We start from the raw sequence: 72,089 nt of genomic DNA, 5'->3' as shown, positions 1-72,089 counted from the left end.
GAAGCTTCTTAGAGTAACCAGTGCCTGTAATCTGGTTCAGGTTATTAATCAACATACCAGGGTGTTTACAAACACTACAGGAACAAGATCATCCACATGTATCAATCACATTGTTAATAACACTGTAGAACTTTGTTCTAACGCTGTATCCATCCCCACTGGATGCAGTGATCACAATATGGTGGCTATATCCAGGAAAGCCAAAGTCCTGACAGCTGGGCCTAAAATAGCATATAAAAGATCATACAAAAGATTTTGCTATGACTCTTAGGTGAATGATGTTAAAAATATTTTTTGGTCTGATATGATTGATGAGGAGCATCCAGTAAATGCACTTGATGAATCAATTGCTTCTTCCAATTACTGATTAACATGCACCTGTTAAGAAACTGACTGGCTCCATGGATTGATGAGGAATTGAAAAACTGTATGGTTGAAAGAGATGGGGCAAAAGAAGTGGCTAATAAGTCTGGATGCACATCTGACTGACTGACTTACTGCAAATTGAGAAATTATGTGACTAAACTCATCAAAAAGAAGAAGAAACTGTATTATGAAGCCAAGATCAATGATATAAAGAATGATGGAACAAAAACTTTGGAGTACTATAAATGAAATTATGGGCCGAAAGACAAATTTAACTCCATCTTTCATCGAATCAGATGGCTTATTCATCACGAAACCATTTGATGTTGGCAATTATTTTAATGATTATTTCATTGGCAAAGTGGGCAAACTTAGGCAGGAAATGCCAACAACAAACAGTGAGCAATTGTATTCAGGCATAAAAAACAATAATGAAAGAAAAGCATTGCAAGTTTGAATTTGTAAAGTTAGTGGAAGAGGTGGAAAAATCATTGTTTTCGATTAATAATGACAAACCTGGAATTGACAACTTAGATGGAAAGCTACTGTGGATGGTAGCTAACTCCATAGCCACACCTATCTGTCATATTTTTAATCTGAGCCTAGAGGAAAGTCTTTGTCATCAGGCCTGGAGGGAAGCCAAAGTAATTCCGCTACCCAGGAGTGGTAAAGCGGCCTTTACTGGTTCTAACAGAAGACCTACAGTTGAAGTCAGAAGTTTACATACACCCAGGTTGGACTCATTAAAACTCGTTTTTCAACCACTCCACAAATTTCTTGTTAGTGAACTATAGTTTTGGCAAGTCGGTTAGGACATATATTTTGTGCATGACACAAGTAATTTTTCCAACAACTATTTAGAGACAGATTATTTCACTTATAATTCACTGTATCACAATTCCAGTGGGTCAGAAGTTTACATACACTAAGTTGACTGTGACTTTAAACAGCTTGGAAAAATCCAGAAAATGATGTCATGACTTTAGAAGCTTCTGATAGGCTAATTGACATCATTTGAGTCAATCGGAGGTGTACCTGTGGATGTATTTCAAGGCCTACCTTCAAACTCAGTGCCTCTTTGCTTGACATCATGGGAAAATCAAAAGAAATCAGCCAAGACATCAGCCTCAGAAAAAAAATTGTAGACCTCCACAAATCTGGTTCATCCTTGGGAGCAATTTACAAACGCCTGAAGGTACCACGTTCATCTGTACAAACAATAGTACGCAAGTACGAACACCATGGGACCACGCAGCCATCATAACGCTCAGGAAGGAGACGCATTCTGTCTCCTAGAAATGAACGTACTTTGGTGCGAAAAGTGCAAATCAATCCCATGACAACAGCAAAGGACTTTGTGAAGATGCTGGAGGAAACAGGAACAAAAGTATCTGTACCCACAATGAAACGAGTCCTATATAGACATATCCTGAAAGGCCGCTCAGCAAGGAAGAAGCCACTGCTCCAAAACTGCCATAAAAAAGCCAGACTATGGTTTGCAGCTGCACATGGGGACAAAGACTGTACTTTTTGGCAAAATGATGAAACAAAAATATAACTGTTTGGCCATAATGACCATAGTTATGTTTGGAGGAAAAAGAGGGAGGCTTGCAAGACGTAGAACACCATCCCAACCATGAAGCACGGGGGTGGCAGCATCATGTTGTGGGGGTGCTTTGCTGCAGGAGGGACTGGTGCACTTCACAAAATAGATGGCATCATGAGGATGGAGAATTATGTGGATATATTGAAGCAACATCTCAAGACATCAGTCAGGAAGTTAAAGCTTGGTCGCAAATGGGTCTTCCAAATGGACCACGACGCCAAGCATACTTCCAAAGTTGTGTCAAAATTGCTCAAGGACAACAAAGTCAAGGTATTGGAGTGGCCATCACAAAGCCCTGACCTCAATCCTATAGAACATTTGTGGGCAGAACTGAAAAAGCGTGTGGGAGCAAGGAGGCCTACAAACCTGACTCAGTTAAACCAGCTCTGTCAGGAGGAATGGGCCAAAATTCCCCCAACTTATTGTGGGAAGCTTGTGGAAGGCTTTCCAAAATGTTTGACCCAAGTTAAACAATTTAAAGGCAATGCTACCAAATAATAATTGAGTGTATGTAAACTTCTGACCCACTGGGAATGTGATGAAGAAATGAAATCTGAAATAAATAAAAATAAATAAATCATGCATGCTTATAGAGAAGGGCACTCAACATGTACTGCATTGACACAAACGACTGATTGGTTGAAAGAAATTGATTATTTTTTATTTAACTTTTATTTAACTAGGCAAGTCAGTTAAGAACAGATTCTTATTTACAATGACGGTCTACACCGGCCAAACCCGGTCGACGCTGGGCCAATTGTGCGCCACCCTATGGGACTCCCAAACTCCGCCTGTTGTGATACAGCCTGGATGCAAACCAGGGTGTCTGTCGTGACGCTTTAAGCACTGAAATGCAGTGCCTTAGACTGCTGCGCCACTCGGGAGCCCCAGTAATAATTAGACTATGGGAGCTACACTGTTAGATTTAAGTGCAGCCTTTGATATTATTGATCACAACCTGTTGTTGAAAAAACTTATGTGTTATGACTTTTCATCCTCTGCCATATGGTGGATTCAGAGTTATCTATCTAATAGAACTCAAAGGGTTATCTTTAATGGAAGCTTCTCAAATGTCAAACATGTAAAGTGTGGTGTACTGCAGGGCAGCTCTCTAGGCCCTCTACTCTTTTCTATTTTTACCAATGACCTGCCACTGGCATTAAACAAAGCATGTGTGTCCATGTATGCTGATGATTCAACCATATACACATCAGCCACCACAGCTAATAAGGTCACTGAAACCCTTAACAAAGAGTTGCAATCTGTTTTGGACTGGGTGGCCAGTAATAAACTGGTCCTGAACATCTCTAAACTAAGAGCATTGTATTTGGTACAAATCATTTCTTAAGTTCTAGACCTCAAGTGTATCTGGTAATGAATGGTTTGGCTGTTGAACAAGTTGAGGGGACTAGATTACTTGGCGTTACTTTAGATTGTAAACTGTCATGGTAATAAACATATAGATTCAATGGTTGTAAAGATGGGGAGAGGTCTGGCTGTAATAAAGAGATGCTCTGCTTTTTTTGACACCACACTCCAAAAAGCAAGTTCTGCAGGCTCTAGTTTTGTCTACTCTTGATTATTGTCCAGTTGTGTGGTCCAGTGCTGTAAGGAAAGTCCTAGTTAAGCTGCAGCTGGCCCAGAACAGAGCGGCACATTTTGCTCTTAATTGTAATCAGAGGGCTGATATAAGTACTATGTATGCCAGTCTCTCTTGGCTAAGAGTTGAGGAGAGACTGACTGCGTCACTTCTTCTTTTTATAGAAACAATGTGTTGAAATCCCAAATTGTTTGCATAGTCAACTTACACACAGCTCTGACACACACACTTATCCCACCAAGACATGCCATCAGGGGTCTTTTCACAGTCCCCGTATCCAGAACAAATTCAAGAAAGCATACAGTTTTAAATAGATACCTAATTGCATGGAACGTCCTTCGATCTCATATTGCTCAAATAGACAGCAAACCTGGTTTTAAAAAAAACTGATAAAGCAACACCTCGCAGCACAACGCCTCTCCCCTATTTGACCTAGATAGTTGATATGTAGGCTACATGTGCCTTCAAAAAATAAATTATGTAGTTCTGTATTTGAGCTGTTCTTGTCTATTGATGTTCTGTATTATGTAATTCTGCATTGTGTTTCATGTTTTGTGTGGACCCCAGGAAGAGTAGCTGCTGCTTTTGCAACAGCCAATGGGGATCCTAATAAAATACCAAAAATACCAAATACCAAATGAAAGCTCTTACACTATTCAATGATTGCATTTCTCTAAAACAGGCTATAGGCTACATGTGCACCACCAAGTCAGAACAGTAGGCTAAGTTAGAAGGGGTAAGGGACCAAATTATTAGGGTATGGCACATGGGCTACTAACAGCTTACTATGCAACATACACTTAGTATTACCCTGACATATTACATCATTGATGCAGCAGCATGCAATACATTTTTGGACTCACCTTGTTGTGCTGTGCTCACTTGAACAGGAAGGTGGCGCAGAGGTCTTTGGGGGAAAGTTTTGTCATCAAACTTTGTCATCAAAGTCTGGCATTCTCTGGATTTGTGGTGTTTTCAAGACAACTGGAAACTCAGAAAAAAACAAGGTTGAATCATGGCATAAGTGATCTTAAGGTTGGAGGTCTAGAAAGAGGCCTGAGTTCCAGACTTGGAATTCCAGGTTGGATGACCGTTCACAATGTATTTTCCCAGTTGAAGCTCGTTTTTTTCTCTCAGAGTTGTCTTGAACTCTGATTTCCATGTTTTGAGTTTCCAGTTGTTTTGAATGTGGCAGAAGTCATGCTGGATTGACAGCATGGCCAATGTATTCAAACTTTTCTGGCCCATGGTGTTCAATGTTTATCCTTTATCCTTTTAGGCTTGGAAAAGAGACCCTTAAACCCAAACTTCGACCACAGACACACTCCACTGAATAGCAGGCTAGTGATTGCTTTTCAACGCTTGCAGTTAGCCACTGATTCATTCTAAACCACTCATTGTTGAATTTGCAATTTCCAACTTGTTGTGTAATGTTTATGTCCAATGGCTGATGAGCACTGATACGAATTATCTATAATTTCTCTTCATATTGTTGATGTAATTCATGATGATGATTCCTTGCTAGCTAAGATTTTCAAAGTATGATGTTGACATGATCAGTCCAATCAAAGCTACAGTAGATATAACGTGATTTGACGTCATTTTATCTGTGGCCAATGACCTTGAGCCTTCTTGGATTGACACTTATAATGAATTTCCGAGCTATCGCCGTAGATTTTGCGGTGAAGTAGTGTCCCCATGAGTGACAGAACAATGAGCCAATCACGGCGCAACTAGAGAACATTACCAACCCCTACGCTACGCATTTTCCGCTGGCTGCCCACGGAAAGCACTGACCTAGGCTGAAGCACCTGCATTTTGGAGCTGCCTTACTCAAGAAAGCAAAAAAGGGACCATGTTTGTATGCGGCTTTATTAACTAAATTCGATTTTTTTTTTTACATTGTTTGCAAACTGATATGTATGTATTAATGCCAAAATAACATGCAAAACAGGCTTAACAGGTGGGTTCAAAACAGGTGCCACTGACCTGAATTCAAATAGCATATTCTCTTTCAAATACTTGGAGCGTTTGATTAAGGCTGAACGGAGTGCCTGATTGGCAGGCTCGGTACTTTTGTGGACTATTCCATTGGTATGTTTGCACCAGTCAAACTCAATCAAGCGCAGCTAAAGTATACAATAAAAAACATACTATTTGAGCCCAATTCGGATGGAAGGTGTTCAATGGTTCTATTGTTAGACACCTGATTATTAAGACAGAAGGGAACGTTATTTAGTGAACCAAAGAAAGGCAATGACTTGTTCTTTGGTTATGGAATATGTGCTTACTCGAAGTAAAGAAGCATTCTGATAGATTCTTTTGAAGCGTGTTCAGTAGCTAAAGGTTGTGCCACATCTCTTCCAGAAGCTTCTCTGGCTCAACGCATTCCTTACATCTGAAAAAACTACCTCGAAGAGCCTCAGTGTGCATTTTTATAGAGGTCATCCTTGCATCACAATCCATCCAGAAGTTTCCATCATGACCCTTTCATCCAGATCAGGGTCTGCCCATGTAAAGGATTGACAGTAGAGGGAGGGGGAGAATGTGCCGACTCAGCAGATAACGAGTGGAGAAGAAGGGAGGGAGATGTGGGAGGAAGGTCTAGCTTACACCTTGCCCAGTAGTGTTCTCTCTTCTTCACAAAGCACACATCACACTGCACATAGGGGAGATGCCACTAACAGGAATCTACAGCCTTGTATAAAAGAGCTGATGCACACAGTTAGGGAAACAAGTGATGCACAGTGCCCAGTTAATACAGCATACGGTAGTTACAGCCAACTATCAAGTGAGAAGAATGAGCTTGCCAGTTACACATAGCATTTTGCTTCATCAAGAGCAAATACTTCACCTTTTGAAGTTGCTACTATTGTGTGTGTGCACCACCTAAGGTATGACACCTTCCTGTCCATTGTATTACTCTAGTATGGTCTATCATGTTTTTTGTACTTCATCGTAACTTCCATCTTATCTTTTATTTTCACTCCAAAACAATGAAGATTGAAAATATGATGCCATTGTACAGTCGTGGCCAAAAGTTTTTAATGACACAAATATTAATTTCCACAAAGTTTGCTGCTTCAGTGTCTTTAGATATTTTTGTCAGATGTTTCTATGGAATACTGAAGTATAATTACAAGCATTCCATAAGTGTCAAAGGCTTTTATTGACAATTACATGAAGTTGATGCAGAGTCAATATTTGCAGTGTTGACCCTTCTTTTTCAAGACCTCTGCAATCCACCCTGGCATGCTGTCAATTAACTTCTGGGCCACATCCTGACTGATGGCAGCCCATTCTTGCATAATCAATGCTTGGAGTTTGTCAGAATTTGTGGGTTGTTTGTACACACGCCTCTTGAGGATTGACCACAAGTTCTCAAGGGGATTAAGGTCTGGGGAGTTTCCTGGCCATGGACCCAAAATATCGATGTTTTGTTCTCCGAGCCACTTAGTTATCACTTTTGCCTTATGGCAAGGTGCTCCATCATGCTGGAAAAGGCATTGTTCGTCACCAAACTGTTACTGGACGGTTGGGAGAAGTTGCTCTCGGAGGATGTGTTGGTACCATTCTTTATTCATGGCTGTGTTCTTAGGCAAAATTGTGAGTGAGCCCACTCCCTTGGCTGAGAAGCAACCCCACTCATGAATGGTCTCAGGATGCTTTACTGTTGGCATGACACAGGAATGATGGTAGCGCTCACCTTGTCTTCTCCGGATAAGCTTTTTTCAGATGTCCCAAAAAATCGGAAAGGGGATTCATCAGAGAAAATGACTTTACCCCAGCCCTCAGCAGTCCAATCCCTGTACCTTTTGCAGAATATCAGTCTGTCCCTGATGTTTTTCCTGGAGAGAAGTGGCTTCTTTGCTGCCCTTCTTGACACCAGGCCATCCTAAAAACGTCTTCGCCTCACTGTGCGTCCGATGCACTCACACCTTCCTGCAGCCATTCCTGAGCAAGCTCTGTCCTGGTGGTGCCCCGATCCCGCAGCTGTATCAACTTTAGGAGACGGTCCTGGTGCTTGCTGGACTTTCTTGGACGCCCTGAAGCCTTCTTCACAACAATTGAACCGCTCTCCTTAACCTGTTAGGGCTAGGGGGCAGTATTTACACGGCCGGATAAAAAACGTACCCGATTTAATCTGTTTATTAATACTGCTCAGAAACTAGAATATGCATATAATTATTGGCTTTGGATAGAAATCACCCTAAAGTTTCTAAAACTGTTTGAATGGTGTCTGTGAGTATAACAGAACTCATATGGCAGGCAAAAACCTGAGAAGATTCTGTACAGGAAGTGCCCTCTCTGACCATTCCTTGGGCTTCTTGACTCTTTTTATTGAAAACTTAGGATCTCTGCTGTAACGTGACACTTCCTACAGCTCCCATAGGCTCTCAGAACCCGGGAAAAAGCTGAATGATGTAATTCCAGCCCCTGGCTGAAAAACATTAGCGCCTTTGGTAAGTGGTCTATCAGAGAACAATGAGACTGAGGCGCGTGCACGAGGCGACCCCATGTTTTTATTTTCTCTCTCTTTGTACTAAAACACAGATTCCCGGTCGGAATATTATCGCTTTTTTACGGGAAAAATGGCATAAAAATTGATTTTAAACAGCGGTTGACATGCTTCGAAGTAAGGTAATGGAATATTTAGAAATGTTTTGTCACGAAACGCGTCGGGCGCGTCACCCTTCGTCACCCTTCGGATAGTGTCTTGAACGCACGAACAAAACAGAGGATATTTGAACATAACTATGGATTATTTTGAACCAAACCAACATTTGTTATTGAAGTAGAAGTCCTGGAAGTTCATTCTGACGAAGAAGAGCAAAGGTAATCCAATTTTTCTTATAGTAAATCTGAATTTGGTGAGGGCCAAACTTGGTGGGTGTCAAAATAGCTATCTACTCAGAATATTGCAAAATGTGCTTTTGCCGAAAAGCTATTTAAAATCGGACATAGCGATTGCATAAAGGAGTTCTGTATCTATAATTCTTAAAATAATTGTTATGTTTTTTGTGAACGTTTATCGTGAGTAATTTAGTAAATTCACCGGAAGTTTGCATTGATATGCTAGTTCTGAACGTCACATGCTAATGTAAAAAGCTGTTTTTTGATATAAATAGGAACTTGATTGAACAAAACATGCATGTATTGTATAACATAATGTCCTAGGAGTGTCATCTGATGAAGATCATCAAAGGTTAGTGCTGCATTTAGCTGTGGTTTGGGTTTATGTGACATCATATGCTAGCTTGAAAAATGGGTGTCTGATTATTTCTGGCTGGGTACTCTGCTGACATAATCTAATGTTTTGCTTTCGTTGTAAAGCCTTTTTGAAATCGGACAGTGTGGTTAGATTAATGAGAGTAGATAGCCATTTAGACACCGACCAAGTTTAGCCCTGACCAAAGTCAGATTTACTATAAGAAAAATGTTATTACCTTTGGTGTTCTTCGTCAGAATGCACTCCCAGGACTTCTACTTCAATAACAAATGTTGGTTTGGTCCCAAATAATCCATAGTTATATCCAAACAGCGGCGTTTTGTTCGTGCGTTCAAGACCCTATCCGAATGGTAAAGAAGGGTTACGAGCACGACGCATTTCGTGACAAAATAATTCTAAATATTCCATTACCGTACTTCGAAGCATGTCAACCGCTGTTTAAAATCATTAAAATGTTTTTATGCTAATTTTCTCGTAAAGAAGCGATAATATTCCGACCGGGAGTCATTTTATCCGTTCAAAACGATAGAATAAAAACATGGTGTCGTCTCGTGCACGAGCATGAGTCCCATCGTCCGCTGATAGACCACTTGCCAAACGCGCAAATGTGTTTCAGCCTGGGGCTGCCTCGATATCATTCAGCTTTTTCCCGGGCTCTGAGAGCCTATGGGAGCCGTAGGAAGTGTCACGTTACAGCAAAGATCCTCAGTCTTCAATAAACAGAGACAAGAAGAACAAGATCTTGTCAGAGAGGGCACAACCTGTAAGGAATCTTCTCAGGTTTTTGCCTGCCAAATGAGTTCTGTTATACTCACAGACACCATTCAAACAGTTTTAGAAACTTTGGAGTGTTTTCTATCCAAAGCTAATAATTATATGCATATTCTAGTTTCTGGGCAGGAGTAATAATCAGATTAAATCGGGTACGTTTTTTATCCGGCCGTGAAAATACTGCCCCCTATCCATAACCGGTTAACTGCCTGTTCAGAGGCAGAACGACAGATTGGTACCTTGTCAGCTCGGGGATTTGAACTTGCAACCTTTCAGTTACTAGTCCAACACTCTAACCACTAGGCTACCCTGCCGCCCATACATGAAGTCCATAAACAGTTCAGAAAGTTGATAATATTTTATATATAAATGATATATATACAGTTGAAGTCGGAAGTTTACATACACCTTAGCCAAAATACAGTTTTTCACAATTCCTGACATTTAATCCGAGTAAAAATGTCCTGTCTTAGGTCAGTTAGGATCAAGGGGATCCTGTGGATATTGGACCACTTTATTTTAAGAATGTGAATTGTCAGAATAATAGTAGAGAGAATTATTTATTTTAGCTTTCATTTCTTCATCACATTCCTAGTGGGTCAGAAGTTTGCATACACTCAATTAGTACTTGGTAGCATTGTCTTTATAATTGTTTAACTTGGGTCAAACCTTTTGGGTAGCCTTCCACAAGCTTCCCACAATAAGTTGGGTGAATGTTGGCCCATTCCTCCTGACAGAGCTGTTGTAACTGAGTCAGGTTTGTTGGCCTCCTTGCTTGCACACACTTTTTCAGTTCTGCCCACAAATGTTCTATAGGATTGAGTTCAGGGCTTTGTGATGGCCACTCCAATACCTTGACCTTGTCGTCCTTAAGCCATTTTGCCACAACTTTGGAAGTATGCTTGGGGTCATTGTCTATTTACAAGACCCATTTGCGACCAAGCTTTAACTTCCTGACTGATGTCTTGAAATGTTGCTTCAATATATCCACTTAATTTTCCATCCTCATGATGCCATCTATTTTGTGAAGTGTACCAGTCCCTCCTGCAGTAAAGCACCCCCACAACATGATGCTACCACACCTGTGCTTCACAGTTGGGATGGCGTTCTTCAGCTTGCAAGCCTCCCCCTCTTTCCTCCAAACATAACGATGGTCATTATGGCCAAATAGTTCTATTTTTGTTTCATCAGACTAGAGGACATTTCTCCAAAAAGTACGGTCTTTTCCACATGTGCAGTTACAAACCGTAGCCTGACTTTTTTATGGCGGTTTAGGAGCAGTGGCTTCTTCCTTGCTGAGCTGCCTTTGAGGTTATGTCGATATAGGACTCGTTTTACTGTGGATATAGATACTTTTGTACCTGTTTCCTCCAGCATCTTCACAATGTCCTTTGCTGTTGTTCTGGGATTGATTTGCACTTTTCGCACCAAAGTACATTCGTCTCTAGGAGTCTCCTTCCTGAGCGGTGTGACAGCTGCGTGGTCCCATGGTGTTTGTACTTGCATACTATTGTTTGTATAGATGAACGTGGTACCTTCAGGCATTTGGAATTTGCTCCCAAGGATTATCCAGACTTATGGAGGTCTACAATTGTTTTTCTGCGGTCTTGGCTGATTTCTTTTGATTTTCCCATGATGCCAAGCAAAGAGGCACTGAGTTTGAAGGTAGGCCTTGAAATACATCCACAGGTACACCTCCAATTGACTCAAATGATGTCAATTAGCCTATCAGAAGCTTCTAAAGCTATTACATTATTTTCTGGTTTTGTCAACATGTTTAAAGGCACAGTCAAATTAGTGTATGTAAACGTCTGACCCACTGGAATTGTGATACATTGAATTATAAGTGAAATAATATGTTTGTAAACAATTGTTGGAAAAACCGACTTGCCAAAACTGTAGTTTGTTAACAAGAAATTTGTGGAGTTGTTGAAAAATGAGTTTCAATGACTCCAACCTAAGTGTATGTAAACTTCTGACTTCAACTGTATATATCATATACTATTCATAATTTTTGTTACTGTCATGAAATATAATCCCACAATAGTGAGCTGAGAACGAACAAAGAGAAAGGGACAATTGTGGATGGAGAGAGGGAGAGAAAAAGGGAGAAAGCGAGAGAGAGAGCTACTTCCAGTGACCCAGATTTGTGCTAGATTGATGGACTGTGACAGTGCGGGCAAACAAACCAACACTGTCAGGGAGAGAGAGGGAGGTAGAAGGAGAGGAGAGAGCAAGAGAGAAAGAAAGAAAAAGAAAGAAGGGATGAGAGCTGAATGAGGGGAACGATGGGTGAATGGGCATGATCAAACAACTCTGGATGGGATGGGACAGGACAGGATGTGGACAGAGTGGTCCCAGGGGTTAGGGGTGAACTTTGAGACATGGCAGAGAGATGAATGATGGGCCATGAGATTCCCAGCCGGGGCGGGCAGATGAAGAGAATGGGTCATTCTCGAGTCTCTGAAAATAGGACAAAGTCTGGGGGAAACACCATCTGCTACTCAGGGAACTAGCTACAGTAACTTGCCCCAAATTGCACTTGAAAAGGATGTGTATTGGAAGGATGGGGTGGTGGGAGGCTGGGTGTGAACTGTGAGAACAAGGGAAAGTTGTCAAAGTAAGACAGATAAACAGCTATTTGTGACTACGAAAGTCAGGAGGTCACAGACAGGTGGCCAGGGGGTCAAACAGGGATCTAAGAGAGGTTGCGTACAGTTTGGCGTAAACAGAGTACAGTACATCAGAGAGGGGTCAGCGAGCTGGGCCCGGGTAAGACCGGAAGGTGTAAAGGGGGCTTTTGTTTGAAAATATGACACTTTTATTCTTCAGAGAATAACTAATTTACGCTTAATTTCACTCAGCTGTTATTAATGTGCTTTGAACGTTGGCAGAACATCAACAGAACTCAAATTTACTCACTGGGGGACAGTTATCAATGCTGGAGACAATTCAACTCAGAGACAATCAATGCATTCGGGATGCAACGTGTCTGTTTGCAATCAACTGATGAACCGTATACATAATAAACCTCTAACCCTTTAATTGCCCAAAGGAGTTTCTCTGAGCTGTGTTTTATTTTCACCATCTCTCCAGTAGCCCTGTGGAGACTTTCCGCTCTAAATACCAAAGAATTACATCCACATGCATCAATTTAACTATTTTCCCTGGGACTGGTAAGGATATCTGCCTTATGTCTGTAACCCACTTTTTTTCTGAAGTCATATAGGACACATTTCGGAAAACATCTGAGTGCCGTGTTGTGTTTGTTTGTATATGTGTGTGTGTGTGTGTGTGTGTGTGTGTGTGTGTGTGTGTGTGTGTGTGTGTGTGTGTGTGTGTGTGTGTGTGTGTGTGTGTGTGTGTGTGTGTGTGTGTGTGTGTGTGTGCTACCCTTCTATGCTGCAAATGGCTCTCATCTGAGAGGGACAATGAGTGACAGTCCGGGGCCCTGGCCTGGGGAGAGCCAGCTGGCTCTGTCCCCCTCTCATCCTAGCCGATTAGTCTTCCTGCAATTCCTTGAAGACCCTGGCTGGAGGCCATCCCTGGAGAGAGACACGGTGAACTTGCAGGGTGAATAACAAAAATGTAAAATGTCTGCTAAAACAGAAGCTGACAAAGATGCCAGAATGGCGCTGACTTACATGTCTTTCTTCCTTTGGTTCCCTCTCTCTCATCCCCCTCTCTGCTGTCTCTTCTAACACAGCCCTATATCATTCCTGTAGCCAGTTGAGAGCCTCCAAGTGCTGGCAAGAGCAGAAAACATGGTTTCAATTATCTACCAAATGATGTTGTTTTTTACCAACTAGAAATCTGGGGAACGTGCTATGTTTCCACTGCTGTTAGGTGGACATATCCGGTTCAGTCTCTCGCTCCTAGTGTGTGTCCCAAATGGCACTCTGTTCCCTATATGTAGGGAATAGTGTGCCATTTGGGACGCATGCCTTAATGACATCCCTGTTGCATCGAAGGAACCCGATCAAGCAGATATGGAAAGAGAGCTTCCAGTATTTGCCATCCCCATTCAATTTGATTGTGAAAAAATGATGTTAGGGAAATGCAGCCTTTCATTGACTTCTAGGCTAGTTGATGGAGCTATTCTCTTCTACATTCCACAGGGTATAATGAATATAATTGTATTTGTGTGATTTTCTATTGATTTATTATACTCATTGATAAAGGTCTAAAGGGGATAGTTCCCCCAAATTACAACATTGTTTAGATGTGTCATTACCCTGAAAGTAGTCTATGGGACAGGAGAGACTGTAATACATGGTTTTAATATGTTTATTCAGGGACTGTCTAACTAATTGTGTAATTTGAGTTGTGGGTGAACTATCCCTTTAAGGAATACACTACCTGCAGTAATATTCAAACCTTTTCAGCGGGGACCCCATTTTTCCCACAAAAATGTATTGCAACTCCACCCCACCCCACTACAAATATAATGGCCCAACCATACTATCTGTAATTTTCCATTTTTTAAATCAGAAATTAACCTTCAATTCATTGCATTTTCATCTTTTATCAAAATGAAAAGAAACCAATGAATAAACATGTAGCAAAGACTGCAATAAGCTCACGTGTAGAAAAGACTGCAATAAGCTCACGTGTAGAAAAGACTGCAATCCACAGTTTGTATTTGTTTACTTAGGAACTAATTTGCACTACCCAGAATCAGATTAAGTCACGGATACAATTTGTATGTCTCTGCGTGTGGTTTGAAGATAATTTAATAATTATATTAGCTCAATTGCTGTATCTCTCTGAGTACAGTAGCCAGCTCCTCTCTAAAGTAGGGAAATAGACCTTCTAGACCTGCTTTAAGCGGAGCTGGCTACTGTGTCAGAAGACTTCCAGGAGTTGTTCTATCGATAAGCTAACTTCAATTATCTTCAAACTGCACGCAGAGATATAAAAGTGGTATCTTGATCTGACTCTGGGTAAGTAGAAAAACTGCCTAAATCCCCAAATCTTGCAGTATGCCTTTAAGGAATACACTACACTTTTGTAGATTGGTGTAAGGCTCGCATGTAGCAAGGATTGCTAGCACAGCATTTTGTGAATTGTGGGTTTTGATGTTGCATTCTGTCTTGATGTTCTCAACAATTGTTTGTTTGTGGCAAGAGATTTGACAGGATTCCATGTTTTCCTACACAAATGTTTACTTTCATGTAGAAATGTGTCTGCTCGGCTGGGTTTACTGACACGAAAGACATCCAAACATCCTGTATTTGATTTAAAGTCACTCAACCTCTTTTTGCAAATGTTGTTGATTAACTCTTTTTTTTCTCATTTGGGAACTTTTATTTCTCATCTCAGTTTAATTACATTTAATTTGTTAGTGTCTATTTTGTCTATGTGCTGGTGGTATTTGTACTGTATTAAAATCTTTATCATTGTACAGTGCTATTTTCAAGGAGAAGAGCAGAATTTATGCAGCCTGAGCTCCAGTCTGTGCTTTCATGACATTCTTGTCACTTATTATCATGTCAAAGTTCATGTTTGGCTTGACAATGACAGCAATGGAGTTGGGAAGAGCATAATCAGAGCTGGGACCAGCTAGAATGTATAGATCTGGGACCAGGCAAGGATTTACGAAGGGATAAGGTAAACAGAGGTAGGCATTGGAGAGCACCACCGGTTTGACACAAATGTTTTGCTTGTCAGAGCGCACACATAGGACTCCATTACTGTACACAGACTAGCATTGGCTCGCTGCATTGTTTCATTCTCAGACAGCTCACACACACGCACACACACACACACACACACACACACACACACACACACACACACACACACACACACACACACACACACACACACACACACACACACACACACACACACACACACACACACAACAACCTGCTGTATCAAGCCTGCCGGACCCTCCTGTTCCGACGAAAGACAGAGAATGGAAAACTTCTAGATGGGGCCAAGCATGCATTTTTTTTTATGGAGAAATTATCTAACTTGCTGGTACATAATAATGTAGCCTATTTATTCCTTTATTGTAAATGTATCAGTGATTACAAAGTGCAGACTGGCACCCTATTCCTGACATAGTGCACTAATTGTAGTAGAGCTCATGGGCCTCATTTATAACCGTTGCGTAAATGTCACACTAAATCTGCGTGCTCCATTTCTAAAAGAAAGGTCTGTGTAAAAATATTGAGATTTATTAACTTGGCTCACACCTTGGCGTCTACATCAACAATAAAGTAACATGGTCCAAGAACGTCAAGAATGGAGACTGAAAAGATTTGCCCCTCCCCCCCACACCACCACTACGCTGCTGCTACTCTCTGTTATTATCTATGCATAGCCACTTTAACAACCCTACCTGCATGTACATAATTATCTCAAATACCTCGACCCCGGTTCCCGCACACATTGTCTCTGTACCGGTACTCCCTGTATATAGCCCCGCTATCGTTATTGACTGCTGCTCTTTAATTATTTGTTTTTCTTATATCTTACTTTTAACTTAAAAAAAAAAAATCTTATTAAAACTGCATCGTTGGTTAAGGGCTTGTAAGTAAGCATTTCACTGTAAGGTCTACACCTGTTGTATTCGGCGCATGTGACAAATAACATTTGATTTGATTTGACATAATCATGTTTCCCGTTATAAATCAGACCTGTCGTAACACTGTGCACGCGTGAACGAGCATTATAACTCGGTCCCAAAAAATGCCCTCCATTCACCTTTGATGGTGACAATAACAGCCTTTATTTGCTGTATAATTTGGAACTATTGGAATTACTGTAGGTCACAGCAGCTTCTAAAAGGTAGAGCAATGGCAAATTTGACCACGCTTCTGTTAGAGGTATGAGCAGAATGTTTCAATCTTTTACAGTTACTTTTTCAAATCTAACATGCATGCTGCCTGCATGCTGCCTATAACGATTGTGTATTAGAAACAATGTCAAAGTAAATGCTACAGTCCACACTTATATGCAAAATACTAATTGTTGTTCAATGTTTTTCTTTGTCAATAGATTATTGTGTTTCTATCACCTGCCAGCAGAATGTTTGATATATGATGGACTGCCCACAAATTCTAAAACATTGTCTAGGCTACTCCATGTTTTATTACAGTAGGCTACAAACAGGAGAAGCATACATACTAAGTAAAATATCAATGGTCTGCAAAGTAAAAGATCAATAGTCTGCATGTTCTGCAATTCGACCGTAGGCTATAAACCGGCTGCCTATGGGATCGCATAAAGCAAAACATGAAATACATAACCTATCTATTTAACAAGCTACTAGCAGGGTTGGAGTCAATTCCATTTAAATTCCACTCAATTCAGGAAGTACACTGACATTCCAATTCCAATTCTCTTCAATGTTTGGAATTGGAATTTGGTTTACATTCTGAGTTGACTTGAATCGAAATGGAATTGACACCAGCCCTGGTTACTATGCCCAATTCAATTAGAGACGGGCATGCTAACATGTTGTATGGCTACGTTGAGACACTAACTCGACACGGCCAGAATATGTGAGGAATTTGTTTCTGCAATGGTTGTGAAAATAAAATAAATAGGAATAGATTCCCGTCTAATTATACCTATACTTGCCTGCTTGCAATACAATACAATACCACTAGAAAATGTGCATAAGTATGATCTAAAGTTTGCATGGAGGAAAGGACGTTCTCACACTACAAGTTCCGTTTTTATAAATGCCAACTTTTGCGGAGAAACTGGCGCATAAATGTTTTGGGGTTATTTTGTACGTACACAACATTTATAAATGAGGCCCCAGGTCAAAAGTAGTGCACTATATAGAGAATAGTGCCATTTGGGACATATCCTATCTGTAGTTTAATGATAGTTCATGAGATACAGAGTTTACAGGTCTCACCTCGCTAATGCCAAATACATTTATAAGGAAATTTAAAAAACAACCTACTTTCATTGCATTTCAAAAAAATGTGTGCATAGTCCCACCACCCCTTAGTGTCTGTAAGTCAAACTTTTCATGACAATGTGCAAGAGCCATTAAGACAGTTGATTTAAAACTGGTTATAGGCAAATTATCGGGCTCAGACTATGGAGAAGACTGGTGTGGAACTATCTGGGATGTGAGTAGGCTGCTGGGTTAGTCAGTGGGTGGAATGGACTACTAGCTAGCTGCTGAGCTTGTGAGTTTGCATACATAAAACCAGGGAAGTGGGTTGGTGGATGCTGGTGGGAGGTTGCTCACGTGAACACCTCCTCATCCAAATAATCGCTCCAGCCTGTCTCACAGCTGTGAGAGCTAGTTCGGGCCCCTTGGAGAAAGGAGCGGGAGGCCCCCCTATCTAAACAAAGTGGGCCAGAGGAGAGGGACCGGAGGAGGGTGGGGGGGAGGTGTCAAGGACCAGGGGAAATCTGTAATCCTGTTGTGACATGCTCGCCTCAAAGAAAGCAAAGTCCCTCCCCCAAATCCCTCCTCTTTGCTTCAAACACGGCCATACACAACTACACGCAAAGACATTGAAATATAGAACATGATACTGTCTCGTATATCCTATATACTCAACAACCTCGCAGCCTCACCTGAAGTGACCCTTCAGGTGAGGCTTCTCCATAGTCTGAGCCCAATGTGTGAACTTGAAACCAATAGCAAAATAGCACAAACCAGCTGTTCTTGTTTGTAGATTTCGGACATACACTGAGAGTACAAAACGTTAGGAACATCTGCTCTTTCCATGACATAGACTAACCTGGTGAATCCAGGTGAAAGCTATGATGACTTATTTATGTCAACTATTAAATCCACTTCAATTAGCGTAGATGAAGGGCAAGAGACAGGTTAAAGAAGGATTTTTAAGCCTTGAGACAGTTGAGACATGGAGTGTGTATGTGTGCCAAGACAAAAGATTGAAGTGCCATTGAACGGGGTATGGTAGTAGGTGTCAGGCGCACCGGTTCGAGTGTGTCAAGAACTGCAATGATGTTGGGTTTTTCACGCTCAACAGTTTCCTGTGTGTTTCAAGAATGGTACACCACCCAAAGGACATCCAGCCAACTTGACACAACTGTGGGAAGCATTGGAGTCAACATGGGCCAGCATCCCTGTGGAACGCTTTAGAGACCTTATAGAGTCCATGCCCCAACACATTGTGGCTGTTCTGAGGGCAAATGGGTGTGCAACTCAATATTAGGAAGGTGTTCCTAAAGTTTTGTACACTCAGTGTATAGGCGAACAAAGGGACGTCATTAAACCTCTGAGGTGGTCCATGCAGCAGGGAAAGCTGGTGATGCAGTGTCCATGGTATTCTCTGACACCATACCTCTGCACATGTTGCACCAGATACATGTTGCACCAGATACATGGTTCTCATCAAAAAGGTGGAAATCTGGCCGAGTGCCATCGCCCCCCTCACTGTGTGTGGAGTTCATACGAAAGTCCTAATTCAACACATTTCTTCTTGCCCCATTTCAAATGTGTACCTACCGACACAAAGACAAGAACAAAAGTGATGGTACGGTTTCATTTTTATCTTCTTATAAGGGCATAGAAGTTCATTTGGAGCATTAAAAATGACCGGGCTTCTGACTGAAGGTTAACATGCTCTTAACTTTCCCCCCAAAACATCTGCTGCTAAATAAACATTGCTGCAAGGATACAAATTATGGCCTTGGCGAACATTCGGAGACAAAAAAGTAATGAAGCAAAAGGAGTCCATCACTTTTTCCATCCACACAAAATCAATACATTTTTACAAGCATTTGTTATTCTTTCTCATTTGTTTTGAGGGGCAGATGGAATATGTGATTTTATCACCTCTGGTTACACTTGGGGGTAGAAAAAAGCCTTGGCATCTCTCAAACAGTCTCACTTTCAAAAGTGTGAGAGCCTTTTGGCAACTGGCGAGGTGTTGGCAGTTGGAGTTTCACACTTTATGAGCTTGTCGAGCTCGCAGTGTTGGCACAATACTGAAATTAAGGGGTTTGACTGTATCAGGGCCCAATAGTATTGTGGAAATGCCCTTGGGAACGTGACTGATCCCTGCTGTGAAAGAAGGGCAATCCCCCTTGGGGTAGACCCTGATTAGCACGGCAATCTCTAACAGACATGGCGGCATCATTATCATAACTTACGGACCTTGACATCTCTACTAATGCAACTTCATCCTTTTTTAGGAAAATGTAAATTATGTGTAATTGGATAAGATGGCGCCAGAGAAGAAGGCTGACGTTTTACGTGTCCCCAACCAGTTGTGTTTTTTGTTCATTTATTTGCGTTGTTTGTAACTTCTGGACATCAGGACTGTGATTACTCACCACGGACTGGCAGAATTATTTTTTCCCGTTAACAGGTCTGACGAGCCTAACGTGAATAATATACTGCTCTCTCGGGAACAGGCCCAGATCCCCGTGATTTGTGTGAGGAGAAGGCAGAGAAAAAGGGGCCAAAGGGCGGGCTGCCTTCTGAGAATTCGTAGGCGATCGAATAAACCCCATTTCCTTCCATTCTGCTAGCAATCTTTGGAAAATAAATAAGATGACCTACGCGGAAGATTAAACTTCCAATGTGACATTCAAAACTGTAATATCTTATGCTTCACGGAGTCGTGACTAAACGACGACACTATCAACATACAGCCAGCCGGTTATACGCGCCGGCAGGATAGAACAGCGGCGTCTGGTAAGATAAGGGGCGGTGGACTATATATTTTTGTAAATAACAGCTGGTGCACGATATCTAAGGAAGTCTCAATATATTGCTCGCCTGAGGTAGAGTGTCTCATGATAAGCTGTAGACGACACTATCTACCTGGAGAGTTTTCATCTGTATTTTTCATAGCTGTTTTACATACCACCACAGACTGAGGCTGGTACTAAGACCGCCAAAAGAAAACAAGAAAACGCTCACCCAGAGGCGGCACTCCTAGTAACCAGGGACTTTAATGCAGGGAAACTTAAATCCGTTTTACCAAATGTTTATCAGCATGTTAAATGTGCAACCAGAGGGGAAAAAAACTCCATCTCTAGATACCTCCCTCCGGAACTGGATCCTGGACGTCCTGACGGGACGCCCCGAGGTGGTAAGGGTAGGTAACAACACATCCGCCACGCTGATCCTCAACACAGGGGCCCCTCAGGGGTGCGTGCTCAGTCGCCTCCGGGACTCCCTGTTGACTAATGACTGCACGGCCAGGCATGACTCCAACACCATCATTACGTTTGTCGATGACACAACAGTGGTAGGCCTGATCAACGACAATAACGAGACGGCCTATAGGGAGGAGGTCAGAGACCTGGCCGTGTGGTGCCAGGACAACAACCTCTCCCTCAACGTGATCAAGACAAAGGAGATGATTGTGGACTACAGGAAAAAGAGGACCGAGCACCCCCCCCCCCCATTCTCATCGATGGGGCTGTAGTGGAGCAGGTTAAGAGCTTCAAGTTCCTTGGTGTCCACATCAGAGACCTGGCCGTGTGGTGCCTCTCCCTCAATGTGATCAAGACAAGGGAGATGATTGTGGACTACAGGAAAAAGAGAACCGAGCACGCCCCCATTCTCATCGACGGGGCTGTAGTGGAGCAAGTTGAGAGCTTCAAGTTCCTTGGTGTCCACATCAACAACAAACTAACATGGTCCAAACACACCAAGACAGTTGTGAAGAAGGCACGATAAAACCTATTCCCAATCAAGAGACTGAAAAGATTTGGCATGAGTCCTCAGATCCTCAAAAGGTTCTACAGCTGCACCATCGAGAGCATCCTGACTGGTTGCATCACTACCTGCTATGGCAACTGCTCAGCCTTTGACCGCAAGGCACTACAGAGGATAGTGCGAACGGCCCAGTACAGAACTGGGGCCAAGCTTCCTGCCATCCAGGACCTCTATACCAGGCGGTGCCAGAGGAAGGCCCAAAAAATTGTCAAAGACTCCAGCCACCCTAGTCGTAGACTGTTCTCTCTGCTACCGCACGGCAAGCAGTACCGGAGCGCCAAGTCTAGGTCCAAGAGGCTTCTAAACAGCTTCTACCCCCAAGCCATGAGACTCCAAAAAGCTACCCAAACAATTTGCATTGACCCACTCCCCTCTCCGCCTCTTTTACACCACTGCTACTCTCTGTTGTTATTATCGATGCATAGTCACTTTAATAACTCTACCTACAAGTACATATTACCTCAACTAACCAGTGCCACCGCACATTGACTCTGTACCCTTACCCCCCCTGTATATAGTCTCACTATTGTTATTTTACTTTCATTACTTGTTACTTTTATTTCTTATTCTTATCCATATTTTTTTAAACTGCATTGTTGGTTAGGGACTCGTAAGTAAGCATTTCACTGTAAGGCCTACACCTGTTGTATTCGACGCATGTGACTAAAAACATTTGATTTGATTTGATTGACAATACAACATATCAAAATTTAATCCCCCATTTATTCAATCATATGCCATTTTCCACTTTGCCAGCAATAAAGACCAGCAGGCTCCGCTTGTGAAGGAGAAAGAGTAACTAGGCCATGGAATAAGTCATGCGGTAGTAGTGGCTCCTAAACTAATGACAACTCTTACTGTCTCTGCGTACTTGAACTTTGAGAGAAGCCTTAGATATCTGCTGTAGACCTGGAAGGTGTTTCAAAGCCGGGGAGAAAGTCTTAAAACCGTGAACAGAGACGAGGAGAGTTAATTGAGTGCACATCACTTCCAGATGGCCTACATAACCCTGGTGAGATGATTAAAACTGCTAGAAAACAGTGGAAACCCCTCACAATTAAGACGTGATAGCTGCCATATGTACAAGACCAGATTGATCCGCTTTTCATTTGCTCTCTTGGTCTGTTCAACCTCCCTTCCACTCCCACCCTCTACCTCACCTCCACCCCTCCATCCCAACCACACCACAACCACCCCGGGAATGCAGCCTTCCCCATTACTATTATGCCAAAACATGGGATATAGGTCACACAGGCACACGCGCACTCCAAATGAGGATCGACAGTAGCGATGTGGAAAGACAAAGGGGGTCTGAAGTAAAGCAAAAAGGAGAAGTGCAAATGAGATAGAGGACAGGGTAGTGGGAGAAGACCAAGGCGAAATCAGGAATGGGGAGAAGGAGAGGAGAGATGGGAAGAAAAGATGGACCCTCAAAGATCAAGATCACAAAGGCAAACTGACTATTACTGAAAAGGAATGGGTGTCATATGACTATGCTGTATCCATGCATTTGTTATGATGACCAAGACTATCTCACTCTGTCTATGGTCTCATCCACTACCCACTAGGCTTCTTTCTCACTCTCTCACTGTTGAAACGTCTGGTCTCCGAGAGCTTCAGAAGGGGGCTTGAATTGATCCAAGAGCCGGAATATTCCATACTTTATCACATTAGTCAGGATCAACCCTCTGAAACTTACACTTTGCTGATTTAACTCAAAACGAAGTGCCATGTATCAAGTAATATAAGAATGCCTAATGTTTTGCATACTGTTCAGGGTCCGTATGTATTGTCTCAGAGTAGGAGTGCTGATCTAGGATCAGGTCCCCCCTGTAAATGTAATCTCACTATTGTGATCTACAAGGCAAAACTGATCCTAAATCAGTACCAGACACAGCACCATCCACCTACTGTAGCCCTGCACAGCCATTCTAGCTAGAGTCATGGAAAAATATGCCCCCCACCCCCCCCAAAAGAGCACATTTTCAGTAATAATTTAGGATTTACTGTGCTAAACAACGCGTTAGTGAATGAGACAGAAGGTAATCTAAATCGGCCTATTGTCAAACATTTTTACAGCGTTGAACTTTCCATCGCTGGATGGCACCGGGGCCTGGGAAAGGGTCCCGATCGGGAAAAAAAAAATATCCTAAAGATGGGAAGATGACCTGTGGGAGACTGGATCCGTGGGCAAAGAGACGTATGGTAATGGAGAGATGCAGCTAGATGGTTATGGAGTCCATATTAGGACAGCCTCAATCTCAGCAGGAGTTGATAAAAATGTCAGTCACTTCTGGTCAGAAAATTGAACGTAGTTCCGCTGTGTAAAGACAATAATATTGTAACACTAGTTGCTCCTGACCTGTATCGAAATGAGGAAATATAGGACTAACGCTGAAATTTATGGTTGGAAGTAATGGTGTCTGATTATGTACTGTAGAAAAGACATCTATTACATTACTGTTTACTGAATAATATGGCTTTCCATACTGACACTGGAATTTACTTGAATCTGCCATTGTAATGCTAACGCAGGGTATTTGTTTACAAACTACTGCCCGTACGCACGCACACACACATACATACCACACACATACATACACACTCACATGTTTTGCTATCCTCGTGGGGACCAAACAATTGATTCCAATTCAAATTCCTATTTACCATAACCCTAAACCTAACCCTTAACCTTAACCCTAATTGTAACCCTAACCCTAAACCTAACCCCTAAGCCTAAAATAGTCTGATTACTCTGAGCCTTTAGTCTCCTTTGATGGCCAAAAAGGTTGCTAGATTGTGTGTGAACTAGGGAACCGGAGCTACTTTGTTGACAAACAGAAAAATGGATACATTGTTGACAAACAGAAAGCGCTCTATTTTGTATTTGCTCTCTTGCTCCCCCTTTCCCATCAGTCCATAAATTCAACAAAAATGAACCACAAGCATTTGTATTGGCAGAACTCAAACTAGGTCACAACAATTAGTTGTAACCTCTTTTCTCCTTTTCCCTCGTTTCCTCCCACCTCTGCACCCAGGGAAAGTACTACCATTCCTTTAAAAAAATAGGTTGATTGAGATGAAATCGGAAACGACAAACGACCATCTTTGTGTCTATATATATACCTTAAACAGCTGAGGTTCCTCCTCTATTACCCTGGGAAAAGAAAAGATGTTGTGAAACAACCATCTTTTTCCTATTCAAAGTGGTGGCGCCCCTTAAACAATGCTTGCTGGGTTTTTCTTGCGGGCTGTATAATCTGCACATTAAGTAGTAGAACAATGCCTTTCAAAGTGAACCATTTTAATATTGATTATTGTTCGCAGGCCTCGGTAAGTGCTCCTACGATGAGGGGGCAGGGGCCCTCAGTGTAACCAAAACCAGACCTGGTATAGATCTCAATGGAGACCAGGCCCAGAGAGCCATCCCCAGTCCCTTCCCACTAAGACAGAGTGTGTGGTTCACTCAGCAGCAACATCAAAGGCCCTATCCCCTCCTCTCAGCTGACTCAGAAAAAAAAGTCTGGGTTTGTGTGTGTGTGTGGTGTGTGTTTGTGGGGGGAGTCGTGTGTGTGTGTGTATTGGGGAGGGCGGTGGTTGGACGAGGGGGGTTGTGTTTGTTTGTGTGTTTGTATGTGTGTCTGTGGCCAGTCGCCCATAGAGAGCCTGCATCCCAAATGGCACCCTATATAGAGCACTGCTTTTGACCGGAGCCCATAAGCCCTGGTCAACGATAGTGCACTATAAGGGAATAGGGTTCCATTTGGGATGCCAGCACACACAAGCACAGACTAACACAGAGAGTAGGTAGGGAGGGGGGAGAAATAGGAGGAAAAAAAGGATAGGGGAGAAGGGGAGAAGGGGAGAGGGTGAGTAGCTGGCGCTAGGAGGGAGGCCCTGTGGTCCTGGCGGGTGGTGTGTTAACTGAGTCTCACACACACACACACACACACACACTGCTGCCTGCCTGCCAGTCCCGGCGGTGTGTTCACAGAGTGTCCCTCTGTGGGCCTTTATCTGTGGGGCTGGCAGCGCTTCAATGGCAGTCTTATCACCCTAATGGACACTGGAGGAGAGGCCCCTGCATGGGCGCTGACAAGACAGACACACACACACACATACACACAAGGGCACACACACACACTACTCTCCGCCTATCACCTTGTCCCTCACTAAAGCCAATAGTTTCCCCCCTTCCTATCCCCAGTCCTACTGATAGTAGGATACAACACACAAACCAGCCTCTCAATCTTGCTCTCTCTCTCCCTCACTCGCTTCCTCTGTTGGTGAAGATGGAAGCGGGGCCTCTTTGATTTACTCCAACTGCAATCCGAGTTTTCATCAATCCACCCCCCCATCACACACACACCCCTTTCACTTTCACCTCCTTGCCTGAGGTTCACTGTTGCTCAGATCGAAAGGGCCTCATCTTCTCTTCCCACAGTCCAATATCCCCAACGATCACATATAGGGCAGAACCTATATTCACGTTTAACTTGTGTATAATGCATTGAAGTCAATGGAAGACAAGAAAACGTAAGTTATGCACGCATATCTCAATATAGAATATGTGCTAAAGTGCACAAAATACACTTCTTTACATATCATATCAAATAAGGATTCCATGCATAAATGTACTGTATGCTTTTCACTGATACTGTTAATGTACATCCAACCGGAGGGAGTTTGTTTACTTCCCCCAGCATGACTTCAACATAGTACTTCCTCCCTGTTCCAGCTGACTCTCTCCCAGGGACGATGACCTGACTTCCTGTAAGCCTGAGAGCATGCTCCTGGGTGGTCGACCGGGTCACCAAAGTGGAGGAGGAAGAGGAAAAAGAGAAGGAAGTGAAGAAGGGGTAAACTGTTGTGTTGTGAACTCACAATGAGTGGGGAAGGAGGGAGAGAATTAGAGGCCCTGTGGATGTGTTTCTCCGGAAATTTGGGGGAGATGAGGGGGGGACGGGGGAGAGGAGACCACGGAGACACTCAGTCACAGCTTGTTTACCCCTGTGGCAAACAAATCCCCCTCTCCCCATGTGGAGTCCAGTGGTTAGTGGGCAGAGGGGGGAGGTGGAGAGAGAGGGAAGGAGTAAGAGAGATAGGGCGTGTGGGAGAGAGAGGGGGAGAGGGAGGGTGTGTGAAAGGGAGGGAAGGGGGATAGGCAGGGAGAGAGTGGGAGGGAGGGGATGGAGGGAAGGAACTGTGTATGAGAGAGAGAGTCTGGGAGGGAGGAAGAGAGAAATGGGGTACTAGGAAATGCTGTTGAGAAATGCTTTCCTGCACGTGGAGTAAGTCCTCTTGATCATGTTGCACGCACGTGCCGCTGAATAATGTCACTTCTAAAGCAGCCATGTAGAAAGCTGAATATCACATTCAGTCACAGCAACATGCAATGAAGTCACATGCTATTCAGATTCCAGCTCAGGTTCACAAAGTAGCTTCTTACTGCAACATTTTTCCCAAAGCGTGAGTTCGTGTCCCATATGACCCAGAACACAAACAACGACCTCTAACCCTTTCTATTGCCGTTCAGACTTGCTCCCTGTCCTTTGGAGAGGCATAGAAAGGGTTAGAGGTTATTGTTCATGTTCTGGTTCATTCACTTCCTGTACAGTCACTGTTCCCTAGTGCACTTTATAGGGAATAGGGTGTCATTTTGGACACATCCTCACGCTTTGTGAAAAATGTTTCAGTAAGAAGCTACTTTGTCTACCTGAGCTAGAATCTGAATAGCATGTGACTTCATTGCATTTTGCTATGATTGAATGTTATATTCAGTTTTCTGAATGGTGAAATATAGGGTGAGAGGTCATTGTTCGTGTTTTGGGTCATTCACTTCCTGTACAGTCACAGGAAGTGAATCATGGGCCATGATCAAAAGTAGTGCACTTTGCTATGATTCAATGTGATATTCAGCTTTCTACATGGCTGCTTTAGAAGTGACATTATTCAGCTGCACGTGCCATTTGGGACGCAACCTGAGAACCACTATAGTCTGTAAGTGATGTCTACATGGTCCTCTTGGAATGGCAGTAGAAAGGGTTAGAGGTCATTGTGTTCTGGGTCATTCACTTCCTGTACAGTCACTGTTCCCCGTTAATTCCTTATTTACAGTATCCATTACTTTCTCAAGGTCTGGCCTTTTTGTCCCTAATGACTCTGCAGTGAAAACATTCCCTCAAAGATTGACGTGCTTTTTGGTAAAGTCTGATTGTACGTCTGATGATAAGAATGATGAGATTTACTATCATTGTCATTAACTTAATGAAAAATAACGAAAAGGGAGCAAACATTTTGGCATTTGCATCCACTCCTAATGCAAGACTGAAGATCTCCCATCAACAAAAAAGTTTCCCAAAAATGGTCCCACAGTACCATGGGACTTCTCCAATGAGCCTGTGTGACTGGGCAGACATTTGAGATACTAAGAAAGGGACTCATAATAACTTTCCCTGAGATTTGTGATGACTTTGTAATGACGTTGGTTTGACGTTTCTGTGACGTTGCTGTGATAGCAGGATTGTGTGGATCCGCAAATGTAACTGTTGTAACTAACCCGATCGCCTGAGACTCAACAGACAACGATATTCCCAGACCCCAATTCTACTGTAATTTCAGCGCAATCACTAATATTGTTGTTGCAGTTTTGCTGAGATTTTAGAACTTGGCACAATCTCAAAGTTTCCATGCCTGCAATCTATTTTCATTAAGCCCATGCCTTTTCAACGGACAGGGAGCATTTTTCAATCTTTGTCGACAAATTAAAAGCATTAGACAAATGGAGTTACTGACTTTATTTTGTATTGGTTTATCTCAGTTTTCATACAATGACAATGGGAACACATACAGTATATTGCTTGTGTTTTACTTATAACACACACACACACACACACAAACAAAAAAACACACAACACACACCTTTGTCTGATGTGTGTGAGACCCCCTCCCCACCCTAACTGTGGTTCCCAATGGCGGGTGCTCTGGAGTGTCTCATGTTAGGAATTATCTCCCTCCTCTCTCATCTGGTTATTGTGTTCTGCTAATCTCTCCTGTCATATCTCCTCATTGTACTCCCTAATCTGGCCACGCTCCCCTTTGCTACATTTCTGTCCTCTCTTTCTTTCTCTCTCTGTGCCTCTCTCTCATTCCTAAAAGGGAGGGTGATTTGATCCTGAGGTCTTTCATCTTCATAGACCCTGAGTGATAAGCCATGCGTGTGTCCGCCCCACCTCTACCTCTCTCTGTTTCCCTCCTCTCCCCTCCTCCCCACCTCTACCTCTCTCTGTTTCCCTCCTCTCCTCCAGTACAAGGTCCTCTGTTCTCCTCTCCCCACCTCCCCACATCTACCTCTCTGTTTCTGTCCTCCTCTCCAGTACAAGGTCTTCTGTTCTCCTCTCCCCTCCTCCCCACCTCTACCTCTCTCTGTTTCCCTCCTCTCCTCCAGGACAAGGTCCTCTGTTCTCCTCTCCCCTCCTCCCCACCGCTACCTCTCTGTTTCCCTTCTCTCCTCCAGTACAGGTTGCTCTGTTCTCCTCTCCTGCCCTCCCCACCTCTACCTCTCTGTTTCCCTTCTCTCCTCCAGTACAGGTTGCTCTGTTTTCCTCTGTTCTTCTCTCATCTTCTGCCCTCCTCTATACTCTCGTCCCCCCCTCTCCTCGGGCGGCTTTTGAAAGCCTGATTCTGGTACTCGAATGTAGGCCTACTCCTATTGCTCTTTGACTTTTACCTGGCTGAGCCAGTCTGTCGTTCAACCTGCCTATCTTTTAAAAACCAACAATAAACGCCTGCTTCTGTGAAATATGGGAGACTTTTGATGACTCTACTGTCCTCTTGTAAACTCAATGACTACACAGAGACCAGTCATATATTATTTGTAGAATACGGTGTAAAAAGTATGTGTTCTTTGTGAACATTTTAAATAAGAGAAACAAGTTCTTTGGAAAACAATGAAACATTTCTATATACAGTCTTTTTTGGACAAGTTTGTATTATACCGAAATAGGTATGTGTTGAGCACAGCTATAATACACAGTGACACTTGCTCTGCACTTCAAGTCAAATTTACAGCTGTCAAATTTATAAATGTACAGCTACAACCTTTACAAGTAGGTACGTGACGGTGTCAATTCAAATCCCCTCTCTCTTCCCAAGACGAAGTCCTCACTACTACAATCAAAGCACTTTCCAAAACAATTGTTGACTTGACCTCTCTGGCCCGGCCGCTTCGTGGAACAGAACACCTGGTGACCGCAGACTGGCAGCCGACCTCAATCTGACCACGGCTCGGGGTGCTGGGCGTCTGTAGCTTGCTGTACTGTGACGCACGCTTTTCTTTGTCCCCGGAGCTGATATCCCTAACAGCATCCATTAAACACTTTGGCCCAGGGCCCCAGGTTTGTCCAGCTGCTCCGGAGGAGAGGCTAGCACCATGGAGAGGCTGGAGAAGCTGGAGGAGACTGGAGTATGACCATACTGCTGCCAGTAGTATGTCTTGTCACTCCCCCCAGCACTGAGGAGGTATCAGTGCCCCCTGGTGAACGAGTTGGGAATGACAAGTGATCAAGTTCTCGGGAAGATACCTCCTCCGGTCCACCTTAAGAGATTTTGGAGTGCAGTTCAGATCAAAATGCTGAAGGTGGCAGTGATGTATCACTGGATAGTCCTGTTTAGACAGAATGTGAAGCTTAGGGGAGGGTCTTGATTTTAAGGTGGTCTGTTGGTGTTGTGTCTTTACTGTTCATATGGCTGCTAGTAGTCAGTGTCTGAGGTCTGAGGATAGTATAACTTGTTTGGATTATAGTGTACAGCGGCTGTGTGTGTGTGCATGGGTGCACGTGTGTGTACAGTATGTGTGTTTCCATTGTTCTGTGTGTGTGTGTGTGTTAGTGTATGTGTTATGTATAGATCAGCATGTAGTACAGTGTGTATACAGTATATATTGTGTATCTGTTTGTGTGTATTATTCTGTGTCTGTGTGTGTGTGTGTGTGTGTGTGTGTGTGTGTGTGTGTGTGTGTGTGTGTGTGTGTGTGTGTGTGTGTGTGTGTGTGTGTGTGTGTGTGTGTGTTACTTTGGGGTGACGGCTGTGTCTTGGGGCGGTGTGTGCGGGCTGACACAGGGAAAGCAGATTACAGACTGTTCGTTCGGTTGGTCCGGCCGGCGCGCTGCTGCGGTCTCTCTGACTGCCACCAGCCACACCAGCTTTAAGAGACCAGTGGATTATTACAACACCACGGCACTGCCGCCCACGGCTCCAGGCTCCAGCTAACTACATGACTACTGAGCTAGCACTATAAGGTACAAACGTTGAGCTAACTATAGATAATTCAGGTTCTTCTCACGGTACAGTACAGTACAGTACACTATAGTACAGCATAAGGCTATGGCCTGGCCGTGCAAACACATATGGGCTCTCCCACAGTGATCACTCATGTGTGACATATTGTCAGTCTGTAAATAAAACATGAAGTAGGCAGAGCAGGAGGAAGGTTAAAGTTTGCTGCATGTTTCAATTGTAACTTGATTTGGTTTGTGTGTTTGTTGGTGTGTGTGTGTGTGTGTGTTGTGTGTGTGTTTTTGTGAATAAGTTCCTATACCATGTTATATGTTTCTATACTGGGATGGTGTATACTTGTATGTTGTAAGCACAGTCACCACTGACACCCATCGTGCCTGAACTAACATTGCAAGTCACGTACTTCTATGTAAGTGTTCACTAATACCTGACCTTTGACCCCTGAACCCTGCAGTTCAGGGGAGTATATGGAGATGTGTCTGTGTGATTACGGCAGCCAAAACAGCAACAGTAACTAAGGCACACAAAATGAGGAGAGAGAGGGAAAGTGCCCTCAGAGGTCAAACCTGGGCTTGGCTGATACTTGGGGTCTTTGGGTCCAACAAATCCAGGTCACAACACTAGACTACATCAAACACAGCCAGACTCTGTCGGTAAGAGACTGCTCCATCTTTCAACCTGTGTTTGTGTAAATCACTTCTTATTTATATCGCCCTTTCTCTTTCTTTCTCTGGTATGTACTTAAACAAACATACACATCCATGAGCACAGTGTGTTCACGCGTACGCATACACGCATGTACGCTCGCACGCACACACAGACACACCGACACATTAGAGGATGAGCAAGCACACACAAACACATAGGGCAATAGATCTAGTTGCCAGAAACTAAAAATAGACTGTTAAATCTCAAGACTTGGGATGGGTGAGGGCAGTGTTGGTGTGTATGTCGATTTCACCCTCAGGGATGACATTGTTTGCTGTGATTGTTACCTCTGTGACACCAGGTAGTTTACATGTGCAGCTCTAGCCATATAAGAGCCAAAGTAAAGCTATGAAGGGGTGAAGATGTAGCCAAGCAAATGGCCGGGACCTATGAAATGTTACTGAAGGATAAATGTTGAAAAAAAAGCTGCAGTTTTTCAGCAGGTTATATATGATTATATATTACATATTATGGCTATATAAATCTTGCACAATGCAGCTACATTTGAATTAGAGGTCGACCGATGATGATTTTTCAACGCCGATACCGATGCCGATTATTGGAGGACCCCCCCCCCCAAAAAAAATGCTACCGATTAATCGGCCGATTTAAAAAAAAAGTATTTATTTATTTGTAATAATGACAATTACAACAATACTGAATGAACATTTATTTTAACTTAATATAATACATCAATAAAATTAATTTTAGTCTCAAATAAATAATGAAACATGTTCAATTTGGTTTAAATAATGCAAAACAAAGTGTTGGAGAAGAAAGTAAAAGTGCAATATGTGCCATGTAAGAAAGCTAACGTTTAAGTGCCTTGCTCAGAACATGGGAACATATGAAAGCTGGTGGTTCCTTTTAACAGTCTTCAATATTCCCAGGTAAGAAGTTTTAGGTTGTAGTTATTATAGGACTATTTCTCTCTATACAATTTGTATTTCATATACCTTTGACTATTGGATGTTCTTATAGGCACTTTAGTATTGCCAGTGTAACAGTATAGCTTCCGTCCCTCTCCTCGCTCTTACCTGGGCTCGAACCAGGAACACATCGACAACAGCCACCCTTGAAGCAGCATTACCCATGCAGAGCAAGGGGAACAACTACTCCAAGTCTCAGAGCAAGTGACGTTTGAAACACTATTAGCGCGCACCCCGCTAACTAGCTAGCCATTTCACATCGGTTAAACCAGCCTAATCTTGGGAGTTGATAGGCTTGAAGGGGTGGGTATAATTTGTTGAATGTTCCAACAGGAATCTGTGCCAAAAAACGTAAAGTAAAAGGTTGCCAACCAACAACGCATACAAAGTAGCAACCCATACAAACCTAGCTAACTAGCTGCCGAATAGGCATCAACTCACCACGTAGCTTATTCTTAATGTTTGTCCATAGGCAACCAGAGTGAGGACAGACATTTTTCGTAATAAACGTGATGAGTGAAAAATGCAATGAAATAGACCACTCCCTACCCGGTGTCGTGTCTTTGGCTATGCCGGACTAAGTGATATGACATGCTAACTTATAAAATGATTTCTCTGTAATTAATATTACCTGATTAAGCTAATCATGTAAATGTAATTAACTAGAAAGTCGGGGCACCACGGAAGAACGTTTATAGAGCCGTTATCTTCCGAATAAACTCTTAAAATACTTAGTAATATTTTACATCGATAGCAGTCAATATTAACCCTTATCTTATTTTCAGTCTCATAATGAAAGTTGTAAATTCTTGGCTATCTTCACGAACCCTGGCTAACAAGTTGAATCAGCAATACAAAATTGGGTTAAATTATTTATTTACTAAATACCTAAACTAATCACACAGAATTACATATACACAGAATACAAATGATGTCATACAGAAAACGTCCTGGTGGACGGAACCTGTATGAAAGCTGGTTACACAAAGGAAAGAGGGTTGGGCTTGAATGAAAGAGCGGGAAGATTTAGGAACCACAAACAGCAGCTATGCTATCGTAAATACATTATCTTATGCATTCTAAATTACCGCCCATTTGGAAAAGGAAAATGCAATAAATATTTACTCTGAGCTGCGCTTCGGTAGATTGGTCGTAGATGCTGGCCGGGTTGGCCAACAGATCTTCCTGTAAACTCTTAAGAATGTCTCTGGTGGTAAATTGGATACGTGGTGGTATCTTCATCTGTTTGTTAGACTGGATCCGTCGTCCGTCCTTTCCTAGCCCACGTCTACAGCGGCCGCTGCTAACTCAATGGCTAGGAAGTATCACTTCTGTAGTGAATAAGCTCAAAGTTCATACCATAGCTCACGCCGAGGTTGGCTTAGTTCTGTCCTTGACATGTGTGTCCTTCTAACGTAGAGGCTGCAGACCTCCCGTACTGGAACAACATGGTTATCTTTTCGTCAAAGGCTTATATAGTGGAGAGGGGGGAAGGATGTGTTTCATCGTTTATAACCCCTCCTCTTCACAGGGGTGGGCCACTGATCAAGCAGGGCACTTTCCTTATGAAAACCCAAATCTCTCATTTGGAAGCTAAAATTACATTTCATCTCCTAACAAACAATTTCAATATCAAACATTTCAACTGCATAACAATTCCATGTTACTCTGATAACTAGAGGGTGTATACTTTCTCAGGTACAGTTTATGTCGTCCTGTCATCAATCATAATGTCTCAGATAACAACGAACTGACATCCATACTCATTACGTTCCAAAGCATATTTCCAACTGGTTTTATTACCAAAATATGGTTCCTTTCCCCATTTGTTTGATGTTCCCAGACTCTCTATATTTAACACAGGCTATTCAAGTCCTTCAGTAGGGTCAGAGAGGGGAAGGGAGAAAGGTATTTATGGGGGGGGGTCATAAACCTTACCCACAGGCCAACGTCATGACACCAGTATCTTATTCTGCCGCTATACAACTTTGTATGCGTTGTTTTTTGGCAACCTTGTTATTTACAAAGTTTTTGGAATAGATTCCTGTTGGAACTTTCCACAAATTATACCCACCCGGCTTGAAGTCATAAACAGCGCAATGCTTGAAGCACAGCGAAGAGATGCTGGCAAAACGCACGAAAATGCTGTTTGAATGAATGCTTACGAGCATGCTGGTGCCTACCACCACTCAGTCAGACTGCTCAATCAAATCATAGACTTAATTATAATATAATAAACACACAGAAATACGAGCCTTAGGTCATTAATCAAATCAAATCAAATCAAATTTATTTATATAGCCCTTTGTACATCAGCTGAAATCTCAAAGTGCTGTACAGAAACCCAGCCTAAAACCCCAAACAGCAAGCAATGCATGTGAAAGAAGCACGGTGGCTGGGAAAAACTCCCTAGGAAAAACTCCTGAGAAAGGCCAAAAACCTAGGAAGAAACCTAGAGAGGAACCAGGCTATGAGGGGTGGCCAGTCCTCTTCTGGCTGTGCCGGGTGGATATTATAACAGAACATGGTCAAGATGTTAAAATGTTCGTAAATGACCAGCATGGTCAAATAATAATAATCATAGTAATTGTCGAGGGTGCAACAAGCACGTCCGGTGAACAGGTCAGGGTTCCGTAGCCGCAGGCAGAACAGTTGAAACTGGAGCAGCAGCATGGCCAGGTGGACTGGGGACAGCAAGGAGTCATCATGCCAGGTAGTCCTGAGGCATGGTCCTAGGGCTCAGGTCCTCCGAGAGAAAGAAAGAAAGAGAGAAAGAGAGAATTAGAGAGAGCATATTTACATTCACACAGGACACCGGATAAGACAAGAGAATACTCCAGATGTAACAGACTGACCCTAGCCCCCCGACACATAAACTACTGCAGCATAAATACTGGAGGCTGAGACAGGAGGGATCAGAAGACACTGTGGCCCCATCCGATGATACCCCCGGACAGGGCCAAACAGGCAGGATATAACCCCACCCACTTTGCCAAAGCACAGCCCCCACACCACTAGAGGGATATCTACAACCACCAACTTACCGTCCGAAGACAAGGCCGAGTATAGCCCACAAAGATCTCCGCCACGGCACAACCCAAGGGGGGGGCGCCAACCCAGACAGGAAGACCACGTCAGTGGCTCAACCTACTCAAGTGACGCACCCCTCCCATGGACGGCATGGAAGAACACCAGTAAGTCAGTGACTCAGCCCCTGTAAAAGGGTTAGAGGCAGAGAATCCCAGTGGGAAGAGGGGAACCGACAAGGCAGAGACAGCAAGGGCGGTTCGTTGCTCCAGCCTTTCCGTTCACCTTCACACTCCTGGGCCAGACTATACTTGATCATAGGACCTACTGAAGAGATAAGTCTTCAGTAAAGACTAAAAGGTTGAGACTGAGTCTGCGTCTCTCACATGGGTAGGCAGACCATTCCATAAAAATGGAGCTCTATAGGAGAAAGCCCTACCTCCAGCCGTTTGCTTAGAAATTCTAGGGACAATTAGGAGGCCTGCGTCTTGTGACCGTAGCGTACGTGTAGGTATGTACGGCAGGACCAAATCGGAAAGATAGGTAGGAGCAAGCCCATGTAATGCTTTGTAGGTTAGCAGTAAAACATTAATATGGTCGAATCTGGAAACTATCATCTCGAAAACAAAAGATGAACGCAAGATAAGTGACACAATTTCATGTTAGCAGGCAATATTAACTAAATATGCAGGTTTAATAATATATACTTGTGTATTGGTTTTAAAGAAAGGCATTGATGTTTACAGTTAGGTACATTGGTGCAACGACAGTGCTTTTTTCGCAAATGCTCTTGTTAAATCAACACCCGTTTGTCGAAGTAGGCTGTGATTCAATGAGAAATTAACAGGCACCGCATCGATTATATGCAACGCAGGACACGTTAGATAAACTAGTAATATAAACAACCATGTGTAGTTATCTAGTGATTATGTTATGATAGATAGTTTTTTATAAGATACGTTTAATGCTAGCTAGCAACTTACCTTGGCTTCTTGCTGCCCTCGCGTAACAGGTAGTCAGCCTGCAGGCTCCTCGTGGAGTGCAATGTAAGGCAGGTGGTTAGAGCGTTGGACTAGTAACCGGAAGGTTGCAAAAACAAATCCCCGAATCCCTCCTGAACAAGGCAGTTAACCCCCGTTCTTAGGCCGTCATTGAAAATAAGTATGTGTTCTTAATCTGACTTGCTTAGTTAAATAAAGGTGTAAAAAAGAAAAAATTAATACAAAAATACCGATTACCGATTGTTATGAAAACTTTAAATCGGCCCTAATTAATCGGCCATTCCGATTAATCGGTCGACCTCTAATTTGAATCCACACACACACACACACACACACACACACACACACACACACACACACACACACACACACACACACACACACACACACACACACACACACACACACACACACACACACACAAACACACTTCCTTCAGGTGAGCCAGGCAGTCTCCACACTCCTGGGGAAAATGCCAGTAATTCCTAATGAAGGTGGCAGCAGCAGCCTGCATCACACCGATGATGACAAAGTCCTATGGCTAAACAAGGGAGGATGGGAAGAAAACCACACCCACCCCAAGACAGGAAGAACAAGCCGAAAAGAGCCTCCTGAGCCCCTGATGGGAAAAACAGGTGAGTGGCTCTGCTTGTGTGTGTGTGTGTGTGTGTGTGTGTGTGTGTGTGTGTGTGTGTGTGTGTGTGTGTGTGTGTGTGTGTGTGTGTGTGTGTGTGTGTGTGTGTGTGTGTGAATTGAAGTGATGTGTGTGCGTATGCATGTGTATGTGAAAGAGAAAAGAAAACAAGCTCTCACAGTCTCACTGCAGAATCTGACATTTGTCCATAAATATCACATTTTGAAGTTTAAGTTCAGGCATTAATTCCAAATGGTTAAGTTAAGGGTTAAGGTTTAGGATAGGGTTAAAATAAAAAAACAACTCCACGGTTAAGTTTAGGCATTAATTCCGAATGGTTAAGGTTTTTTAACAAAAACATTAAAAAAACAAGTGCCTAGCACTGGGGTTGAAGACACGACCCTCGGACTCAGAGCTCGTGGTTTACGCCCATCCACCACACCCTAGCAAAACCCAAGCCTACTAGATGGAAATAGAGTTCACCGTTGTCCTTAATGGACAGTTTTGAAGTAATTTCCTAACTTCCTGCTTATCTGGACAGACGTTGAATTTCAGAGTGGATCTTGAGCGAATTGGCAGAACAGAGAGTGCAGTGTGGTAGGGAGGAAGGGTGAAGGCTGCATAATAGTTAGACTCTGTGAGATATTGGTCTCTTTAAAATGATCATGCAAGTATTTATTCATGAGCAAGATGTGTGTTTTTGTGTTTCATTCGTTCACCATTCAAAGCCTTCCATATTCAAGCACTTTCAATCAGCATCACTTCATGCAGTTAGTTGTTTGGTCAGTTGTGATTAAATTGACTTGATTGGCATTGGCTCCATTTTCTATGGCAGGTCACTTCACAGGAGTACCTAATTGCTAACCTTATTGCTCAAGCCACAGCATAAAAAAAGGTGTGCAGAGAATGCTCTAGAAAGCTTGGTTTTAGCACCTTTGAACAGCCAATCTGTTTGGTTGTTTTATCTTGCTCTATTACACAATAAATGAAGTATTTTCTTAATAAACTTTTATTCTCAGTCCAATGTCATTCGAAACACTTATCTTCCTCTATCTTATTTACTACAAAACATAGAACACGCAATTTTCACATATGTTGATATTGGGGTGGTGTTGGAGATGATAAATATTAATTAGAACATTTTAGAAATGTCCCTTTAAAAAAATATATAACCTTTACTTAACTAGGCAAGTTAGTTAAGAACAAATTCTTATTTACAGTGATGGCCTACACCGGCCAAACTCAGACAACGCTGGGCCAATTGTGCCCTGCCCTATGAGACTCCCAATCACGGCCGGTTGTGATATAGCCTGGATTTGAACCAGGGTGTCTGTAGTGACACCTCTAGCACTGAGATTAAGCTCCTTAGAGAACTGAACCACTCGGGCAATGGGAAATTTCCCTTTTAAGGCTTAGAGAGGAAACAAAGAATAAAACGGTGTAAATATATAAGTATACAGTGCATTCTGAAAGTACTCAGACCCCTTTACTTTTTAATTTTTTATCACTCTACACACAATACCCCATAATGAAAAAGAGAAAACAGTTTTTTTCGAAATTTTTGCAAATGTATTAAAAATAAAAACAGAAATACCTTATTTACATAAGTATTCAGACCCTTTGCTATGAGAATCAAATTTAGCTCAGGTCCATCCTGTTTCCATTGATCCTCTTTGAGATGTTTCTACAACTTGATCCAATGAAGGGAAATCTTAATTCTATAGCATACAATGATATTCCAGACAATGCTGTGCTTCCAACTTTGTGGCAACAGTTTGTGGAAGCCCCTTTCCTGTTTCAGTGGACAAAGTGAAGTAAATACAGAAATGGTTTGTCGAGATCAGTGTGGAAGAACTTGACTGGCTTGCACAGAGCCCTGACCTCAACCCCATCGAACAACGTTTGGGATGATTTGGAATGCCGACTGCGAGCCAGGCCTAATCGCCCAACATCATTGCCCAACCTCACTAATGCTTTTGTAGCTGAATGGTGAAGGTCAATACAGGTTGAGCTCTTACATCAGAGCCTGGCAGTGGTGTTTGCCTTTCAGAACAGCCATAGTCAGTCACTCCAAGAATGCGGAGGGAGAAAGGATATAGGGAGAGGAAAAGAAAGACAGAGTGAGAGGGAAAGGGGAGATGAAGAGAGAGGGCTGATCTATCCACACGTCTCCGGAGCCGAGAGAGAGAGTACTGTATGTGCTGAAGTAAGACATGAGGAGTCTGGAAGAATGCTAGATGCAATATAAAATGTAATCTATGTAATCCCAAAAGTAATTAATTATCATTAGAGGGCCATAAACAATAATTAGTAATGCTGCATATTCCTAGAAAGATCTTGAACTCACCTTTCTGGTATTTCTTATTATAAATTGCTGAGGTGTACTCACATTTGAAGACACATTCTCAAGTACATAGTACAAATATGATGAAAATAAGAAAAATCGTGTTTTTTTTCCCCAACAAAATTGGGGGAATAGGGTTTAAAATGATTGAAATGTTTTCAAAATGTACATCAGCAAAAATGTCAAAGATCTTACTGAGTTACAGTTCATATAAGGAAATGAGTCAATTTAAATGAATAAATTAGGCCCCAATCTATCGATTTCACATGACTGGGAAAACAGATATGCATCTGCTGGTAACAGATACCTTAAAAAAAAGTTAGGGTGTGGATCAGAAAAACAATCAGTATCTGGTGTGACCACCATTTGCCTAATACAGCGTGACACACACTCCTTTGCATAGAGTTGATCAGGCTGTTAATTGTGGTCTGTGGAATGTTGTCCCACTCCTCTTCAATGGTTGTGCGAAGTTGCTGGATATTGTCGGCAACTGGAACACGCTGTCATACACATCAATCCAGAGCATCCCAAACATGCTCAATGGGTGAGTATGCGGGCCATGGAAGAACTGGGGCATTTTCAGCTTCCAGGTATACAGGTCCTTGTGACACGGGGCCGTGCATTATTATGCTGAAACATGAGGTGATGGCGACGGATAAATGGCACGACAATGGGCCTCAGGATCTCATCACGGTATCTCTGTGCATTCAAATTGCCATCAATAAAATGCAATTGTGTTTGTTGTCCGTAGCTTATGCCTGCCAATACCATAACCCCACTGCCACCATGGGGCATTCTGTTCACAACGTTGACATCAGCAAACCACTTGACCACACAACGCTATACACTCTGCCATTTGCCCGGTACAGTTGAAACCGGGATTCATCCTTGAAGAGCACAATTCTCCTGCGTACCAGTTGCTATCGAAGGTTAGCATTTGCCCACTGCAGTCGGTTACAACGCCGAACTGCAGTCAGGTCAAGACCTTGGTGAGGACGACAAACACGCAAATTAGCTTCCCTGAGATGGTTTCTGACAGTTTGTGCAGATATTATTCGCTTGTGCAAACCCACATATTCATCAGCTGTCCAGGTGGCTGGTCTCAGACGATCCCGCAGGTGAAGAAGCCAGATGTGGGGGGCCTGGGCTGGCGTGGTTGCATGTGGTCTGTGGTTGTGAGGCCGGTTGGACATACTGCCAAATTCTCTAATATGACATCGGAGGCGAATTATGGTAGAGAAATTAACATTACATTTTCTGACAGCTCTGGTGGACATTCCTGCAGTCAGCATGCCAATTGCATGCTCCCTGAAAACTTGAAACATCTGTGGCATTGTTTAGTGTGACAAAACTGCACATTTTAGAGTGGCCTTTTATTGTCCCCAGCACAAAGTGTACCTGTGTAATGATGATGCTGTTTAATCAGCTTCTTGGTATGCCACACCTGTCTGGTGGATGGATTATCTTGGCAAAGGAGAAACGCTCACTAACAGTGATGCAAACAAATGTATGTACAACATTTGAGAAATATACGCTTTTTGTGCATATGGAACATTTCTGGGATCTTTTATTTCAGCTCATGAAACATAGGATCAACACTTTACATAATGCATTTATATTTTTATTCAGTATAGTAACAATTAAATTATAAACAACGCACTATAAGATTTCACCTTTCTTATAACTGTAAAATAAAAATGTGATGTTACTTAATGACAGTACAAAGTTGGCACCATTTTATATAACTGACGACAAAGAATTTTGTAACGCTTTATTTTGATAGTCCATCTGTAGATGTTCAAGGATCTGTCAGCATCCTCTGAACGATGCAGAGACACCATTCAAATTCAACTTTAAGCAAGAAGTGATTTCGTCCCTTTGTGACTAAGAGAAAGGTGTTCTAGGCCAGAAAATGTGTGTCGCTCCCTATGCAAATGAGGTGTCAGATTTCACATACTCCATCTCAGCTCAGTGGGAGAGGCTATACGGACACACCTGGTGCCCAAATTGATAACGTATGTCGCGCAGCTGAGAGTTGACTGGAGACCAACGAATTCAGTTCAGTCGATAATCCTGATGAGATTTCATCCTGATGAACCCTTCCCAGCTAGCTAGTTTATGCTTGTGGCTAGAAACTTAAGCAAGAATGTTAAAGTTGTCTGCCGAAGTTGGGATTTTTACAAACATATAGACTTTAATGCCGTAGGCCTAGTTGTACATTTTCAGTGAAACTCACTAGCTACAATAAATGTGCTTTAGCTGTCACCTGATGTTGGCTACACTAGCTAGCTACTTCCCTCTCCTTATGGGACAGCAGTACTCGGCAAGAGGGAGTGAAGGACACTTTGCCACGTGTTGTTGTGTTGCTTGCTGTGCAAAGTCTCCCCATTGAGCAGTAGTCTGTATCACGGTGATATCCAAATGGTTACTACCAATATTACAAGTTATTTCTCGTGTAGGCTGCTATCCTACTCGAAAAATGATCAAGTGGGATAGAACAAATTGGCCACATGTGATACAGCTACCCTGTAGAAAAGAACTGCTGCCCAGTGGGAAGCAACTCACATCAGCAATCACCTCAATACGACACCGTTTCACTGGTAATTCACACTGGCTTGTCGTAACGTTAGTTAATTGGCATGTCACTGTGATACCCAGATGGTGACCAATACTAAAAGTTATTTCTCCCTCGGCCATTAAAACAAATATAACTTTATTTTACACATTTTAACTAGCGCTATGCTGCTGTTATTGCCAGCGAATCCACATTCATTTCCACTCGACTTTCAGCTGTGCGACATAAAGTATGTCATTAATTTGGTCACCAGGCGTGTTCGAATAGCTTCTCCCCAGCACAGAGCAGAGAGTGTCATCTGAAGGGGGACAACTAGCTCTTCCACGGAGTGTACAGTAATAATGTTGCGGCGTTCACAGAGCGCTCTTTACAAAACATTGTTAGTCAGAACCATCCAGAACCTCTCAAAGTCCCCTAGATAGGGTTGGGAGAAGAGAGATTTGTATTTTTTATTTATTATGGATCCAAAGCAGCAGCTACTCTTCAAAATTAAGGCTGTTTATACAATTTTATCATCAATTTCTCTAAGCCAGTCATTTGTGTAAGTGCTGTGCTTGGTGAGTGTTCTTCCCTATAAGCGTGCTGAAATTCTGTTGTCAATTTGTTTACTGTGAAATAGCACTGTATCTGGTCAAACACAATTTTTTCCAGAACTTTACTAAGGGTTGGAAACAGGCTGATTGGTCGGCTATTTGAGCCAGTTAATGGGGATTTACTATTCTTGGGTAGCGGAATGACTTTTCCATCCAGATTGTCAGACCCCGGTGGCTTGTCATTGTTGATAGACAACAATAATTTTTTCACCTATTCCACACTGAAATTACAGAATTCAAAAGTACAATTCTTGTCTTTCATAATTTGGTCCGATATACTTGGATGTGTAGTGTAAGTATTTGTTGCTGGCATGTCATCCCTAAGTTTGCTTATCTTGCCAAATTAAATGTCATTAAAGTAGTTGGGAATATCAGTGGGCTTTGTGATGAACGAGCCATCTGATTCAATGAACGAAGGAGCTGAGTGCTTTTTTCCCCAAAATTTCATTTAAGGTGCCCCAAAGCTTTTTACTATCATTCTTTATATAATTGATCTCTGTTTCATAGTATAGTTTCTTTTTCTTTTTCTTTAGTTTAGTCACATGATTTCTAAATTTACAGTACGTTTGCCAATCAAGACTTAATTGCCATACCTTTTGCCTCATCCCTCTCAACCATACAATTTTTAAATTCCTCATCAATCCAAGGGGATTTAACAGTTTTTACAGTAATTTTCTTAATTAATGGGTGCTTGCATATTAGTAACTGTAATAAGTCATTTCATAAATCATTACACATCACAGACCAGCAAATATTCTTTATATCATCAACATATGAATCACTACAAAACGTCTTGTGTGAGCTCTTATACACTATATAAGAGCACATTTCTGCAGAATTAGTAAAGATGTGATGAATACATGTTGATTATTTAATTCCTGTGCTGTTTGTAACTACCATGCTAGGTTGACTGACAACCTGATCCTACTAGTGCACACCGCCTCAGTGCTAACAGTGTAACTCTGGTTTATAGGCTCATGATTACTGCTTACAATAGCTGTAGGATAAACAGATGTATTCGGTGCAATTAGGGGTACATAAATTAAATTACTTAGTTTGTGTTTGCCAATGCCCCTAAGATCATGTACATTTGATGAAGCGTTATGACGACTCATTGTCACAATGGTAGGGATTAACTGAGCTGGTCTTGTATCATTTACCAGTCATTGTTTCAACGCAGCCTTGAAATGCGTGGACAGGACCCAAGATGTCCAGGACCCAAGATTATTTGGAGGGACTCCGTCATTCCTGTAGAGTATCTTCTGTTTCCAGAAGGTGTCAAAGTTATCTATAAAAGTTACTCCAGCAGAGCTACAGTAGACTTTTAGCCAGATGTGTAATGTCAGCAGAGCTACAGTAGTCTTTTAGCCAGATGTGTAATGCCAGCAGAGCTACAGTAGTCTTTTAGCCAGATGTGTAATGCCAGCAGAGCTACAGTAGTCTTTTAGCCAGATGTGTAATGTCAGCAGAGCTAAAGTAGTCTTTTAGCCAGATGTGTAATGTCAGCAGAGCTACAGTAGTCTTTTAGCCAGATGTGTAATGTCAGCAGAGCTACAGTAGTCTTTTAGCCAGATGTGTAATGCCAGCAGTCTGCAGAATCTTTCACACCCACGGCCCAACGATGGTACTGGACCTGAAGTTACTGGCCGTTTTTTGGAGTCTTTAAATGCTAAAATCTGTTCTTTAAAATCATATTTTCAAATGTTCTAGCCCTCCTGATATCGTTTGATCCCACATGGACTTCAACAGTGTCAGCTCCCGGCATATGTGGTAGAACAGTTGAAAGCAGCCTTGTTATGTCCTGTACTCCTGCTCCTGGGTTTTTGCCTTGGGGACCGAGATGTTCCTCACCATAGAGCTGCCTATGATGACAGCTGGTGATGTTGAATGGGCCGGTCTCTCAGGCAGCCTCATAGTCTGGTGAGGAGCTCAGAGGATCTGAACCCGAGGTAGAAGCCACCAAAGAGGGAGAAAGAACAGAGGACGAAGACGCAGGTACCTCCGGATCCGATCTTGATTGGGAAGCTACCAAGGAAGAAGGTGCCTGAGCCGACACGGTGGCGAAACCTCCACCAGACCAGAGCGGCGTCCGGCTACTGGGGTGGGAGAAAAATAAAAAGTAGGTGGGCGTGGGTTCCCCAGTAGCTTATGTAGGTTTTCTACTTGCTTGCTAAGTGTAGCTACTTTGCTCCTGTAGTCCTCCGCAAGCAAACAGTTGCTACATTTAAAGTCAGCGTGGCCCACATTGTCCCGGAGCAAAGCAAAGTAAACACAGCTCCTGTAGCGCTGGAAACATTCAATAGCGGCCTCCATTTGAGACGCGGGCCAGCTAGGCTAGCTGGCCTTTCGCGTCTCTCCCCCTGTATGGATTCTGTCAGGATCCCGGGACAGATAGCAGTGCTCACTGCCATTTAGCCCAACAGAGCCACAGGATTCAAAAATAAAATAAAAGTATATAAAAATACTGTCAGCTTTAAAACCAATGTCTTTAGTTCAGGTTTCTGCGTTCGACAGCGTTCAACAACAACAAACATACGTTGCGCTCATGACGATCAGGAGGTCAATGATGAGGCACATAGATCATCCCTTCATCCTTCTACCTCTTCGTTCCATTCCTCTCTTTTTCTTACCTCATCTTCCTACAGGTGTAGAGTGAGGTCATGCTCAATACAGAGAGTAGCATTAACCGTTAATATGACTTGACACACACAGGCTCACATTCACATCTCCAGCCCATGCTCTCACGCTATCAAATACCTCCATTGTTTTTGTCCTTATCACTTTTCCTCTTTCCATCCTGCACTCTTTTACCTGGTCTTATCTCATCCCCCTTTCATCTGTTGAGAAGCTATGGAGTATGAGGGATGAAGAAAGGAAGAAAGGCGCTGGCTACAAAGGGTACAGGAAGAGAGGAGAGGAGGAGAAGAGGAGGGGTAGGGGGAGAATAGGAGAAGAGAGGAGAGCAGGACCTCTTGGTCCTTATCAGAGGTAAACACACACACACACACACACAGTGGGGCCATTGTTCTATGAGCTTTCAGTGGGGCTCTATGATCATGTAGGCTGAGACTGCTGAACGTGTGCTCCCTCCTATTTCTCTCTTTCTCTCCCTCTTTCATCTCTCTTTTTTCCCTAAGTTGTGACCTGCCCGTCAAACAAGCCTTCTTCCTCCTTTTTTCCCCTAATTTGCTCAGTGTCTCCCTCATAGTATGCTGTAGTTAAGTATCTACATAGTCCCACATGGCACCCTATTCCCTTTACAGTGCACTACCTTTGAACAGATTTCCATGGGCCGTGGACCAAAGAATTGTATTATAAATAGAATAGGGTGTGATTTGGGACACACATATACACTACCTATCAAAAGTTTTAGAACAACTACTCATTCAAGGGTTTTCCTTTATTTTTACTATTTTCTACATTGTAGAATAATAGTGAAGACATCAAAACTATGAAATAACACATGGAATCATGTAGTAACCAAAAAAGTGGTAAACAAATCAAAATATATTTTATATTCTTCAAATAGCCACCCTTTGCCTTGATGACAGCTTTGCACACTCTTGGCATTCTCTCAACCAGCTTCCTGAGGTAGTCACCTGGAATGTGTTTCAATTAACAGGTTTGCCTTCTTAAAAGTTAATTTGGGGAATTTCTTTCCTTCTTAATGCGTTTGAGCCAATCAGTTGTGTTGTGACAAGGTAAAGGGGTATACAGAAGATTGGAGAACCCATAGGAGAACCCTTTGAAGAACCCTTTTTGATTCCAGGTAGAACTATTTTGGGTTCCAGGTAGAACCCTGTGGAAAGGGTTCTATATGGAACCCAAAATAGTTCTACCTGGAATCAAAAAGGGTTCTTCAAAGGGTTCCTATGGGTTCTCCTATCTTCAAAGAATCCTTTTATATAGGTTCTAGATATCACCTGTTTTTCCAAGAGTGTAGGGTTTCATGCTCATTGATGGAAATGGAATGGTTGGAATGTGAGAACGAGAAAAAAAGACCAGCTCAAGTGCCACCTCCATCCGGCGCCAACATCAGTCAGCGGTCCCATTCCCGAGCAGCATGGCGCTGGACCCTGACCTCTAACTCTTACCCGCTAACCCCTGACATGCTGCCTAGACTGGCAACATTTCATTACAAGATTATCGTAAAATGGGATTAACCCTTAGCCTACAATGGTCGCGTCCCTACGGAAATTGAATTGACATAATAAATAAATCTGCATCAAAATCTGCCTGTTTAAGCTAGAGATATTTTTGCATGGGCTGCGTCTCAATCCACCGCATCAACCGATATCGCCCTTCCGCATCTGCGGTGAAAGGTGGCAGAGCTAGAGTGGTGTTTGTCAGACCATGAGACATCCCGAAAAGCGGTCCTCTCACAAAATCGTATGTTGAACACTTTTGAAAGATGAGACTCTCATGAGCATGATGGTCTACTCCGTTTTGCTCTAGGACTCCCACAAGCCTCACACGACTTGTCTGAAGGTCCCTGGTACCAGTTTAAAAAAGAATGGATGCATATATAGAGATAGTTCAGTGTCTAAAATAAGGGGATAAATACATGTAAAAAAACATGTTTCCTGATCTTTGTTATATCTCTCAAATATAGAACAGATTATAGAACAGAATATAGAACAAATTCCTTTAGATTTTTTTTGTCTATTTGTTGTTCCATGTGGTAAATCTGTTTTTCAATGGGTTCCTATTAGCTAATAGCTGTAATGCCAAATTCAATGTTATTATTATCTTATTATTATTTTTAGTTTCTACCCCTTTTTTCTCCCCAATTTCATGATATCCAATTGGTAGTTACAGTCTTGTCCCATCGTTGCAACTCCCATACGGACTCGGGAGAGGCGAAGGTCGAGAGCCATGCGTCCTCCGAAACACAACCCTGCCAAGCCGCACTGCCTCTTGACACATTGCTCCCTTAACCTGAAGCCAGCTGCACCAATGTGTCGTAGGACGCACCGTACAACTGCCGACTGAAGTCAGCGTGCATGTGCCCGATCCGCCACAAGGAGTCGCTAGAGCGCGATGGGACAAGGAAATCCCGGCCGGCCAAACCATTCCCTAACCCGGACAACGCTGGGCCAATTGTGCGCCGCTTCATGGGTCTCCGGGTCGCGGCCGGCTGTGACACAGCCTGGGATCGCACCCGGATCTGTAGTGCGATGCAGTACCTTAGACCGCTGCGCCACTCGGGAGGCCAAATTCAGTGTTTTATCCAATACTTTTTGTACATATTTTTTTGATATCTTAAGGGGTCTTATAATTCAAAATAAAATAGCTAAATAATCCTTGGTATGATAATTTAAAAAAAAAATCCATATGTTAGGTTAGAACCCCCCACCATCCCTCCCCCGGCTTAGACAGGGCTTAGATTTAGAGGGTTAAATAAAGTCTAGACATTTAAAAGGAACGTGTAATTTGCCAAGGTGGTAGAATCCTTATGCAGACAATCACATTATATAGATTTGGTAGGTTTGTAGTAGTCAAAAGTCACAACATTACATTTTCTCATACAATTAATGAGAAGTAGAGTAGACTATCATCTGCTGGCGTTTGAGATGTGTATCTCCAACGCTTCTTCCCATCTCTCCCACTCTCTCTCTCTAGCTCTCTCTCCCTCCCTTTGAACTTGCACAACTTATCCAACACGTTGAATGACAGTAAGAATGTCACAGGAATCTTCTGGGATAGTTTTGGTTTGTCAGCAGGCAAATTCTGCTGTTGCTGTTTTTGTCGTTTTTGTCAGAGGGGTTTGGGCAATAAAACAAAGCCATTACTGAAACTGAAGTCGATCTCTGATTGATTGTCTGGGTGGCCAAGTCAACCCCACCTTTCATGTAAAAAAAAGTAATGACCATCATGCTTTTTAGGGAAAGAGGATCATTTTGTAGCCTGCATGTGTTAAACTGAGTTTGACCAATTCAAGTCCACATGGGGTCTAGGGAAACTCAGGTGTGGTGACTTTTTAAAAAGGACATTCTACTCCAAAATGAATGAAAAAATAATAATTCTGCTGTCAGCATCTAAAATATAATTTTCACTTCCAGAAATGACCCCTATAACACATTGGTAAAAATGATGATACAATTATTTGAACATATTTGACCATGCACATAGCCTAGTGGGGTTGGAAATGATTTACATCCTTGATAAAGATTAGCAATAATTACTGTATAAAATTGATCATTCAAATACTGAGCTATATTGTATGCTAAAAGAAAATTATACTAATACAATTGTTCAGAGTAAGAGACTTTGTTAATTTATTTAACTAGGCAAGCCAGTTATGAATTTTTATTTATTTACAATGACAGCCTACAAAGGCAGAACAACATATTTTTACCTTGTCAGCTCTGGGATTTGATCTAGCAACCTTTTGGGTACTGGCCCAACGCTCTAACCACTAGGCTACCTGCCACCACAACAAGTAATATCATTTTTTTCAGAAGAAGGTAGTGGTCAAAATTATTGACATCTCTAAAGATTGTTATAAATACAGTAGTCAAAAGTTTAGTATTTGGTCCCATATTCCTAACACGCAAAAACTACATCAAACTTCTGACTCTACACACTTGTTGGATGCATTTGCAATGCGTTTTGGTTGTGTTTCAGGTTAGTTTGTGCCCAATATCAATGAATGGTAAATAATGTATGGTGTCATTTTGGATTCAAAATATGTTTCTAAACACTTCTACATTAATGTGGATGCTACCAAGATTGCAGATAATCCTGAATGAATTGTGAATAATGATGAATTGTGAATCCCTATGGCTCTCACAACTTGAATGTGCCTCGAGAGGAATATTTATCTCTCATAGAACACACAGCAAGAAGCTGACTAGGTAAATAGGTATACTATTGTATTAAAAGGTTGTCTGATTTTGTTTTAATAACAACAGTACATGGTCAAAATATCACATCCTGAGTTATAAAGTATAGGTTTGAATTACTTCAGCAGCTACAGTAGGCAACACACCACTGTTTGAGTTGAACGCTACGGTGGTGAGCATTATAGATTGTTAAATTCCCTTCATCTGAACATTGGAGTATGACAAACAGTCACGCATGTCAGTTCAGTGCACACAGCGAAACAGAGGAAATCTACACTCATCTCAAAAACGACCTCTCTAGAATCCATAGGACGGAAATCCGTCGCAGTGACAGAGAACTTCAACCCCTGGGTTTGGGTGGGGGTGGTCTCTACCCGTTAGTCTTTACTAGGTGCTGGTTACCATGGAGACAGGTACATGTTGACAGAGGGACGAAAACAGCAGAGGGTCTCGAATTATGTTACCGAGTGGTCTGGCGCCATTACCGGAACCCATAACCTAGGAGACATGCTGACCACATGTGCAAGGTTAGACGTGCTCGGTTGAAGCGGGGTCATTTGACCTATAACCTTTGTTAGCTCATAAAGAGGGTACAGGCATGGAGTGTTTGAGAACATCGGTGTGATGTCAGTGCCAGCAAGGCACCAGTTTGAAATCTGCAGAATGTCAACTTTGCTGGTGTTTAGACTGTCGTTATCTAAGTCCATTGGGTGTTATGAGCACGCAGCACCATTTGACCTGTCCAGGAGGTGAGGTGAGGTGAGCCAATTGACTTAGCCTAACCCCATGATGTAATTTCAAGCAGTTTTGCCCAGTTTCACTGGCTGGGAACGGATCAGTCCACAATGCGTACTTTATGATGTATTTGAAATCGTTTCAAATACTTTATCTGGACTTGATTGAGCTTGCCTATAGCAATGTACAGGTAACTGCCCAAATAAATAAGTGTCTTAATAGAGCATTAGGCCAACACGAGCTAGAACAGATTCAATGCACCTTGGCATAGATTCTACAAGTATCTGGAACTCTATTGTCGGGATGCATTTGGTGTTTTGTTGATGATGGTGGATAACGATGTCTCAGGTGGTGCTCCAGAATCTCCCATAAGTGTTCAACTGGGTTGAGATTTAGTGACTGAGAGAGCCAAGGCAAATGGTTTGCATCATTTTCATGCTCAAATCATTCAGTGACCACTCATGCCCTGTGGATGGGGGCATTGTCATTCTATAGAGGCATAGCCATGGTAGCCAAAATAATGGCCTGCCCAGCATTTTTATACCTGACACTAAGCATGATGGGATGTTAGTTGCTTAAATATTAACTCACGAACCACACCTTTGTGGAAGCACCTGCTTTCAATATACTTTGTATTCCTCATTTCCATTATTTTGGCAGTTACCTGTAGCTAATATAAAAATAATTTCCCCTATATAGTGCACTACATTCGACCAGAACCCTATAGGCCCTGGTCAAAAGTACAGTAGTGCACTATATAGGGAATAGGGTGCCATTTGAGACTAAACCATTGACCTGGTTGCAGAAGCCATCCATGTTGCTGAAGAATGATGTGTTTCTGGAAGACAGTACTGTTGGACAGACTCAGCACTGGGTTGGGTGAGGTGGGCTATTTAACACCTGTGGGTTTGGAGAGTGTTTGTGCAGAATCAGGAGAAAGTCTCCCTGGAGATTTTGTCAGGTCTATGACAATCATCAGGCGAGGTCTCTGCAGGGACACAAGTGACAGACTGTGCGGGTACACAGACACACGTACACACACACACGTACACACAAACGCACAGACACAAGCATACACCAATGCATGCACTCATGAAGACAGACACGCACATAAACTCACTGAGGAAAAAGTCACACATTCATGCACTCAGGCAATATCCACACTGATACACCATTTAGAACGCATGGCCAATACATTGCTTCATTCTTAACGGTATTCTCGTGTGGACATTGGAACAGAGCCAGGGCTAAACTATACCTGTATATGTAATTCTATGGGAATGTGCACCTATGCTCCAAAAATCCACCCCTTCCCAGAAATCATGTCTGTCAGTCTGTTTGAGGAGCAACAACCTCCCCATCCACCCACAGCCCCCGAGAATAGACATATACCTTCCTTCATGTCAATACACAGAGAAATGAAAAAGGGAGTTTCAGCGAAATATATGTGAGATGGTCAGAGGGAGAGAGGAAGAAGGTGAGAGAGAGGGATAAAGTGAGAGAGAGGGACAGAGAGAGGGAGGAGGAGAGAGTCTCAGAGTGAGAATGTTGGCATTGTATTCTTTTCGAGCCATGTTGGAGATTTTAGTGACAAAGTGTGAAAGGTACCAGCGTTTTTGAAGAGCTGGATAGTTTGTGAATGCATGTGTATTTGACTTTGCTGGTTGGCTAAACGTGTAGCTATTTTGTATGCTTTTTTTGTGTGTGTGTGTGGGTGTGTGTGCTCACACGCATGTGTGTGTGAGTATGCGTGTGTACATCTGTGCATGCATTTACATGTGTGTGACTGCATATGGGAGTGTCTGTTGGTGAGGAATGCACACATGGCAACTGTTTACCCATAACAAGGGTCCCCTTCCCACTCACAGTCCACCCATAATACAGGGGGCCCTGGGTATAACTGCAGAGGTGTGTGTGTGTCAGTGTTACCTTGGAGACAGAGCTACTGTTTGTCTAACACTGCTTCACACTTTAGCTCCTCAAAGCTTCATGTGTGTGTATGCGTGTGTGCTTGTGTACATGAGTGTGTGTGTGTGTGTGTGTACATGTGTATTTACGCCATTTGGAATGAATGCTTAAACAATGTTTTAACCCTATCCAAAATCTTAACCCTTAACCTTAACCCTTAATTTTGAAACTTGATGTTTGGAGGAACTTGGATAAATATCTAATTCTGCAGTGCAACTCTGAGAGCTTGTTGTAAGAAGATCAGTCTCAAACTCAGAAAGGAGGTAACTAGAGGTGGTTTGAGCGACGGCGCTCCGATTATGTCGCTATTGACTTCCCGGCATGGTGGAACGGTGTGTGGCGCTACGGTTCAAAGTGATGTCTTGTTGGTGTGGAATGTGTGATGGCTGGGCTGCCTGTTTGAAGTGGTGCGGGGTGCCGGCCTGGAAAAATGGCCACTGAAAGTACGGGGGGCTGTCTGACACCAGTGTGGGATGATGGGCCCTGAGCTTTGGGCTCGCTGGACACACTGGTTCCACATTCCTCCAACCAGGTACTGGAGATATACTGGTTCCAAGAATGGTCACAGCCATCTATACACATGCATGGACACACACGGGTATACGGTTAAGCACATGCCCCCCCCACACACACACACACACACACACGCACACACACACACACACACACACACACACACACACACACACACACACACACACACACACACACACACACACACACACACAGAACACTAGCCCAATGCTCTGTGCAATCTCAGGCAGTTAAATGTGGCAGTTAGATGGAGTCTTTCAGTGGTATGTTGTTCTTTCTCTCTTCCCCCGGCACCGTTGCTCCATCACACTGCTGTCACCAGCCCAGACACACGCGCACACACACAAACACACAGTCTCTCTCTTTCAAACACACACAGGCAGGCAAGTATGCACGCACACACGCACACGCATACACACACGCACTGTGGTGCTGTCAACAGTCCAGAGAGACACTTCCACACCTATGGCCTGGCTCTGGTTGGAGAGTCCAGCCCGGGCCAAGTGCACTTTGCTGCTAAGCTATTTTGTGCCTTTCTGCTGATATTAATATGATGTATACGTTGTCCATATTTGGACAGCCTCAGCAGGAGTTGCCTCAGGCTCACCAACTAAGCCTGTCCTAATATGGATACCGTTGTCATAACTCTCCTGTGACAATCTGAAGGATCAGTTTATAGGGGGGTCCTCTCTACAGCGTGCTGTCTCTCATAGAGGGGGAGAGCGGGAAGTCGACTGTTTTATGGCCGGTTATAAAATATGCTGCCCCTATGCTCTGTAGTTTTCGAGTTTGGAATGTAAACTGTGGAACACAGAGAGACCCTTGGACATCAAAAGTTTGTTTAATTATTCAATGTTTCTACTTTTGAGAATGTGGGAATGGTCCGTGGATTCTTAAGGGACAGTATTGACGAGTGTGTTTCATTTGGTGATCTCATGAAGGACAGGAAACACACAACTGTATCTCTTAAAGTGTACATTTTCGAGCTGTCAGGTTTACATCTAAATATTGTGAAACATATGTGATTAAACATGAAACTATTTGTGAAAAAATGTAATGTGATTTTAACCTTCTAAATGAGAGTATGGATTTTCATATAAAGATGAACTAGTCAGTGGCCACACCCCCGTGAGCCCAGACATCACATTAGGCATCATAGAACCAGCCCTTCTTCCACAGAGTATAAAACCCACTTCCTACAAAATATACATTAAGTCAGAGAACGCCGGGACAGAGTCCCCACGATGGAATGGCTCGAGTTCTATAGGCAACGGAGGCCATACAGCTGTAGTTTTGGCTACACGGCTGGAAATGGTCAAACTCTGAGACTATTGATCACTACAGAATAAGAGCAAATCCTAGACGTAGAATTACTAGTCTGCAGCTAGAAATACATAAACCTAGGACGAGAATACAGACAACCGCCGAAGCATGAACTCTAAGAACATGGTACGCCTGACGTAACCATTACAACAGACACTATCCAGAGCCGCGGAGGACATTGTGACTTCTGGGGAAGTTAACCAGAGACTCTCTGATGAACTGACTCTCCAGCAGACGGACAGGCAATTCCAACAGAGAAGACAACAATGACATATGGGTGTAAAATATGCATTGCAATTATTCTCGAATGAGCGGCCGTTCATGTGCAAAGGATTAGCAATTCAATGAATATAATTATCAACTGTGTGTAGTGAATCCATATTGTCTTTCCCGCTCTTTCTCAGTCACCACCCCTTTCCTTTGTCTACCAAGCCGTCATATCGGCTTCGTCCGCAAGGGACTTTTTCTTTGTATCATGTAGTAACCCAAATATCTAATGTTTGTTTGTTATATAATTCCGTGTGTTATTTAGTTAGTTAGTAAATAAATAATTAAGCCAATTTGTATATGGCTGATTCATGATTTAGGCTAGGGTTTGCGACGTTCAGTAATGAGAACTGACGAGGTAATAATAATTCATTAATAGAAGACTGTAATTGATCAGATATTAAAATATCTGAAGAGTTTATTCGGAAAATTATAACTCTGTAAATCTCAACATTTTCCGTGGTGCAACGACTTCACAGTTATCTAATGTTTACATGATTAGTTTAATCACGTAATATTTAAACCTAGAGAACTAATTTGATATAAAGAAGTCTTCACATTTAATGATAGTCCAGACACAACACCATCGATGTAGGTGTGTATTGTTGTTCTCATTTAACATTGCTAGAAGATGCAGACATTCGATTTGCCTGCTGGGGGTCAGGGAGACCACCAGCTTGTTAAAACCATTGAAAACTATTTGCGGATTTCAAGGGATTGCCAAAAAAAGTTTTTATTATTTGGTTGTAATATGATCCTCTTGAGGTGCACCATCAGAAAGACTTATTTCTGATTATTCCATGCAAAACAATTGTGCACAGTTAGCTGTATCATCAGTTCCAGAAAGTAACTACATGCTTTTTATATTCAGTTAACATCATGTAATTTCAGATACTTGAAGGTATCTAAGCAAACAACGTGTAATTTAGCTTGTGTCATCAAACATGAAGCTGTTGGAAAGATCTTGACATCGGCCTATATTTTGAGTCTAAGCTAGCTTGTCCTGGTAAAGTTGTCTGTCTGACTACTGTCTTCACCACATCAAACAATTTTTTGAAATAACTAACTAGCGAGCTCGTTTATCTACTGAAAGCTAAATTGACGTGATTGGCCATCAGCTAGCTTGCAAACTTCTCATGTCTGTCTTTTTTTCCCACCTTTATTTAACCAGGTAGGCCAGTTGAGAACAAGTTCTCATTTACAACTGTGATCTGGCCAAATAAAGCAAAGCAGTGCGACAAGAACAACACAGAGTTACACATAAACAAACATACAGTCAATAACACGAAAGAAAATAACAATTGAAAAATCTATGTACAGTGTTTGCAAATGTAGAAGAGTAGGGAGGTAGGCAATAAATAGGCCATAGAGGCGATAAATAATTAAAACGTATCATTAAAATGTGCAGATGATGATGTGCAAGCAGAGATACTGGTGTGCAAAGTAAGTAATAATATGGGGATGAGGTAGTCAGGTGTGCTATTTACAGATTGGCTGTGTACAGGTACAGTGATCGGTAAGCTTCTCTGACAGCTGATGCTTAAAGTTAGAGAGGGAGATATAAGACTCCAGCTTCAGCGATGTTTGCAATTCGTTCCAGTCATTGGCAGCAGAGAACTGGAAGGAAAGACAGCCAAAGGAAGTGTTGGCTTTGGGGATGACCAGTGCAATATATCTGCTGGAGCGCGTGCTACGGGTGGGTGTTGCTATGGTGACCAGTGAGCTGAGATAAGGCAAGGTTTTACCTAGCAAAGACTTATAGATGACCTGGACCCAGTGGGTTTGGAGACGGATATGTAGTGAGGGCCAGCCAACGAGTGCATACAGGTCGCAGTGGTGGGTAGTATATGGGGCTTTGGTGATAAAATGGATGGCACTGTGATAGACTACATCCAGTTTGCTGAGTAGAGTGTTGGGGGCTATTTTGTAAATGACATTGCCGAAGTCAAGGATCGGTAGGATATGGGTATGTTTGGCGGCATGAGTGAAGGAGGCTTTGTTGCGAAATAGGAAGCCGATTCTAGATTTAATTTTGGATTGGAGATGCTTAATGTGAGTCTGGAAGGACAGTTTACAATCTAACCAGACACCTATGTATTTGTAGTTGTCCACATATTCTAGTAGTCATGCTAGTCGGGCGGGAGGGTGCGGGCATTAATCGGTTGAAGATCATGTACTTAGTTTTACTAGCATTTAAAAGCAGTTGGAGGCCACAGAAGGAGTGTTGCATGGTGTTAAAGTTTGTTTGGAGGTTTGTTAACACAGTGTCCAAAGAAGGGCCAGATGTATACAGAATGGTGTTGTCTGCGTAGAAGTGGATCAGAGAATCACCAGCAGCAAGAGCGACATCATTGATATATACAGAGAAAAGAGTCGGCCCGAGAATTGAACCCTGTGGCACCCCCATAGACTGCCAGAGGTCTGGACAACAGGCCCTCCGATTTGACACACTGAACTCTGTCTGAGAAGTAGTTGGTGAACCAGGCGAGGCAGTCATTTGAGAAGCCAAGGCTATTGATTCGCAAATAAGAATGCGGGGATTGACAGAGTCGAAAGCCTTGGCCAGGTCGATGGAGATGGCTGCACAGTACTGTCTTTTATCGATATTGATATGATATTGTTTAGGACCTTGAGCGTGGCTGAGGTGCACCCATGACCAGCTCGGAAACCAGATTGCATAGTGGAGAAGGTACGGTGGGATTCGAAATGTTCGGTGATCTATTTATTAACTTGACTTTCAAAGATTTTAGAAAGGCAGGACAGGATGGATATAGGTCTATAACAGTTTGGGTCTAGAGTGTCTCCCCCTTTGAAGAGGGGGATGACCGCGGCAGCTTTCCAATCTTTGTCTATAGTTGCTTTCCAGCAGAAATAGTGATTAAACTATCTTAAAAACAATGCTGACAACGGAATGATTTTGGCTATCTTAGGTACATTGGTTGGAGAAAAAAAAAAGTTACCACAATGTTTAGGCAACTTTACAAAGTTTCTAGCTACATTACATGGACAAATGTGCCTTTCTGCTGTATATACTAGACACATACGTGTCTAGTATATACGGTGCCTTCAGAAAGTATTCAGACCCCTTGACTTTTTCCAATTGGTGTGTGTGTTACAGCCCGAATTTAAAATTGATTAAATTCACTGGCCTACACACAATACCCCATATGTCAAAGTGGAATGATGTTTTTTGAAACTTTTGCTAATTGATTAAAAGTGAAAATCTGAAATGTCGTCAGTCAATAAGTATTCAACCCCTTTTTTATGGCAAGCCTAAATAAGTTCAGGAGTAAAGATTAGCTTAACAAGTCACATAATTTGCATGAACTCCCTTTGTGTGCATAATAGTCTTTAACATCAAATTACATTTTATTGGTCACATACACATGGTTAGCAGATGTTAATGCAAGTGTAGCGAAATGCTTCTAGTTTCAACAGTGCAGTAATATCTAACAAGTAATCTAATAATTCCCCAATTACTACCTAATACACACAAATCTAAAGAGGTGAATGAGAATATGTACTATAAATATATGGATGAGCAATGGCCGAGCGGCATAGGCAAGGTGCAGTAGATGATATAAAATACAGTATATACATGTGAGATGAGTAATGTAAGATATGTAGACATTATTAAAGTGCCATTATTTAGAGTGGCATTGTTTAAAGGGACTAGTGATCCATTTATTAGTGTCCAGTGATTGGGTCTCAATGTGGGCACCAGCCTCTCTGAGTTAGTGATTGCTGTTTAGCAGTCTGATGGCCTTGCAATAGAAGCTGTTTCTCAATCTCTCAGTAACAGCTTTGATGCACCTGTACTGACCTCGCCTTCTGGATGATAGCGGGGTGAACAGGCAGTGGCTCGGGTGGTCCTTGAGGATCTTTTTGGCCTTCCTGTGACATCGGGTGCTGTAGATGTCATGGAGGGCAAGTAGTTTGCCCCCGGTGATGTGTTGTGCAGACCGCACCACCCTCTGGAGAGCCTTGCGGTTGAGGGCGGTGCAGTTGCCATACCAGTCTGTGATACAGCCCGACAGGATGCTCTCGATTGTGCATCTGTAAAAGTTTGTCAGGGTTTTGGGTGACAAGCCACATTTCTTCAGTTTTCTGAGGTTGAAGAGGCCCTGTTGCGCCGCCTTCACCACACTGTCTGTGTGGGTGGACCATTTCAGTTTGTCTGTGATGTGTACGCCCAGGAACTTAAAACTTTCCACCTTCTCCACTGCTGTCCCTTCGATGTCGATAGGGGGGTGCTCCCTCTGCTGTTTCCTGAAGGCCACAATCATCTCCTTTGTTATGTTGACGTTGAGTGAGAGGTTGTTTTCCTGACACCACACTCCGAGTGCCCTCACCTCCTCCCTGTAGGCTGTCTCGTTGTTGTTGGTGATCAAGCCCACTACTGTTGTGTTGTCTGAAAACTTGATGATTGAGTTGGAGGCGTGCATGGCCATGCAGTCATGGGTGAACAGGGAGTACAGGAGAGGGCTGAGCACACACCCTTCTGGGGTCCCAGTGTTGAGGGTCAGTGAAGTGGAGATGTTGTTTCCTACCTTCACCCCCTGTGGGCGGCCTGTCAGAAAGTCCAGGACCCAGTTGCACAGGGAGGGGTTGAGACCCAGGGCCTCCTTCTTGATAATGTGACAGAGCGCAGAATAACTGACAAAATTTACAAATGCTAAACAACCGTCGAATAGGGCTGGTGTCAGTAAACGGCAAAAAAGTGTCATAAATTGTTGCCAGCAGCACAATTGCAGTTACCAACGCTCTCGATAACATGAAAACAGCCTAACCTGCTCTGCTAGGGTGAATAAAATGGTCAGAGTGAGGTGTTCTCTCATTTGTGTCTGGAAGTAACTAGCAAGCTACCCAACGTTAGCAAGTTAGCTTGAGTGCTTGACTGCTGTTGTGAGGTCAGAATGCTCGGATTAACCCTACTCCTTTGCCAGAGTGTCCAGTGTGTGCTCAGAACGCTCTGAGAGCGAAACGCTCTGAATTTACGAACGGACAATCTGACAACGCAAGTTTAAGAACGCCCAGAGCTCACTCTGAGCACACTCTGGCACTCCAGATTGAATTTCCGAACACACCTTTATAAACCAGCCTTTAGTTTGAAAGCATTGGTTGTTTAGTACATGGTCTCACATGTGAATCATTAAGAGCTGGTTGGGGCTAAAGCTTAAGAGGGTGTGAACGATGCTGAATGGGTGTAGACAAACAAGAGATCTCCAGCTGGTGTACCAATATATTCAAGGGCCATTTTCTCAAAAGTGCAGTTACAAGTTTATCAACTTTCAAATAAGAATTACTTTCCCATTTTTCCTCGACTGTAGTGTATAATATAACATTTTCTAGCTCTGAGTCTCTGTCACCTCCTGACCATAGTAAGTTGTTATTTTCTATGGTAGAGTGGTCAGGGCGTGACAGGTGGTGTTTATCTGTTTTTGTATGTCTATGTTCAGTTCTAGTTTTTGTATTTCTATGTTGGTCGTTGTTTGGCATGACCTCCAATTAGAGACAGCTGGTTGTCGTTGTCTCTCATTGGAGGCCATATTTAGTTGATGTTTGTCCCACATGTCCTTGTGGGTGATTATATTTTGAGTAGTGTGTTTTTTCCCTCTCTGCGTCACGGTTTGTTGTTTTCTGGTTAGTTTAAGTATTTATGTATTGCATCACGTTTCACTATTAAATAAAGATGTGGAACTACGAAAACGCTGCGCTTTGGTCCGCTCCTTCCAACAGCCGTTGACAGAATCACCCACCAACCAAGGACCAAGCAGCGTGGCATGGAGCTCCCCCGCACTCGCCCTGAGGTGCGTGTTACTAGTCTGGCACCTCCTATGCCAGTCCCATGCATCAGGCCTCCAGTGCGCCTGCCCAATCCAGTACGTCCTGTTCCTGCTCTCCGCACTCGCCTTCCAGTGCGCCTCCATAACCCGGTACAGCCAGTGCCTGCTGTGAGCACTCGGCCTTCTGCAACGCCCCTCAGCCCGGAGCCTTCAGCGGTGGTCTGCAACCCAGAGCCCTCAGCGGTGGTCTGCAACCCAGAGCCCTCAGCGGTGGTCTGCAACCCAGACTCTTCCGCGGCGGCTTTTAGCACAGAGTCTTCAGCGGTGGTTGGCAGTCCGAAGCCTCCGATGATGATCCTCTGCTACAAGACCATGGTGCTTGCCTACGGAGCTGTGAGGGGAACGGCACCTCCGTACCTTCAGGCTCTGATTAGTCCCTACACCCAAAGAAGGGCACTGCGTTCATCCACCTCTGGCCTGCTCGCCTCCCTACCTCTGCGGAAGCACAGTTCCCGCTCAGCCCAGTCAAAACTGTTCGCTGCTCTGGCACCCCAATGGTGGAACAAGCTCCCTCACGACGCCAGGACAGCGGAGTCAATCACCACCTTCCGGAGACACCTGAAACCCCACCTCTTTAAGGAATACCTGGGATAGGATTAAGTAATCCTTCTAACCATCCCCCCCCCCCCAAAAAAAGATACAGATGTGCACTATTGTAAAGTGGTTCTTCCACTGGATATCATAAGGTGAATGCACCAATTTGTAAGTCGCTCTGGATAAGAGAGTCTGCTAAATGACGTAAATGTAAATGTAAATGTATGGTCTGGTTCCTCCGGACAAACAGAAGCGGGGGGATCAGCGGGCGGTGGGGGTACTACGCCCGTAACCAGAGCCGCCGCCATAGACATTATTCACCCACCCTACCCTCCCTTTGTGTTTAGGGTTTTTATTTTGGGTTTTTTTGTTTGGGGGGGATTGTTTGGGGTGTTTTTTGTTGTTGTTTTGTAGGTGCGGAGTCCGCACCTTTGGGGGTGGGGGGGGGGTACTGTCACGTCCTGACCATAGTAAGTTGTTATTTTCTATGGTAGAGTGGTCAGGGCATGACAGGGGGTGTTTATCTGTTTTTGTATGTCTATGTTCAGTTCTAGTTTTTGTATTTCTATTTTGGTCATTGTTTGGCATGACCTCCAATTAGAGGCAGCTGGTTGTTGTTGTCTCTCATTGGAGGCCATATTTAGTTGATGTTTGTCCCACATGTCCTTGTGGGTGACTATATTTTGAGTAGTGTGTTTTTTCCCTCTCTGCGTCACAGTTTGTTGTTTTCTGGTTAGTTTAAGTATTTATGTATTGCATCACGTTTCACTATTAAATAAAGATGTGGAACTACGAAAACGCTGCGCTTTGGTCCGCTCCTTTTAACAGCCGTTGACAGTCTCTACTTTTATCCAATGTAAAAAACATAATTTTAGAATTTTGCTACATAAGACCGAATCAAGCCGGTCGGTCATATTTAAGTGATAATGCCCCAGAAGCCGGTGTTTGGAGGATATATTGGCATGGTGTTGTTAGGCCCGAGATGAAGTCTAACACCGGCTTCGAGGGCATTATCAGTTTTATACAACAAGTTGCCAAAATATTCAAATAATGATTGACATATTGTTCTATTGCTATACTGGCTGGCAACGTTTTTATCCCTTGCTTGCTAGCTAGTTGACTATGACTAACTTACAGTCACGTCAAACAGTGCAACCACAACAACAGTATTTGCATTTGTTTAAGCTGTTTTCTAGTGACATTTATTTGGATACATCCATAACAATGAGCTAATGAGGCGCAATTTCGGCTGGCATAGAAAATGTACTCTCTCGTCAGCACACTGTTGTTCAGAGGAGCTAGCCAACAACACAGCTAACACAATCACTTCAAACTGTAGCTGGAAAGACTGCAAACTAGCTGCACTTCATTTCATTTGACCTTTTTTCAATTGACATTTCTTTGTATACATATATCCATAAAAATGATGCCGGCTGATTCATGCTTTCGACTGGCTGAGAAACGTTGCCTGCCTGTCTGTCTCATCCCAACATGTTCATTACTATGGGACAGCTGGATATCGAATGTCGGAGAGCCAGATGTCGGAGAGAGAGACAGCAAGGTTTATACACATCTCTGCTGTTGAAAATGAAATGTTAGTCTAATAGAAATGTGAGATAATGTCTAGATGCTCTTTATAGTGGAGATAAAGTTTATAATTTGTCTGGCTGAGCTAATGAGACAGTGGATTTCGCAGTCAGATGGAACAGAGTAAATAGGCATTTTAACGTCATAGATTTAGCCGGTGGTAACTTGTGGAATAGACACCGGCTGGAATACCAATCAGACCCACCCGGTGTATAATGACAAATAGACACAGATATTATCCATGTTCTCATTCAGCCACAATTTGGTGAAACATAAGATATTACAGTTTTTAATGTCCCCTTGGTAGGATAGCCTCGAACGGAGCTCATCCAGTTCTTTCTCCAGTGATTGCACGTTCACCTGTAGGGCGGATGGTAAAGGTCGATTTTCCACCCGCCAACAAATTCTCACCAAGCATCCGGATCTGCGGCTTCTGTATCGGCATCTCCTCTTCATGCGAATGACGGTGATTTGGCATGGTCCTGGAGGAGCTGTAAATATTTTGCCTCCAATTCATTAAAGAAAAAATCTGTGTCCAGTCCGAAGTGAGTAATCGCTGTACTGATGTCCAGAAGCTCGTTTCGTTCATAAGAGACAGTTGCAGAAATATGTACAAAAAAAGTTACAAACAACGGGAAAAAACACACAGAATAACACAATCGGTTAGGAGCCCGTAAAACGGCAGCCATCTCCTCAGACGTCATTCTATACCCCTTCGGTCTTTGGTTATACTGTTATAACAAAACTATATTCTGAAGTAATGGCAAGATTAAAGGTTGTATGGTTTAGAATCCACATCATTGACAACATAGGGCTCAAGTCAAGTTTTTCAGTTGTAAATACTTGTGAAGTTAAGGTACATTTCCATAGACGAGTTGTTAAATAAGTTATGTGTTCCCCAGTTTGTTAATATCAATGACAAAAATATACATTCATTTACCTTCTGTGCCAGTTCTACCGCTTTCTGTTACAATCGCTCACTCAGACAAAGGCAGACACCTCATGAAGGCCTTACTTCACAAGGAGAGTAGGGAGGTGCAGGTTGTCAGGTTTAGTTTTGGTCCAGGGGTAATGCAGGTAGCTGGTTTGTGTGTGGGGTAGCTGCAGTGGAACATCACATTGTAATGTTATTTTGTTTTGCAGGCAGATGCCAATACCAGTATGGAAGAATTCATCAGGCAGATGGTGTTGGACGAAACCCCAGTGAAAGGGGATACAAAGGTAAAGATCCATGTGATAGAAATAATTCCTAAAGAAACACCTGGGGGACATTAACAAAGGCTTTCTGGTAGTTTCTGAAACACGCCACACACAAATTAAATGAAAACGTTAGCCTGAATGTGGTCAAATACAAATTTGTTACAATTTTCTCAATTGGTTTGGCAAATTGTGGGAAATGTAACGCACTCGAAACACTTAACCAAGCAGTTATGGTAAGTTGGCTTTTCATAACGTAAAGAAATCGAAGTATGTAAGAATAGGGTTTGCCAACACAAAATGAGGGCTGCGCATCAGGTATTAGGTGGTATTGTAGTTTAGCATTCTGATGGCGGCAAAGAAAGAGGAAGGCAGATCCAAAAGGAGGTCGGTAACATCCTCATCCGTTGGTCCTAAGGCCTCAGACGCTCTGGCAGGGGAGACACAGAGAAAGAGAAAGGATGGGGTTAGTGGGAGCATACCTATGATAAAACAAATTGACCCTACCCCCCCACAACATTAGCTATCGCAGCATACATTACCCTACCCACTCTTCATGTTTATCCAAAATAATTGGACAGGACATGTAGGGTTTTGTAATCGTCGGTATCAATTAAGTAAAAGTAAATGCAATTAGAAGATAATCTGGGCATGTATTCATAAAGCATTACAGAGTATGAGTGATGATCTACTGTTGGCTCGTGGCTCCTTGTCCATGTACTCATTATGATATAAAAGGCATAACTGACAGCTCTGACAGCAGACTGTTGTTTTGTTGTTTTGTTTGCTGTGGACTATTGAGCTGTATTGGTTGCCATTTCTTTCTTTCCAGGTCTGGTATCTATTTCCTTTTCAAGTGTACAAGAGGGCGTACTGAAACTGCTCAAAAAGTTTCAGAAGAGTGGGATGCAATGCCTGTATCTCCTTCACTCTGCAGTCCAGGCCATACTTCATGGTTGTTAATGGAAGGCTGTATGACATCCACAATGGTCATGATCCCTCAGATCCCCAAGACCAACACTGCGGCCAGATCCACCCACCTTGAGGGAGGAAATACAGAGCTGACTGCATATTGGTGTAACACTGTCAATGATTCTGGTACTTGCACAGAAGTAGGCCAAGGCACAAGGGCAAAGTGACTGGAACCAGAGAGAATCCTTTGTGACACCAGGGGACATACAAAACATCAGAAAAAACATGATGTAGAGAAAACAAATGGACAAAAATTATACCATCAGTGTCTTGGAAATCTTTAGGAAACACACAGAGGAAACTGTATTTAATCAACAATACATCCACAACAAACAACACCTTGTCCTTGTATTGATGACAAAATAAATTAGGAAATATGTCATGGCCTGTGGTAAGGCCATGGTCTTCATGGATGCCACAAATGGCCTCACTAACTATGGCTTCCCTATCTATACCCTCCTGGTTAGATGGCCATGGCCATGGGTTGCCAGCTGCCTACGTCATCACAAGCATAGAGACACAGAGTGTTTTGGATCTGGCTCCAACCAAGATCGAAGAGTCAACTTCAATTTCCACTCGGTAAATCAGACCTGCCATCTCCGTGTTTGTGAACAGAGCCCCAGGACCGGCTTGCTTAGGGGACTCTTCTCCAGGTTCATCTCTCTGTAGGCGATGGCTTTGTTATGGAATGTTTGGGAATTGCTTCCTTTTAGGTGGTTGTCGAATTTAATGGCTCTTTTCTGGATGTTGATAATTAGCGGGTATCGGTCTAATTCTGCTCTGAATGCATTATTTGGTGTTTTACGTTGTACACAGAGGATATTGTTGCAGAATTCTGCATGCAGAGTCTCAATTTGGTGTTCTTGGTTGGTGAGCTTACCACAGACCTCACGACCATAAAGGGCAATGGGTTCTATAACTGATTCAAGTATTTTTAACCTGATCCTAATTGGTATGTCAAATTTTATGTTCCTTTTGATGGCATAGAAGGCCCTTCTTGCCTTGTTTCTCAGCTCGTTCACAGCTTTGTGGAAGTTACCTGTGGCGCTGATGTTTAGACCGAGGTATGTATCGTTTTTGTGTGCTCTAGGGAAACGGTGTCTAGATGGAATTTGTATTTGTGGTCCTGGCGACTGGACCTTTTTTGGAACACCATTATTTTTGTCTTACTGAGATTTACTGTCAGGGCCCAGCTCTGGCAGAATCTGTACAGAAGATATAGGTGCTGCTCTCTCTCTCTTTCTGGTTGAAGAAGGGACTGTTTGTGTAGAGTTGTTGACGTTAGGCCCCGCGCCCACCGCCAACCTCCTCTAACTCACACAGCTGTGTGTAGTGCAAACACAGTTGGCGGCCCTCGGGCCACGTTGCCATGGCAAAACACTGGAACAACCCTGGATACCGTCCCTGGATACCATCCCACCACAGTCATACCCAGGCCTAAGTAGTGCAATGCAGATGTAGAGGCCTCTCAGTGAGACGCCCCCTATAGATAACAGGAGGTATGTACAGTCTGTGTCCCAAAAGGCACTCTGTTCCCTATATGGGTGATTGTACAGAAGTGGTGCAAATTGCAGTCCCACCCCAAAACAACTATTTAAGAAAACAGTTATGTCTCCAAACATAGGATTTTTTTTTTTACATCATGCTATGTTATAATTTAATCCAAGGCAATAAAAAACATATTGTTAAATTAATATAGTGTAAAGACATTGTATTTACACCTACTGTATTTCTATTGAGAGGTGGCTGTCCCAAACCCTGACTCCTAAATGTCATGTTTGAAAATAAAGCAATTAATGATTAAAAATTATTTAACACTAATATTTCAATTTAACATCTTGAGTTGTTCAATTATTACATTGAAAGTACCGATCGAATTCATAGTTGTGTTCATTAATATGCCTTAAGCCACACCCCTACAAATATCCCCAGGTTATGGGATTGCACTACTCTCCAGCATTGACCCATGTGTGACTGGTCTGTCTGCAAACAGTTTGGAGAAAATTTGTGAGCAAGTTGGTAAACCTTCATGTATTTTTAAGAAGTGTCACTACTGAACATCTAATATATCAAGAAATATGTCAAGTACAATTTTGGGACTAAAATATATGTTTGCTGGGATGTACATCTGTCCAAATGAAAGATTACCAGACATATGCTAGGTATGGGGATTCTTTCAAATCCAAAATAATTAAAAATGGTCCCAACCGAAACGGTTACAACAGAAACAGTTGACACAATAGAGATATATAGAAATCTCCTCTTTGTATCCGTGCTATTATGGCTTCTGTGACAGCAAGGGAAGCACCATTGAGGCTATCTCCATTTTAAAGTTGCATGCTCCATGCTCTACTAACTGAGATACAGAGGACCACCACATGGGTAGTGGACAAGTGCACACTTCACAAAAAAGTGTAGAGTATTGAGGTGCATAGCCAGCAGGGGGGCTACAACCCTCTATGAACCCAAACATTGACATCTATTTGGGCAAAACATAGACGTCTATAATGTGCTATACTTTACTGTACTGTACTCTACTGTAATTTACTGTACTCTACTGTACTGTGTTCTACTGTACTGTACCCTACTCCAATGGAATAAAAAATTCTGTGGCACACCTAAACTTTTCCTAACAATGTATTTAGTGGTAATGACCTCCATCTCATTTGATCCATACTGCAAATCATTCATTTTCTGTGACAAAAATATTTAATAGATTAAATAGGGTTTCTTTCAAGTTTTTTCATAGTTCCTTACGTATGATGGTTATGTTGTGTATAGCCATTTAAGAGAGTTTCGCAAATCTCTTATGGAAGAAAAAGACAGGTAAAATAGGTTTTGCTTTTGAACAGAAAAGTCTACATGTAGATATGAGCGGTTTTCTGCGTTGTAAAGGCGCCACCACAGACACAAAGCCTTGCTCCGTTTGTTTACTTGGCAGAGGCTGTGGTACTGCTAAGCCTCATCAGACTTGCCTGTGCTAATGGTTCTCACAGGCAATGTAAAAGGATACAAATGACTTTGCTCGTAATGCGCGCCCCTCAAATTATACAAATGGAACAGCTCCAGCAACAGCTCCATAACGATACAGATGCAACCATGTGTGCCATTTAATGTATTCTCTGAGTGGCACAGGTGCTCCCAAGTCAAAATCCCACGTTCATTCCACAGGTCATTTAGAAGTGAGTGTTACAAAAATGATCAAGATTAGGAAAGATATCACAGCACACGGTTGAAAACCACTGCCCTACTCTACTGTACTGTGCTCTACTGTACTGTTCCCTACTCTATTGTGCAGTACTGTACTGTTCCCTACTCTGTTGTGCAGTACTGTACTGTGCTCTACTGGACTGCATTGTGCTCTACTGTACTGCGCTATACTCTAGTCGAGTTTACTCGACTAAAGTTTCTTACAATTGAAGAAAGGGCCCGTTGATCTTGTGGTCTTGGTCTTGAGACCTCTCGAGACCACATATATTCAGTCTGTAGACTTGTCATGGTCTCAACTCACTGGGTCTGGATCTTGGGACCAATGTCCTGGTTGAAATCTTCATCTTGGCTCACGATCTCAGACAATACCTTAACACAATTTTAAGAAGAAGACAATGCTCTCTGATCATTGGCTGCCATCACATTGGAATCTCCACCCTGTTGACTACTTTTAAATGGTGGAAGCTCTCAATATCTATACTGAAATGAATTATATCCATCTAGAGTCCTCTATTTATCTCTATGATTGACACTTGACACCAAAACATCTGCTATTTTGCCACAATAAAGATAGGTAAAGTGACAATTTAAACATTCAGGTCCCTCCAGAGATGTTTGATCGGGTTCAAATCCGGGCTCTGGCTGGGCCACTCAAGGACATCCAGAGATTTGTCCCGAAGCCACTCCTGCCTTGTCTTGGCTGCGTGCTTAGGGTTGTTGGAAGGTGAACCTTCACCCAGTCTGAGGTCCTGAAAGCTCTGGAGCAGGTTTTCATTAACGATCTCTCTATACTTTGCTCTGTTCATCTTTGCCTCGATCCTGACTAGTCTCCCAGTCCTTGCAGCTGAAAAATATCCCCACAGCATGATGCTTCACCGTAATGATGGTGTCAGGTTTCCTCCAGATGTGACGCTTGGCATTCAGGCCAAAGAGTTCAATCTTGGTTTCATCAGACAAGAGGATCATGTTTCTCATGGTCTGAGAGTCCTTTAGATGCCTTTTGGAAAACTCCAAGCAGGCTGTCATGTGCCTTTTATTGAGGAGTGTCTTCCGTTACCACTCTACCATAGAGGCCTGATTGGTGGAGTGCTGCAGAGATGGTTGTCCTTCTGGAAGGTTCTCCCATCTCTACATAGGAACTCTAGAGCTCTGTCAGAGGGACCATAGGGTTCTTGGTCACCTCCCTTACCAAGGCCCTTCTCCCCCGATTGCTCAGTTTGGCCGGGCGGCCAGTTCTAGGAAGAGTCTTAGGGGTTCCAACCTTCTTCCATTTAAGGATGATGGAGGCCACTGTGTTCTTGGGGACCTTCTTGGGGACCTTCAATGCTGTAGACATTTTTTTGGAGCCTTTTCCCAGATCTGTGCCTCGAAACAATCCTGTCTCGGAGCTCTACAGACAATTCCTTCAACCTCATGGCTTGGTTTTTGCTCTGACATGTTGTTTAGTACGCTGCCTCACATGTGAATCCTTAAACAGATGGGTGGGGCTAAGGCTTAAAAGAGTGTGAACGATGCTGAATTGGTGTAGACAAAGAAGAGCTCTCCAGTAGGTTTACCAAAACAAGGGCCATTTTCTCAAAAGTGAGGTTACAAGTTTATCAACCTTCAAAGCAGAATTACTTTCCTATTGTTCCTCAACTGTAGTGTATTATTTGCCCTTTTCTAGCTCTGAGTCTTTACTTTTATCCAATGTAAAAAATAAAAATAAATAACATTTCAAATTTTGCTACATTTTGGCCGGTTTTCGTTATCTCCCAACGTCCTTTGACATGGATGGACGTCGAATGCTGACTTGTATCACGGGTGACCTGGCTGCCTTTCATGGCACGCAGACATGTACCATGAGAATAAAAACATGTTTTTGTGTACAGATGGAGGATGAGAGAGGCAGTGAATCAGCCACGGGTTTATGAGAAGCATGCATTTGGTCTGGATGAGCCCAGCCTGTCTTTTAAGGAGAGCGAGAGAGAGAGGGAGTTTACAACCCAGACTAAAAACAAATCCTTAAAGGGATAGTTCACCCAAATCACAAAAATACATTTGGTTTCCTTACCATGTAAGCCGTCTACGGGCAAGGTCAGACAGCAATCCATGCTTTGGATTCGTTTCCCTGGCCACTGTCTCCAAATGTTAACTTTTTAGCATTTTAATCATTTGGGGGAACTATTCCTTTTAACCATCAACATTGCCCTAGAAGGTCGGCTACCCATCCCCCCAAGCAAGTGCCCCAAGCCCAAGAGTCTTACGTCTCTTCACCCCACACAGAAAACATCTGTGTCTCACAGCGTTGCGTAATCCCACTCTCCACCACCGTCCACCCACAGGGTGTGCCATTAGGCCCTGCTGACGTAGGCTGAGCATTGGGTAGAGCTAAAGAATAGAGAGGGGATGTCTGGTACTAATGAAGTGATTACTGGAAAGAGGAAGAGAACAGGAGAAATAAAAGTAAGAAATTAGGAGGAGGAGAAAAGGAACGGCTGTACAGGATGTTCCCACGTTTCAATAAACAGACGGAGGAAAAAAGAAAGAAGAAATATAGAATGAGACAGCCAGAAAAAGGGAGGTAGAGAGGAGGGGAGGGGAAGTTCGAGAAAACAATAGAGAGCAAGAGAGAGAAAGAGAGAATGTGAGAACAAATGTGAGTGGCAAAAAGAGTGAGAAAAGAGAAGAACAGCATATGGTATTGAGTAATGGCACTTTGACCGGAACACACGCGTGAGGTACGTTAATGTACGATACATACAAGAATACACTGAAATACGTGCACCAAACATATACACTCCCATGTATGCATGAAAACAAATGCAGGCTTGAATTCACATTCGGGAATAACAAACATACTTTGATGACTTCAAAAACAGACACACACAAACTGAAATATGATTACAGTATGGGTGAACACTATAATGACAGTGATGTATGTAAGATTGCTCTTAAAACCTGTTGGGGCTAGCAGGACAACTTCCGGTGAAACTGGAGGGCGGCAATTCAAATAAATAATCATAAAAATTATGGATATTAAACATATAGGTACATATTTACATTTTACATTTAAGTCATTTAGCAGACGCTCTTATCCAGAGCGACTTACAAATTTGTGCATTCACCTTATGATATCCAGTGGAACAACCACTTTACAATAGTACATCTAAATCTTTTAGGGGGGGGGTTAGAAGGATTACTTTGTCCTATCCCAGGTATTCCTTAAAGAGGTGGGGTTTCAGGTGTCTCCGGAAGGTGGTAATTGACTCCGCTGTCCTGGCGTCGTGAGGGAGCTTGTTCCACCATAGGGCTGCCAGAGCAGCGAACAGTTTTGACTGGGCTGAGTGGGAACTGTGCTTCCTCAGAGGAGGGGGGCCAGCAGGCCAGCGGTGGATGAGCGCAGTGCCCTCGTTTGGGTGTAGGGACTGATCAGAGCCTGAAGGTACGCAGGTGCCGTTCCCCTCACGGCTCCGTAGGCAAGCACCATGGTCTTGTAGCGGATGTGAGCTTCAACTGGAAGCCAGTGGAGAGAGCGGAGGAGCGAGGTGACGTGAGAGAACTTGGGAAGGTTGAACACCAGACGGGCTGCGGCGTTCTGGATGAGTTGTAGGGGTTTAATGGCACAGGCAGGGAGCCCAGCCAACAGCGAGTTGCAGTAATCCAGGCGGGAGATGACAAGTGCCTGGATTAGGACCTGCGCCGCTTCCTGTGTGAGGCAGGGTCGTACTCTGCGAATGTTGTAGAGCATGAACCTACAGGATCGGGTCACCGCCTTGATGTTAGTGGAGAACGGCAGGGTGTTGTCCAGGGTCACGCCAAGGTTCTTAGCACTCTGGGAGGAGGACACAATGGAGTTGTCAACCGTAATGGCGAGATCATGGAACGGGCAGTCCTTCCCCGGGAGGAAAAGCCGCTCCGTCTTGCCAGGGTTCAGCTTGAGGTGGTGATCTGTCATCCACACTGATATGTCTGCCAGACATGCAGAGATGCGATTCGCCACCTGGTTATCAGAAGGGGGAAAGGAGAAGATTAATTGAGTGTTGTCTGCATAGCAATGATAGGAGAGGATATGACAGAGCCAAGTAACTTGGTGTATAGCGAGAATAGGAGAGGGCCTAGAACTGAGTCCTGGGGGACACCAGTGGTGAGAGCACGTGGTGCGGAGACAGATTCTCGCCACGCCACCTGGTAGGAGCGACCTGTCAGGTAGGATGCAATCCAAGTGTGGGCCGCACCGGAGATGCCCAGCTCGGAGAGGGTGGAGAGGAGGATCTGGTGGTTCACAGTATCAAAGGCAGCAGATAGGTCTAGAAGGATGAGAGCAGAGGAGAGAGAGTTAGCTTTAGCAGTGCGGAGAGCCTCCGTGACACAGAGAAGAGCAGTCTCAGTTGAATGACCAGTCTTGAAACCTGACTGATTTGGGTCAAGAAGGTCATTCTGAGAGAGATAGCAAGAGAGCTGGCCAAGGACGGCACGCTCAAGAGTTTTGGAGAGAAAAGAAAGAAGGGATACTGGTCTGTAGTTGTTGACATCGGAGGGATCGAGTGTAGGTTTTTTCAGAAGGGGTGCAACTCTCGCTCTCTTGAAGACGGAAGGGACGTAGCCAGCGGTCAAGGATGAGTTGATGAGCAAGGTGAGGTAAGGGAGAAGGTCTCCGGAAATGGTCTGGAGAAGAGAGGAGGGGATAGGGTCAAGCGGGCAGTGTCTTATATCGATTGAAAGCTT

At 43.0% G+C, this 72,089-nt stretch overlaps 1 long non-coding RNA gene across 1 annotated transcript; it reads left to right on the top strand.

The window, feature by feature from the left end:
• Window positions 1–30,314: 30,314 nt before the first annotated feature.
• LOC115179756 (uncharacterized) lies at window positions 30,315–64,800 on the top strand. The gene is made up of 4 exons (XR_003872991.1): window positions 30,315–30,555; window positions 36,658–36,853; window positions 63,147–63,224; window positions 64,033–64,800. It is a non-coding gene; the product is annotated as an uncharacterized LOC115179756 (long non-coding RNA).
• Window positions 64,801–72,089: the final 7,289 nt, after the last annotated feature.

This window comes from Salmo trutta, chromosome 39 (genome assembly GCF_901001165.1).
Source record: "Salmo trutta chromosome 39, fSalTru1.1, whole genome shotgun sequence".
Classification (NCBI taxonomy): Eukaryota; Metazoa; Chordata; class Actinopteri; order Salmoniformes; family Salmonidae; genus Salmo; species Salmo trutta.
Note: the sequence above shows the minus strand (reverse complement) of the source record. Positions and strands in the feature narration are given on the sequence as shown.